Source organism: Nipponia nippon, unplaced genomic scaffold (genome assembly GCF_047370975.1).
Source record: "Nipponia nippon isolate SJK-2023a ecotype South Korea unplaced genomic scaffold, ASM4737097v1 scaffold_13, whole genome shotgun sequence".
NCBI lineage: Eukaryota > Metazoa > Chordata > Aves > Pelecaniformes > Threskiornithidae > Nipponia > Nipponia nippon.
In genome coordinates, this window is record NW_028262324.1 from 10,789,436 (window position 1) to 10,861,524 (window position 72,089).

The window sequence follows — 72,089 nt, forward strand, 5'->3', positions numbered from 1 at the left end:
TTGAGTTTGTGGAAACACCTTTTAGTCTTCCTGGATCCAAATACGTGATTTATTCCCCTTAAGTCCTAAATTTAGCACAAAATAAACCAGACCAGGCTTTCGTCACTCAGGTAAGGAATTTCAGTATGTTATGCTGCTGGACCTTGGTTTTGGGCTCTAGGAACACAAATTAGTTCGTTGATCAGCAAGACTGCTTCTTCATTGCCATACCTCTGCTTAATGCCAGGTACATCTACCCTCTTACATGCCTGATTTTTTTCACCCATTTGGGGCCATTAAGTTGATAATCTGTACAAATAATAAAACCGTGTCTGGGTTGCATGGAACGGGGTCTGCGATGGGTCTGGTACCTCCTGTTTAGGCACAGCTGGGATGCAGGGTAGGAGGCTGATGGAGCAAGAGGGCTTTGTAGAAGCACCTGTTATCCCTGATTGGGGTGAGCCCCTTCTGCCTTCAGCTGAGCAAAAACTGGTCCTGAGCCTCCCAAACCAAACCCCTGGAGACTTCACTACTGTTGGAGAGGTGATGGCTTGCACTTTCCCAAACAAAGCACAGCAATATTTCCTGTAATTTGAAACAAAGAGACAACTAGCTGCTTTGTAATCTGTGGGTGGGGGAGGCACTGTTGAGTCAGGAAGCCCCCAGAGGGTGCTGGCTTTACTGGTTTCAGCTGTGAAATCAAAACATATGCATGAGTCAGGCCAGTGGTTAAGTTCTGCTCACTTTGAGGCCCTGGCTTTGATTAAATTCATGTGTCATTTTCAAAGGTCCATGTTTAGCTTGGTTTTAGATCATGCTTGCATAATTAGTTTATTTAAACTATGTCTCATGTTAAATCAGATTTTGCCTGTGGACTTAAGTACAACTATGTAATAAGATATACCTATTAAACAGATGTTTAATCTTAATGACTATGTTCTTGACAATCAATTGAAATTGAACATCTAATAACTACACTGCAACTAGACATATCTCTTTGCATTTAATAAGATACTATAGTAATATAATTATAGTAATATAGGATATTATAAATAACATATTCATGGCAATATACCAATGTTTCTATAATACACATAATATATATAAAATCACATGAGAAATGAGGAGGATTTAGCTCAGCTCATCATTTCCCTGATGGGAGAGAACAAAACAAAACAAAAAAACAAACCCAAATGTTATTCTCTTACAGAGGAAACAATTTGTATTGGCACTCTGCAGTGTGTGTCCTGTAATAGCACTGTGTCCGCAGGTCATCACCCCAAGTAGTTACTCACCCCCCCAAAAAAAAGACAGGTTTGTGTTCATGTGTATAGTGACTGTTGGGATATTTTTGTCAGACTCGATAGAAAAGAAGTGAACTAAGAAAATTAAAGGAGGAACAAATGGAGCAAATATAGGTGAGGTAGTATTTGTTGGGGAGGGGAAAAAAAAAAGAAGCCAGGCAACTCTGTGTCAATCCTTATTGCATTTGGGCTTCTAGTTGCATGTAAATACGATACTTCTGCAGTTTGATACCCGAGTCTCTGATTTGCAATTGTACCCATACCAGTAACTGAGCTATTTTATTAACATACCCTACAGAATATCTGATTGTTCCACCAATTTGATCTGGTATTCCTGACTCCAGAGCTTTATATTCTGTTGTTAAGACATGTACAAATGATTTTGTTTATATCCCTTTGTTATGCTTCTGTACCATAAGTGTATACTGATGGACATTTAAATATAAAACCAAATAACAGATGCATAATGTTCTGTTCAGAATTAGCAAGGATGTGTCAAATAGCCTACTGAAACAATTGAATATTTTCGTAGATGTACTGTGTTTTAGGATTTTTTTTTTCAATTTTTCTTTGCTTTTTGCCTCTTTTTTTTTTTTTTTAGGCCCTAGCTCAAGGAGGCATTTAAGCCCATGTTTAAGTCTATCTTTTTGGCAAATCTGTTGCACATGTGTTCAGTATTAAGTGCATGCTAACTAGAAATAAGCTGATTAACTTTTGTCTTATGGTTGGACCTAGTATTCATTGGACTCAATAGAAAATTTTCCATTGAATCCAATAAGCCCTGAGCTAAACAGTTTAAAAATGTGGTGGAAAGGCAGGGAGAGAGGGTGGGAAACAGGTGGGTTAAAATTAGACTTTGGATTATTTGGTATCTTTTGGCCTATTAAATATGTATAGAATGGAGCTCTTGTTAATGCAAATTACAAACATGTTTCAGAATCTGTTTTATAGCACACGTACAGTACAATGATGGACTAGTAACATATGAAAGACATATTGATGATAGTAAACATTAGCTCAGCATTCTGGTCTCCAGCATTGCTCAAAATTGGGGAGGGGGGGAAGTCTTCAAACTTTTCATGTTCCATAAAAATAGTTATCAAGGTCTCTTTTTGTTCAGCCTCCCAGATTTCTCTTTAAAAGCTAGCTTGGTTTCCCTGAGCATCTCTTTGCCAGTGCATTATATTTTCCCCACACTTTGCTGTGTTAATTTTTGTTAATATTGTTGTTGCCATCTTTACACTAAAAAATGCATGAAGGAGGGAGAAGTGTGTGTGTGTGTTTTGTATTTTCCCTTCCCCCTTTCCTCATCTAACTCGGAGACCAGTGGGGGAGGAAGACATTTAAAATTTTTTCTCTCTTCTTATATGCCAGGTTTACAGTGTAAAATCAGTGAATTCTCCAGCGTGAAGGCCTATTTTGGTGGCCGTCTTGTAGCTATTACTGGAGGGCACCTCTAGCTAACACTGCACTGGGGTAAATTAGGCCTAGAACTTGTCAAGAGATTATTTTTACTGCTGACTTTATTTAGTCCACTTTGCCTCCTATTTAGGCTGGGAGAGGATGATACTCTGTGTTTTGTTTTGGGTCTTTTTTTTTTTTTTTTTAAATTGTTTGGTAATTTTTCCACACACTTTTATTGAAGACAGTGATTGCAAACATATTTGACTTGATATTCAACTCACACTTTGACTTAACAAGTAGTTCAAAGATTAATTACCGTGTACCTTGCAGTTCATAGATTCTATTACGATACGGCTCAAGCAAAGAGAACGGGAAAAATCCAGCTGATTAGCCTGTGATTATGTGTTAGCCTGTCCTTACGGTCTTCAGATGGTTGTCACTGCATGATGCGAGAACTGCTATATGGTTATGGTTTGCCATCTATATTAATTTTAAGGTAGTTGATAAGTTTCTAGGACTTAAAAAAATATTAGTGGCAATATTTGTCAGGTTAGTACAGTTAAAATTGTTAATGCTTAAATAGGTGAAATTAATCTTCTCGGCAGTGGAGCAAGGGAAGTTGTTATTCACGTTTCACACATGGCTGTTTGGACTGTGGCTCAGCTATTGCTAACAGTGGACTTGTGCACTAGCCCATCAGCTGGGGTACAAATCTGAGCTGGATCTGCTGTGGGCATGCTTGTGCTTCTGGCAAGCTAACCAGAGCGCAGTGTGGAAGCTACACGGGTGCTGTTTTCCTGCCAGCTTGCTGGCTCCGGGAGGGACCATAAGACTTTGAAGCTGCACGGTGAGACTGTAGTGCTGTGGCTGGTGTGGTTTGGTGGCAAAGGCAAGTTTAAAAGGGTTTTGCTTTACCCTAGTTCACAAATGGATAGTTCTTGGTAATTTGAATGAGTTTACTGGTGTAGCTCACAGTGGCCCTGCAAACGGTTGGTTTGGAGCAGAGTGGAAAGTAGGTTGCTGTAGTGCAAGAAGTGCAGGTAAGAACTGGCAGGACATGCTCTAAGCTGGCACTGCAGCCAGCGTAGTTAGTATTGTGTCTGTGGCACTTCGGATTTGGTACTACCACACCTAAAACTAGATTTAGCACCTTATCGGACTGTAGCGTCTGGTAAGAGAGGAGCTTAGCAATATGCAGAAAGCCCCAGATGAAGAGTTCGCTCTGTTGTCCCTCTGTTAATAGCCAGAGTTCTGCATTTTAAGATTTGCAGAGTGAGACCTGTCAGAGATGTGATTAGAATTTGCTTCTCACTCCGTTCTCACTGCGAGCAGCTCACTGTTCCCCTTATTCTAGAGTAAATCGATTAGGACTCAATAAAAAGCATGGGGAGAAACCCACTTGTCACTTCTTAAACGTCTCAGCCTGTTTGAGACTTTGCCTGAATCTCTGAGCAAGTGGGAGCTCTTTCTAGTGTGAATTCCCCGCATCTATAGTTTCGCTGGCTAACAAGGGAAGGCAATATACATAGGACAGAACAGGTTTCTATTCAGCCGTGGAGAAAGCACTTGTGAATGTTGCAGGAAATGAGATCTTAAGTCAGTGCATAAAACAATCTAATCCATCACAGCCCCTAGAATGGCCCCTCATAACTCAGGGGCTGTCATACCCCTTTGTGTGCATGAAGGCAGTTGTGGAAGAAGTGACGAACTGCGCACATATTCTGCTAAATCCGTTCTGGCAGCTGAGGTAATATATTTTCAATGCCAAGTCACATAATTTTACTTTAGCTCATTTGACTCCAGGCTACAAAGCTATTCCAGAAAACAAAGGGATGGTGTTTGAATAATGAATAATAATGAATTTAATTCTGTGGGCTTGTGCTGGGCTGAAGCCTCTAGGAGGTTAAATGCAGATAAAGTAATGGAAAGCAAAAGTTTTACCTTACAAAATAGTATTATTTTACCTTAGTTGTCTTGACTTTTTTTAGGCATTGGTACCTTTGGACAGATGCAACTGGCATCTGAATTTATAACTGATACATCATTAAGTATGATTTACAGATTTACACCAACAAAATAGCATAGAATTACTCTCAGCATCTCCTTTTTGCCTTCTAGTTTTGTGCTTTTTTTTTTTTTTTCTTGTCCTGTTATTTTTCGGTTGTTTTTGATAGCTGTAGACCTTCACAGTAGTTGCAAGGAAACCTGAGCATATCCTTGCAACAGGATAGATAATACATGCACTCTTTTTCTGGTGTAACCTGACATCCTCAGCTGATAATTCAATGCTTTTCAAGAAAGAAGTAAGGCACTATTCCCATAGTTCTGGGCAAAGAGATGATGCCTGCCTCTGCCTGTACAACACCTGACATAGAGTAGTCCTGATGCTGCTTGACACTTTTGATATTAGTTTAATATTAATGACAGGTGGGCAGGCAAGGAGAGGGATTCCCCTGTAGAGAGATCCTGGAAGGCAGCTTCAAGGAAGACTTTGGTATTTGTTCATTTGCCACAGACAGGAAATTAAACACCATGGTGGCTTTAAAGTCTCTTGAGCTCTGGGTGCTTAATTCTTCTTTATCCCTTTGAAAATCCCCCTTTCCTTTAGCATTTTAAGGGAGCATGAATTTGTTTACAAACTGTTTAGGTTGTTCATGGAATTGCTTAAGACTCTCAAAGATTCATGTAGGCAGATCCAGGCAAGCAGGAATGCAGAGAAGTGCTACAGATGGTTGTCTGGGAGGTCTCGCCCCATCTGGAGAGGAAGCTGGTGAACGCATGCGCAAGGCTGCGTTAACCTTTGTGTTTCTTATATGGCAAACGTACATAGTTGTGCTCGATCAGAGATGCTATTCCAGCTCAACTGCTTCTTCTGTGGGTGGGTGTTTTCCTGCAGATGGTGAACTCGGAGCCCTAGCGAGGGCATGCACAAAGAAGTACATGCCCTGATCCTGCTCTGAGAGGAGAAGGACGAGGTGAAAGAGGGAAGGCAGGAACAGAGCAACAGTAGCAAACTGAGGCAGTAGCTCTATGCAGCTTCCCTGAGAGCTGCGGGGAACGCCCTGGGGAGGTCATCCCTGGAGAAGGTGGCAAAGGCCTGTGGGCAGGGGAAGGGGAAGAAGGGGACTTGCTGCTCACCTCTGCTGGGGGTGTGCTAAATGGGCAGCTGGCAATCATGGGGAATGTGCGGCTCTGGTCTTTCCTGTGTTTGTAAGTTTTCAGTGTGGTGCTATGGAAATTGGTGTGATGCCAAAGATTCAACATCATCTATTAATTCATAGCAGAAGAAGATCAGATGAACCAGGAAGGGGAAGTCACCTTTAGAAACAATTTGATAAGTAGTAAACATTAAAAAGGAAAAAATCATGAGTCTTGATAGGCAAAGTGGGTTTATGGAGAGCCATTTTTGGGAACAGGTAGACAATGTTTTCTGGTGCTATTTAAGAAGAAAACCGGTTTATAGAACAGCTATTTGTGGGATGTAGGTTCTTTGTCTACAGCCTGAATGTGGTAATACTTTGTTAATTTGAGAGAATGAGAAAGTGAAGCTGATTATAAACAGAAATGAAACAGTCATTCAGGCACCATGTGCATGGGACTTCTAGTGAGCTCCACCGGAGGTCCAGGCACTGAATATTTGCAGGATTATGTGTCATCTTGTGGATCTGTTTTCATGTTCCAAGCCATCTGGCATACAGGAGTAAACAAACAGCAGAAAAGATAATAAGTAAACTGGTTTTTAACTATTTTTTTCCCAGTCTTAATACTATAAGAACAAAGGACTTTTAATTCCTAAACCAGATTAATCTTAGATTACATCTAATATTAAGTGAAATGGTAAATGTAACGTTGCCACCTTTCAGGAAGGCAATCTCCTATTTCCTTTGTTCACAAGGCTCTGCACATGTTTTTTCCCGGCTCTAGCTGTGGTGAGAAAAGGGATGAGCATGCCCCTGCCCAAGGCTACTGTCAAGTCTCTTAACTTATGCTGATGCAACTGGATAGCGGTACCTACCCAGCACAAGTGCAGGCAGCTCTGAACATGACTCTTGGTGTCACCGGGAGAAGCTATGATGGCTTTACTGGAGAATACCCATTGGTTAACACTGCCTCATCTGACAGCAGCAATTCACAGGTGTTCCGTCATAACACTGAGCACAGAATTTCACTACAGTGAGGGAAATAACATTGACCCAAAATTCTTTCTTTCCTGGTTTCACTGAGGAGAGTCTGGTAGAAGGGTTACAGCATCCACTTGCTTGAATTCACTATGTTGGTTCAGAGAAATAGTATCTCAGACTAGCTAGGTTCTGAATTTCAGGAAAAAGTCTTTGAAAAATTTCTATTATGGTTGATTAACCGTACAGTAGATTTAAAACCAGAGCTCTATTAAAGTAATCCAAATGTGTGTAGTCAAGGCCCACTGATACCAATTTATACTGTTTAAATGCGTATTGCATTATTTAATGATTTTCCTTTTGGTGTAATCTCATTTTGCAAGAAATCTCACTCAAAAAAGAAAGGGAGTTTCTAGTTGTCCTGCCTATAGAGGAAACCCAGAGCATGTCAGCATATAGGCTTCCCAAAAAGGAAATGAACTTAAGTTCTCATATTTTGCGGTGGAGAAAGGAACTCCATCACGTGCATGATATTATATCAGACAACTATTACTCCTCGCTGTAGCACCTTTGGAAAACTGTAGTCTACAAATGGCTGCACTGGGGTTATCCCTTCAGAACTACTTCAAAATCAGCTGGCTAGTCTGGGCTGTAAGAGAACCAGGTAGGTTAGCTCAGGGTGCCACTTATGAGTGTGATGCTCTAACCCCCAGCTCCCATCAAATGAGTCAGTCCTACCATCCTTCTTACATCCAGCTGCATATTCCTGCCCCATTTTTTGGTGTTCATTGGCATTTATAAGAAAAGCTGGGCCAAGGAGTTAAACCGGCTGAGGAAGACCACTGCAAAAAGACTAATTGTCTACCAGTTCAGCCCCTTGGATCCAAAAGAGAAAACTTATCTACCTTAAAGTATACAAAACTAATTAAGATGGGAATTCTTTCTGTTTGAAGATGGAAGACTTGTGGGTAAGGTACAGTGAGAAAAACTGACATCTCTTTCTGTCTGGTCGGTAAGATTTCCAGCAACCTGTCTCATTTTTTCAGACGTTACGTGAAGTACCTTCTCATCCTAGGCCACTGCCAGAGTTTAAACCTCCTCCAGAAAAGGAATGAAGGCAAAGCCTTTTGAAGCTGCTTGGTGTTAACATTCTCATTTCTGAAAGGTGTATAATACCTTTTAACATCTTGAATGGAATCAGAAATATTGAAGAGAAGGAATAGGCTCAGGGGGCAAGAATTGTCTTGACACTCTTGGGTGCTCAGTAGCCTTGTTTGTTCCTTGCATGTGTGTAAGTCGGTGTTTGTTTATGCCTGTTTGATCTCATTTCCCAAAAGTGTTTCCCAAGCTGTGCTCAGACAGAGGCTATGGGAAGGAACCTTCTGACTGAAATGGAATCCCTCATTCAAGATGAAATAGGATTTTTTTTTTTTTTTTCTTTCGGTAAGCTGTTTCCTGGCAAGGTTTTCCTGTGACATTTGCTGGGAGGGTAACCCATTAATTTGAATCCAAGCACCAGCGGGAGCTAATCTGGATGACACTAGATCATGCTTGGCATTTGTTTCCACACTGGTTAGGTGCCATGTGAAATATTTCCAGTGTTGACCCATGTTTCCAGCTTTGGAAGCTGTGCTGGAAATAGCAGTTATGCTAGAAGAATTGTCTGATGATTTTTTTTTTTTATATGAATAGTCCAATGGAAATGTTAACTAGTTCACAGAAAATTCAGGTGCAAGCACAATTTCACACCTGTGTCAGTACCAAAATGAGGAGTTGGCACACAATTGTCACTGTTTATTGTGGAAATGCCTAACTCCTCAACAGAAGGTGAGGATTTCACTCTGCTATGTTTACATGCACAGCTTAACCAGTTCTTGAACCTCACAGAACACCTCACTGCAGCCTATCTCCACAGGTAAAGGACTCCTAGAATGAGCGGTTTGAGTTGTAACCCTTGGGGAATACTGCAGAGCTATGCCTGGAAATAGTGGGTTCCAGCTCAGAGCTGGCACTCCACATAGCATTGTGTAGACTTAAGAAGTAGTCAAGTTTTAAATACTGAGCAGGAAAATATTTTGATCATTCTGTGTTCATGTCAGCAAGTAGCTGCTGGTCTGCTTACCATGGGGATTGATTGAGTTTAAGTGATCTTCCCAGTATGGAGTCAGGGTATGTGATGAGCGAAAGCTTTCAAATTACATGGTTATGTACCAGTTTCATACTTATTCTGGTACAGTGCAGACTGGTCTGTTTCTAAGGACTGGATGTTAAGTATTTTTATGTATTTTAATTTCTATTCGAATAAATAATTATCTGAAATTTACTGGGGTGATAAAGGAGGGATGGAGGAGTAAATGGCTAAAGTAAAAAACAAAAATCCTGTCTGGACAGTTTAACGTGTGTTTTGATGCAAAGATGGACTATGAAGGTGTGATCTCTTTGGGAAGCAGGTTTTCTGTTCTCTCCATTTTGCAGTACCTAGCACATGGGGCTTCTACATGCTACTGCATTACAAGTAATGAATGACCATGAGATGGAAAACCAGAGCAAGGATGACAAGGAGGTCAAGGCAGTTACCTGAGAGGGCTGAGTTATTCTGGTAGTTGAGCAACGCCAAAAGGGAGCTTTCTTGCTGTGTTGGAGTTGCATCAGGTTATGGACGGGACTGATGAATACAGCATCTAGAACAAAGAAATGGATGGGACCCATCACGAGGGACAGGGGCAGAGAAGAGAGGCAGGAGGGATGCTTCCCCATGTTGGTGGCTGATATTTGTGTCTGGTGAGTAATACTGGCTCATATACTTGTGGAACTGATTTATCTGGGCTCATAGAAGCAGAAACAGAGTTTTCTGAGATGCAACCCTTTCACTGCGTCCTCTATTAAAACAAACAAACAAGAAAACCCGCTCTCCAGCCCCCTGCCCTTTAAAAGCAAGGAGAAGCTTCTTCACCCTGACTTTGGGCTGATGAGAGGAAGGACAAGACTGAGGAAAATTTCCTTGGAGGAGTCAGACCAGAACAGACCCAGGCCCACTGTAGGAGTTCCTAAGTGGATTTTTGGGCTGCAGTTTTCAGCCCCTGAATTTTTGTCTGTGTAATTATCAAACCTAGAGTGAAGAGTATTATTCTGTTTCTTGAAGTGCTATAATGGAGAAGTGTTGGGATCCCAAGCTGTTCTTGCATCCCAGGATAATTTCCAGGGCAGAGTCTTAGAATTGCCCTACTGCCACTTCTGGGATCTGGAAGTTCAATCCCCTTGGCTCTAGATGATTAGCCCAAAGTATGGTCAAGATTTTTGAGTGACAAGGTGAACTTTAAAACATGCTAATTAGTTTTGAAAATCCCTGGATATATATCTTTGGATATAAGGGAACCTGCTTTTGCTTAAATAAAGGGAAACATGCAAACTGGTTTCCCTCAGAAATGCTCCAGTTCCAAATTCATCCTCAGTTACAATCACTTGACTCTTAACACCAGCAATAATTGTAAATCCAAACCTCCTTTTTACCAGATTTGGTTATCTCAGGCCTGATCTAATGCCTTTTGAGATTAGTGGGACTCTTTCAGTTTACTTGAGTAGAACCTGGGTCAGACCCATATTAGATGCCTGTCACATTGGTACCTAAGCAATTTGTAATTCTGGTGAGATCTTAGGTTTGATTAAGAAATCTTTAATAAGATTGCTTTTGTGTTTAAACAGCCCATTTGCAAAGGCTTCTTTCCCCACAACAGTAGTAATTGGATATCCCCAGTATCCAGTCATTTCACTGCAAGATGTTTCACTCAAAAAAAAAAAAAAAAAAAAAAAAAAAAAAAAAAAGATTTCCAACCCATGTTTCTTTTCTTCTTTTAACTTAAAAGAGCCTCTTGTCGTCTTTGTGGTCAGTGCAGTCCATTTGTAACTGCCTGGTATGAACTGAAATCTGTACAGTCTTATCTCCCTTGCTTTGTTTTTCTGTACCAAACTGTAAGCAAGCCCTGAAGTTTGTTCAGATTAGGGATCAAACACTGAATTTCTGTTTCTTTTCTTGCAAATTCCTAGGGGAAAAAAAAAATCAATATGCTAACGCTGTTGCATCAAGCTTTCAAATCCATGCAGACATCAATAGGCTGTTGTTTCGTGCTTTTTAGCATTTTGGGCCAAGTTCCTGATTTCAAACAGATTGATGTAAAACCAGAGGAACTTCATAGGAACTTCTCTGGATTTACACCGCTTGCTCAGACTAGGTCAAGCTGTTAAATCAATACAGGATCAGATTTTGATTTTTATTGACTGTTAATATAACAATTAGAATTTGATCAGGAATGGGGTATCTGCACCTTCATAGCTACACCCTAGGGAAATTAAAACGTAATTTTGTGACATTGCCCGCTGCCCAATATATATAGCTATTCTTATTTGGTAAATGTATATGAAATAGTATTTGCTACTTCACCAATTTAATACAAAATAAAATCCTTTCAAGTCAGAGTAATGTCCTCTGCTTTATATTTGAAAAAACAAATGAATCCCATGACACACTGTGATTTGCAATAAAGTTGATCAATGTGATCTGCCTCCACAAATTGCAGAACGTACCATTCACATTCTTTTGAGTAATACTGTTGTTTTACCTTGAAGTACATTGCTGTTGTTCCTGGTATTAAGTATAGCATCTTAAGGCTTTTTAATCGAAAGAAACTAAATGAAAATTGATTGATAAAAGCTCCATCAAGGTGTTTACTGTTTTTGCCCAGGGGTAAAGCAGAAACTTTGAAAGCAGTGCCATTTGTATTAGATACTGTTTTCCAAAGTGCATGGGCAATGGCGATGTGAACATAAAGGTAAGATATTGCTTTTAATCATTAATAACTTGCACAGGGAGCTTGTAGTACAAGGTAGAGTGTCCACCTTCATGCTGGATAATGATGATTTGTTGCAAAAATTGGTTTATGGCGGTGTAGTGGAAGATCGCGTATGCAGTCATAGTACTGAAGCTGGCATCCACAGCAGCTTGAAGCATATGCAAATGAAAGACAAAATACCTGATTAACAAGGGAAACTATGTTACACTCCAGCTATGTTAAACAGAAGTGCAGTAGTAGACACAGGATGTGGTTTAGCAGCAGTTGCCTGCAGGGCTTCTAAAGTTCTTAACCCTTTGGAGCAGGGCCTGAAACAACTCATTTCTCCCTAGTTCTTGGAGTATTCTGGTTTGATCAGGGCAGAAACAAATCTGTTATTGTCAGTAAGAGAATTTTAGTGAGGGCAAGAACTGTAAATTGTCCTTTTATATAGGGAAATAACATCCAATCTGAGAGCCCAGAGTAAGTAACAGGAAAGATGGTGTTAGTGGAAGGATTCTTAAGAGAATTGTGGGAGGACATTTGTTCTTGGCTGTTGTGAAGGGACACCGGCTTGAAAACGCCTACTCCAGATAGTAGTTTGCTGCATGACTGCCTTTTAACCCCAGCTGCCAAGGCAAACTTGAGTAACCAGCTCAGCTGTGTATGAGTGAGCAGGCTTGAGCTAAACATATTCTTTTTGGGGTTAATTTTATGCTGTACGGAGGTTATTTTTCCCCAAAGTATCCCAAACTGATACGTCTCTAGTTCTGAAGAAGCATGAATGTGTATGGTGAGAAACTTACTTCCTGCTCCCCATCACCCATGGAGGCAGGGAAGCCCAGTGACTTGTCTCTTTAGCTACTCAAGATCCGTTTGCACTGTCATGTCTCCATGGGCCTTTTAGCTCTTCAGGATTGTTAAGTGATTTGGGCTGTGCCCACTCATTATATGTTAAAGGTAATTACTTGAAAAGATGAAGGGTAGAAGAGGGCCTGGCCTCTCTGTAATCAGATACATGGACAATAGCCATGTGGGCTGCTCACGTTGTCTTACCCTGACCATCATCCCAAGTACTGGGGCCATAGTGAAGAGCTGAGCCTTGTTAGTGGTAAGCTCTGGGCACGCAAGTTGTGGCATCCAATTCCTGACTTGAAAAGCCTCCAATCTAAATGGAAAATCAAACCCCAAATTGGAAAAGGTTTGGGCAAATGGCAGGTGATGTGACTTGCCCAAGGCCATGAAGTATTGGTGGCAGAACCAGAACTGAATTCTGGAGTCTGGTACAACAGAGATTGCAATGGAATAACCAGCCGTATTCCTTACTGACAAGACTGTAATTGAATTTCTCTACTAGTTCTGCTCTGTTCTCACAGACTGAGGGTGAAGAATTTTGTGCACAGGTTTCTGATGGTTTGAGGGCTTTTTTGGTTTGTTTTGCTTGTGCAATATAGACACCTTAGAAATGGCATACATGCCGAGACTGCTTCTTATGGCCTATTGGGAAGGTAACTATTAAAACTGGCTGGAACATGTTCCATCTTTCCCCTCTACCTAAGATGAATTTCACTTTTTGGTTGAAGAAAGTAAAAGCATTTTGTTGAATTTTTCTAGGGAAAATGAAAAAAATGTTTATTGAACAGCATGCCGCTTCTTGTTCGAATATGCCGTTATTCATTAGTTAAATGATTTAGGCAAAAAAAACCCCAAACTTTAGTTCTAGAAAGGATACTTGTGGTCAGAACACAGTTTAACAAAACTCGGTAATCTAAAAGTGGAAACATGAATTCTTTCTTTCCGTACACTATATAAATTCGTGTAAAATATAGATTTATTTCTCTTATACTCATGGAAGGAAGGAAGGAAGGAACGGTTTAATTGGAGAAAGTTCAAACTGTAGTGATAAAATCCACGTTACTCTGTGTGCAAGTAGTGTGCGTATTTGTAAAATTATTGTATTAGCTTTACCATTTTTTAGTTTTGGCCTTTCTTGCTTGTAGATAGTTTCTGTAGCCCTTACTTGGTGTGCATATGTGCTTGTTTAAAATAGAATAAAAAGGGTTTAACAAAACTTTGTAGCTATGTTGTAAAATGTACCTTTTATGATGGGCTATCAGGTAAATATTTGAGAAATAGAAGTTTTCAGGCATAATTGCTCAGTGTGTACAAACAGTTGCAGTGGCCATGCACAAATTAAATAGGCAGAAATGCACAGCTGAGATTAAACTCTTCCAAAGTCAGGCCCTAGGAATACACTGCATATCAGCTGTGCTAGGAGTTGGCAATGGGACTTGAACTAAACATATGACAAACATATGGAAAATATATTCCTTTGCTTTGTACATTTAAAAAATGGATCATACTCAACGTGCTACTGCCTTTGAGGGCTGTAAGATAAAACGTTGCAAGGTTCAATGACTTTGAGATGGGAATCCTGGGTACAGCCCAGATGGAGGCCTGATACCAAAAGCTGCTCTTGTCTTTGAACGTTATTGGCCCCAAAGAATTGAAATTCCTTTTAGGTTTCCCCCCACCCCCTTTAAAACAATATGAGTGCAAACAATTTCCACTTGTTTTTGTCCCTGCGCCAACCTGCAGTTTAAGCACTGAGGAAATTGTGTTTTAGGAGAGGACTGGCTTACAAGTCCTTTTGAAGTCAGTGGCATGGGCTCTGAAGTTTTTTGGGAAGTGTAAAAAGCCCATCTTAAACTGCTGCAAGGTTGCTCCAGTGTAGCTATTCTGGTGCCTGCAGAAAAGGTGATTTAAGAGGGTTGTGGGCCCCCAGGCCTCATTCTCAGTGCCATGCTGATGTTTCTCCTTCCTCACCCTGATTGGGCTGACATAGTCATTTGTGGATCTGATCCTTGAGTTAGATCTTTGAGGTGATCAGGACTAGTATGTGCCCTTCACTTTCCTCTTTTTGTTTTATGAAGTTTATTTATACGTAGCACCGTTTCATACTGGTGCCTTAGAAATTCGTGCGTTAGCAGCCGTGGGTGAAAGGGCAGGTGGTGCTGGTGTCAGAATCAACCCTCAAATGATACCTCCAGTATTTTGTGACATTTCTGCTCTTTACACTGTTTTGGAGACACAAATCAGCTGTTAACCTTGTTAACTAGGCTGGTGTTTGAACACAGTATGTGTGTTCCTGTATGATGATGAATGTCCCCAGGGATAAGGTGTGAGAGAGGAAGGGTATGGGAGGAATACACTGACCTCTGACATCCATAGGAAGCGTCATCATCGCAGAGAATAGGGTACCGTTGACATTGCAGCCCAGGTGACCTAGTGGTTTGTTGGCACCAAAAGGAACAGCCCTCCTCCGCCCCTTCTTCTGGCCCTCCTTTGTGCATTCCCACTTCCTCCATTGTAATCCTGAGCTGAGCTAATTCAGGCAGGAAAATACTTTTTTAAGGCTTATTTTCATATTGTTTTTGCTCCCTAGACTGATCATTGAAGGGGTTCTGCAGTTTACTACAGGGTACCACGCAACTTACGGGGAAGAGGAACCTCCCTTTTCAGTGTCAAGGTTAAGACGCACTCTTGTAGAGGTGGCTCAAGCCTCTGTTCTGGTCCCAGCTAATCTGGTGGTTAGAGCACAGAAGGTGAAAAGATGCCTTAAACTCAGCTTTTCTTTTCTTTTTTGCAGTCTTGCGCCAATTAGGGAATGGATAAATTGGCTCAAAAGCCTTTATTTTTTCCTGCTCATTTTCTGTTATTTGTTGTTTTTCTTTTAATGTAGACTTCCAGGCCAAATGTAATTTTCTTGTGGGAGTAGATGCTGAGTTCTGCCTGCGTTTTTATCCCTGTAGTTGACAATAATAAAAACTCCAGCTTCCCCCGCATTCCTTGCGTTGCTGTTGTCATGTTTTCTGCTGGTTGACAAAGTCACCTCTGTGGCCTTAATATTTGGGTACATTTATTTTGCAAAGTGCTGGGAGCTGCACGGCTTGTTGATGTTTTCAAAAGCTTTCACAAAAGCTGTTGAAACACCACATGTTGCACAGTTAAGAATTTAGGAATTTTCCACTCCCACTCCCCAACTGTTTTTTAGATTAGTGTTTGTGTTTCTCTAAAGCACCCTGCAAACACCTCCTGTCAACAGGGAATGGGAGAGAGCCTGAGGAAATCAGTCATGCAGTCTTTCTTTCCGTGACATCTTTCTTGTCCACTGGGATTCTGTAAGAAAGTCCTGGGAAGATTAGGTACATCTTCTCTCCTTCGTGTGCACAACCCTTTCAATGGAAGTGAAATCACAGAGCGCTTAGAATGGTTTCTTTTATAGAGGGTTCCTGTGAATTCTTCTTTTCCAATTCCTCTTTTGCCCATTTCCTCCTTCCACCCCCAGATATTCCAAAGTATCACTTGCCTAATTAGTAACTTTGTTTTACTTATTTGAAGATGGAAAAAAATACCGAATAACAAAAAAAGAGTAGCTTGAGAGATACTGGTTTTGGGAACAACTGAGACAACAGGATTAGGCTTAACTTTAGCCTGAAGTTGATGTGTGGCCAGAAGAGGAGCGAAGTCTCTTCTGGCCAGAGGAAGAAAGGAACAAGAGATGGTTCTTGTGCTCTTTTATAGAGGCATTGCTGTTGCTATTGAATCTGTGGCTTAGGGTCTAAGTGAATGTTAAACAGTTTATTGAAAGACAAGGACTTTTTAGGGCGTGACCATCTCTGACAAATGTTGCGGTCTTCCTCTTCTAAAATGTCTTTCCACTGCTAAATGATACAGCAATGTTATGGCATCCTTTCTATTCAGTTTTCAGCTGACAAATCAACAATTTCAAATCTTATTAAGAAGATAATGCAACTTATTGCTTGAAAACAAGTCAAATAACAACATAAAGCTGAACTCTAGAATTAAATCTAGGTCAGACAGCGCTTTTATTCCTCTTCCAGTTCCCTTTCCCAGGCAAAGGGAGACATCACAAACTCCACTCATGATTTTGCTGTGACTATTCAAAGTGATATTGCTTGGGCACTACGGTAGCAAGTAGCCTCTGAATAAGAAGGAAGATGAAGGTAATCACTTTTTACAGTAGAACACCATCATATTTTTAATGGCTTTGTTTATTTGACTGTACATGTTAGCTTTTTCATGGATAATGGTCTCCTTACGCCATAGTGTTACATGTAAGCTATTCATCTTGGTCATCTGTTCTTACAACATGGTGTAAGATGGTTCTAATGCTGGAAGAGGGAAGAGAAGCCACTCTTTGCATCTTGAGGAATCCCCAGGATCCAAATAACATAGCTCCCTCCAAGCATTAACATCTTCTGTGCTCCAGAGTCTTGATTTTAAAAGATTGCATCTTGCAGAACTGCCAGACCATGAACCTTGGCAGGCCTGAGCTTCTACATGGTTCCAAAATGACATGAAAAATAAAATTGACTGACTACTGAACCCGCTTCCCTTTTCCTATGTCTTCAGCAATAGCAGTAAACATCATTAAGACCATTCACTTTTCAGTCAAATATTAAGTGTGACTAAAAGATACTTTGCACCGAAAAAAAATTCTGATAAATGAAATTCCAGGCTGGATGCATATAATGTAGTAGTTCAGAAATTTACTGCCCTTCATTTCAACAGTGTTGTACAAATCAAATTGCAAATGAAGCCTGCTTCTGTTGGATGGTGCCAACCATCTGATAGGGAGATCTTGGCTGGCTGCTTCTCATGTGTCTTAGGGGGATTAAGAAATGAATATTTGCAATTTTTATTACTTTTTGAAAATACCATTTTTTTATGCCTTACAAAAAGTACTTGATCAATTTTCATCTTAAATCAATTATCACAGGGCCTTTTCTCTTTCTGCAGACTGTTCAGCCTTTGTCTCTCTGGGTTTATTGTAATAAACACAGAAACAAAAAGCCAATGACCCATAACAGGATTAACTTGTTCCTTTTTATGTTTTACTCTGTGTACAATTTGGAAATGTCTGATTCTGAATGGAGCTGTGATTGAGAGTCTTTTAGGATGGTCAGGGGCATGCAGAATATGAGCAGAAAGCCAGTGGTACCTCTTAATTTCCAATGAGGTGTCAGCACTTTCCTTGCATCCGGACCCTAGGCTGCAGTTTCATTTTAAGTTTCCTTTGACAGCTTGGACTTTTGTTGTAAAAGCAAATAAATAAGAAGAAATAAAATTGTTATTTTAAACTTGGACTGGGCCCTTATCTGGTTGATAGTGCACCGCTGCAGGCTGTTACTGCTGGGGAGAGAGCGGTGATGGGTGGCGGTGGGCAGGGGAAGTTGGGTGCTGCGCACACCGGCTGTGCCCCTGAGGAATGGAGTGTGAAACTGGGCCTTTCGTGCCTCCAAAGAGTCTTGCTCTTTGCACTTTTATGCTCAAAAAAAATTGTCTGATTTGGAAGTCAACGCCATTCATTCCACATTAATTTCTGTGCAGTTAATGAATGTGAATTAGCACAATGATGAAACATATGTAGTTTTTATCATATATTTGTTAAATTTTTATTCAGCCTTTATCAGGAAGAGAGGTTTTTTGGTAAAACTCCCTTAATTTTTTAAATTTTATCATTTTAGAACCAAATATATCATTTCCATAAATGGATAGTTACACTAATTACTAAATGTTTGCTTAGTGTTAAAAGTTTTCTCAAAGTGTATGCCTGCCATATGCTAATGGCAAGCTGGTTAATATTATTTATTCCAGCCTACATGTTTTCTAGCAATAGGAATTTGTAGAAAGAATTTTGGGTGCATGAATAGCAATGTGTATTCATAGCAAGTAATTTTTCAGTTTCCCATCATCTGTTGGAACCTGGTTTGAAAAGCTGTGTTTGCTTATTGTGCCTGTTAATCCCTGTTTACTGAGTTTATTATCCTAACTCCAGAAGCCTGGGTTACGTACAGGTTTATGGATGAAACCTTCAGTCAAGCAGAGCTTGGTCCTTTAGGTGTTTTACACCACGCTTTCTAGCGCAAGCAATCAAGTGAGAAAGGTATGTAGCAAGCAAGAGTACTGAACAGCAGAACTACAGGACAGGATGTCTCCACAGTAGTTATTGTTGTTATCAAAGTGTAATTTATCCAATTAGCTGATTCCATTAAAAAGGTTCAATTGACTCTTTTCTCCTGCCACATTTTAATGTGTTTATTTCTTGAACGAATGAAGGATGTATTGTTTGACATGAGAGCTTTCTTTGTGTTTAGCTACCTCTTTATTTCAACCTAATGACTGACAAAAGATAGGAGTGGGTCTTTTTGATGTAGCATAGGGAATTGTTTCCTGATTTGACATCCTAATTGATTGGGGATTTCTTATTATGTTAAGGAATTTTCATCCTGAGTTGCTCAGCAAAGCAGCATTTGGTGCCTTGCAACAGGAGGATAAAAATGAAGATGTCGGGATGAATGAAAAAAGGAGAACTATTAAGCATACTTTTCTGTGCTGAGATTATTACACATGGTTAATAATCTTTTTCCCTCTCCTCTTATTACGTTCAACCCTATGCTTCTGTTCTCTGAAGTGACTTCAGAGCTTCTTTTTAAAGATAGTGGCTTCTTTTTAAAGAATTTTCAAATAGTGCTGGTTGAAAAATATGAATCGTGTTCATGTAAAAAGTTGACAACCTGTGTATTTTCTCTACAAAACTAAAAACATGTTTTGAATTTTGGATTTTCCCCTCTCTTTTCAATGGCAAAAGGAAAAGAGATAAGGTGGTAAATGATAGGGGACAGAAGGAAGAGAGGGGAAGGACACTGGAGAAGGTCTTTCATAGCGAAGGAAACATATCGTGCAAAGAAAACTTCACCCTGCTCGGCTGAGCAAAATCTGGCATTACTGTAGGTCTAAGCTCTCTCCTACATGATCTGGGCAATCCTGAATGTCAGCTTTTCCTAAAAACTGTGGGAAGTCCTGGTAGCCTTCAATCAGACCAGAAAGCACTTAGTTAATAGGATGTGATGTGCTGCTATGGTGGGCTTTCACATGCCTGTTTCCGGCATCGGTGCCCACCCTGGTGCCACCTCTTCCGCTGTGCCAGGCTCACTGCTGAGACTGACTGGGTGAGAACTAGCTTAGCTACAGCAATTAGCTATTTGTATCAGTGCTCCCTTCTTGCCTGGCCACTCAGACTTTGGTGGTGTTTGAGCTAGTATTGCCATCAGAAGAAATATTTGGGAAATTATGTCCTTAACCTTGAAGTGAAGATGAAGCTAATGTATTTTACTGTTGGGCAGAAATAGTAATATCAATGAGTGCTAGGGCTGGTGAGATGCAGGCAGAGGGGAAGCACAGGCTCAGCACAATGACATCTTAAAAAATTTGAAGAAATGAAGTGAATTGGTTCTTTTTACAGAGATTTTTCTTTAGGGAGAAAGTTGCTGTGACTTCTGGAAGGAGCTGGATATTCCATCACATTCTTGCGTTTTGAGAAATGTAAAATACAGTGATGATGACACTGTTTTTAAAATGAAATTGTCTGTAGTTATCTCTAGAGATAATAATCCCCCGCTAGTTTAGTGCTTCCTTCATTTCGTTTGTATAAATCTGGAGAATGAGGCATTGCAAGGCTGCGTCAGCTCCCCCACGCCACCTCCAAGTAACAGTGTCTCATCTCAACCACGTTTCAAAATGTATTTTCTAAATCGATTCTATAAGGTTTTGCTGGGATGCTTTTGCTCTCTTGTTTTTTAATACTAGACTGAAAGCTTGAATATAACAATTTTTTCCCCCACTGATTTTACCTTTTTATTGGAAGCTAATTAACTTTGACCCTCTGATTCGCATTGCGTGTGAGACCCCATGGCATGCCTGTATGTTAGGGTGTTTTAGCACCTCAGAGGACAGAACAGATGCTGCCTGGCACACAGGTATTCAATTACCACTGTGCAAAGTGGGTGTGAGTGGATGGATGGAGCTGATTTCATAGCGCTTTTTCATTTACCTGAGTGCATATGCTGCACGCAAAGGATAAGATTCACGATTTGTAGGCTTATGTTGTTTTTGCATATAGGAACCTGGGTAAAGCAGCTTTTGATGACTGATTTGACAATCACCCCTTCTTAGGGGTAGTTTGGTCTTGTATCTACCTTCTTAATTTTTTTTTTTATCCAAAGATCTGAAAGTACTTTTCAATTGTTTGGATTCATCATTTACATTTTAACAATATAGAAAACAGAAAAGCAAGTGGAGAGAGGCTAAACATGCAAGTCTGTTGCTTATAATGACACCAGGTTCTTAACCCAAGTTTGCCTAGTTCCCACTCTTGCATAGTTACATTGAGACAATTGTTTTACGTGAGATTTTTGTGTATTTATTTCAGGCATGCCTCATGGTTACCCCAGTTTATGGTTTTTTGAAATCAGTATCAGCTGAATGTGCTGTTGAAAAATAATGTATAGAGCTAATTTTCAGAAGAAAGATTTTGCTTTGATTCCTACAATTTCATGTTAAAAAAAAGAAAAATCCCTCTGTGTTTGTTCACAGATTGGACATACATTTTGAATATTGGCAGTAGGAGACATAACGTAGTGTGAGAGGCATTACATTAGCAAAACGTGTATTGTTATGCCTGTCAGGAGCTGGGCCACCAGAGGATAAGAATTTGCTGCTGCCACCAGCTGATGGACTTGGTCCTTCAGCTGAAGTGGTGGATGTCAGCAAAGCTGTGCTCAAACTCCGTGCATTCACAGATTTCTACTGAGGCAATATGAAATGTGAAAATGAAAATTATGTGTAAAAGTGCAGCCATGTATAGGATGGGTTAGATATGCTCTGGAATTGTATTTGTAGACTTCAGTAGGCTTCTTTTCTCTGAATTATGTCAGTATAACACAGCTGATTTCGGAGCCTTAATATGCCAGTGCTTCATTGGTAGAAGCGTTTTCTCCAAATATCAAGTTAAAAAGAGTTTGAAGTGTAATAGGGGGGACAGTCATGAGTAGGAAACCCCCAGGGAAGCTGATGTGTGATCTTCCCAGGGTATGAAAAGCCACCAAGGGGTTAATCATCCCCCACTGCATATGAAATGACAACAAGCTCTTGGCAGCTTTCCCCATTCTTTATATAACACTTCCAAGCGCTGAAGCTTGTATCCTCCTAGTAATGCTTTTAATTTGTGCTCTGTTGGGGAGAGGCCAAGATTTAATCGAAATCATTAGAATGTCTTTGCTTGAAGTAGCTGAGGGCTTGTAGTGAGCTGGAGGAGGTTACTTCAGAATAATTAAAAGAAATACATAAGGTCGTCATTGGTGTCTAAGCTACTCCAGACACCAGGTTCAAGGGGGAAAGGTTGAGTTTAATGACAACTCCTCTTAACTTAAGTAGGATGCTTGCACGGTTGCATAGTTTTAATAATTAAACTTTGCCTTTTTCTCTTCCCACACACCTACCCAAGTGGACTTTGTTTCTAGCTTTATCTCAGTACAGTAAAGATGGGCTTGAACCAAAGCCCAACAGCCAGATTTCTCGGGGCTTTGGGGGCTCTACTGCCTAGATCCAAATCTAAATTTTGTGGTTTATCTTTTATCTCTAAGATGGGATGAATTTCAGTGTGCCTATAAGCATGCACGTGTGTGTGTGAGAATGTGGTTATGTGTGTGCGAACAAGAGTGCGTATTTGTTTACAGTCTCAGCTGAGGTCTGGTCTTGAATTTTGACTCTATTTAAATGGGGTGTCAGAATGCTGGTGCTGTTGCTTTCAGTGTGATATCGATGTCTGTGTATGGATTTTAGTCCTATATGTGACTGAAAGGCAATGCTATGCTCCGGGTATGTGTATAGGAAAAGAAACTGCTGAGGTAATTTTGAGGCATGATACATACATTAATTGCTTAGTGTAAATTAGAACATGCATTTTCTTTCTTTGTTGGTTGTATATTTAAACAAAAAGGTACTCAAAGGAAAGTTTAAAAAAAAATTAATTTCATCTCTTCTGCACTGTACAGTCCCAACGTTGTATTAGGCAGTGATGGAGAAGACTGGCGCCATGAATTTGTGTGAGAAACTGTCTGTCTTCAATGACTTTTTATGCCTACATTTGAATACAGTCTCTTACAGCAGAGTAGGTTCAAATAATGAACTAATAGTGAATGTTAAAGATTTAGGGAATTGGCTGTGAACTTTTGACCCTGGGAATATAAGGAGGCTTGCTTTTCAGGAGAATTAGTCTAGCTGGGCTAATGGGTGCCAATAAGGGCTGTAAGCAGTGTGTCAGGGACCAAATCTTTTAATTAACCGCTGAGTGAAAAGTAGTTTGGGAAATGCAATAAGTCAGATTCAGGTCAGATCAAGCAGAATAATATGTGGGCAACGATGAAATTAACATACTAGGAAATGCAAGCTGAAAATCTCCAAACTTGCCTTATTAGACTGATAGAAAATGGGATTTACTTTGATTGCTTCAAGAAAACATTGCACCTACTTCTACTGACTCATTCTAGCAAGGTTTATACTGTCCTGGCCAATATCATCTGCAGATGAAAAAGATTAAACTGGAGACATACCATGGTCTGGCTTGAAAAATCCCTGTGACCTGTAGTATGGGCTGGCTCAGAAGCATTGGTTGTGCTCCAGTGGTTTTGTTCAAGGCTATGATGCCCACAAAGCTACATCAAGGATTAAACTGGTGGTATGCTAGTATCTCTTGTCTTCCTTGACAAATAATATTGTCTCTGAGTTTCTTAGCACTCTGAATTTTTCTGAGTCTACTTTTGTCTGTTGCTCTGACAGTGGTATTGTAACTTTTCAGGGAACAGAGTTTGTCTTTTTTTCCTGTGCTTGTATTGTACCTGTCATAGTTGTGTCCTGGTCTGAGAGGCGAATACCGCTAAACATTAACACAACACGGATGATTAAATTAACTATTGTCCTTGTAGATGTAAGGATCTCAATTTTAATTATACCTTATTAACAAAATGAGTAGGATCAGAACTACATCTAGAGTTTAGAAGGTACACCAGTGCCTGTCAATGTATCATTATAGAGTAAGGTTTAAATAATTAGTTTAGTTCATATCTAATAGGATTTTAATCCTATTCTGATTGTTCTCTCTGCACATCAAAAAGTATGATTTTAAAGAAGGCCTATGCCTTAAAGTTTGGTCTAGAGGGCTTTGAAATTAATGGAAAAACTCCAGCTGAGCTTAGTGGGCTTTGAATCAATCAGTTTTGAGTCTTTTCCATCAACACTAAAATTTAAATATGCTTTGAAAACTTTGATTATGGGTTTCTAATTTCCTAAGAATTATTATCAACAATGACATTGTGGTATCTGGTCTGCCAAGTAACTTATTCAAACCTCTACTAACGTCTCAGCAGTGACTAACTACTCAAGTTATGCACTTAATTGCAAAATACACTAACTTCAGTGTTACATAAAATGCAGAGTAGTGAGGGACTCCATAAGATCAGAAACAACTTCCCAATGCCCCTATCCATTTTCTCCTTGCTTTCTGACTGGCTTAATAGTTGCAATGTTTAGCTAGAATAATATTTTCTTCCTTCATAATTGTTGCAAGATGCACTTCTTGCAAAAAATCAAAGGGCTAAATTGCATTCACTGACTTAAAATCAGTCCTGCTGTCAACTACGATGCATGTTTAATTGTTCTGCCTGTACGTTGTTGGGCTGGAACAGTTTCAAACAATCTACCAACCATGAGCAGAAAAAAAAAAAATCATTAGAAAATCAATTTTTGCTTAATTGAAGATCCTTCTTCCAAATGGGAATGAAGCAAGATTTATAACCTCAGATTCACTGACTGTATAATGATGGCGCTTGAGCTTGTCAAGGTTTTCATTTGGTAGCTGTGCCATGGACAGCATTTACTTTTTCTACCTGCTGTGGGTCAACACAACGTGGGACGTGGGGAGCAAAGGGCTACAATACGTACTAGGTGGAGCACAAGAGGCCATATTTACAAATCAAGGGTGGAAAAAAAGGCATTACATAGGAGGGAGCAAAATAGTAGAAGGGAATTTCAAATGCATTGTTTATTTATAGATCTGTTCTGAATGCCATGAGTGGAAATTCTAGTGACTGACTCATGGAGACATCCCTCTGGCATCTGACTATTATGCTGACATTGATAAAATCCTGTATCCCAGAGCCCCTTGGGTAGTTTGCTCTCTGCTTCCAGAACAAGGGTTCCTGAAGGTAAGATCCTGTCTCTAGTCAAGACAATGAGAGCATTGCCACTGATTTCAATAGGGTTACAATTCCATTTCAGGTCTTTTAAGAACTTGTAGCCTAATTTTCTCCTATTGAAAACTGAGCAAATCTACTGAATCAGGATGTGGTTAAATGGTAGCAGGCAAGGAAAGCACAGGAAAATGGAAAACTGATAGGAAAATCAGACTTGTTATGATTATAGTCCCTCCCCCCTTCCTGGTTTCTCCTGCTGTGCTGGGAAAATGCAGCACCATTCTCCTTTAAGTTCAAAATGAGTAGAAGAGGGAGTCATGGTGTAAATATCAAGCGATAGCTAAAAGTGAATTTACCAAAGTTCAATAAACATAAAAATGATGAATTTAGATGTCATGTAATTAACTCAGAATTACACGAGCAATAACCAAGTAATTATACCTTTAATAATGCATTAAACTTGTCAGGAATACTTAGTCATTCAACTAGAATTTAACAAGATAGCCTATAGCAAGTTACAGTAATTAGATATCACTACTGAAAACATTGACAGTTCCTAATTGATACCTTTTATTATAAAATTAAATGCCAAACATTTCTTTTGAGTGGATTAAGGAATAATATTAGCTGTGTTTAAGACCATACTGCCTACTCTTATAAATTGCATGCAGGTAAAAAAAGGCAGCAACAACAAAACCCTAAGAAAAAAAAAATGTATACCAGCTAAACCCATCAATCACTTACACAAATTTGGTTCAAGTTCTCACTCCTGTGATTTAAATTACAACCTAAGAGTCTGCTCTCCGGCTGGTCTGTCAGCAGCAAAGGAGAAAGGGAAGTGGAAGAGAAAACTTTGTGAAACAGGTAAAGATATTAACAATTGCATCATCTGGAGGATGCAGGTCTTCAGTGTGAATAAGGTACATTGTGGTCTTTGCAAGAGTACAGCAGGAAAAATAAACAAGCTCAGGAGTTTGTAAATTAGATACTAAGGCAGGACTTGGGCTTGCTAACAACTAAATCAGATTGTTTAGACTACAGGAGAAAGTTTTTTGGTTTTGTTTTTTTTTTTTTGAGAAAGAGATGGAATGGAATTGAAACTATGTGTTTACTTGCTGTTTCTAAATGTGGGAGATATTTCTGCTGGTTTTATGTTGTTCAGTCTATGCACTCGGAAAAGAATTATTTTTCTTTTTTTTTTCTTGTAACCAAACCAAAAAGTAAAGTTTATTCCAGGGGAAACGGAAAGAATAATGTAAAAAGAAAACAAACAAACAAAAAACCAAAAAAACCACCCCCCAACTTTTTTGTCGACTCAAAATGTAGCTTTTCCATCATATAAAAATATTTTGTTTAATTCTATTTTTTAAAAAACTTTTGAACCATTTTCTTATTTACAACAATAATTCCTATATTTGGCCTGAATTCATAATTTTTTTCTTAAAGTTCATCTTTCTAGCAAATTTCTTGGTGGAGAAAGTATGCAATCCTATTCTGGATATGTACTGGAATCTCTGATGCTTAGTGGAACCATCTGTACTCTAAACCAAACTAAACACAGATTAATGCTGTCTGTGTGAAACAGTAGAGATCAGCTGGAATGATCACATACATCTTTTGTCTTTTTTTTTTTTTTTTCTTCATCTGTATAATTACAAGTCTTATCAGGCTGCATGCTGAGCTATGTCTGATTGTCAATAAGATCTCTCTTGATTGCATCTTATATAAGTATTCCATGTCAATTTGCAGGATGCAATTCCAGGGTCCAAACAACTATTCCTTAGTACACAGATACAAGGTCCTGGCCTTTTTTGCTACACTGATAACTAAATTAATTCCTAAAATGTAGGCTCCCAGCTACCAACTGGTTAATTTCCCTGTACCTTTAATGGTACCCCTCTGCTCTGATGTATGGTGGCTCTGCTGAGCCCTTTTCTCCAGATACATAAGATTATTCATGAAAATGAAACTACTGCATTTATGTTTACATGATTCTCAGCCAGTTGCGTGGCAACTGGAATTGTCTTACTTTTATGCATATTAAAACACTCAGTAGATACCCTTTCAATAATTAATTGGTAATGAATGTAGAGGCTGTAGAATGCTTTATCTGATGTCTTTAGGGTTTATCCAGTGGTTAAACTGGCTAAAAAAGCCTTGTTTTTCTGTATTAGGACTTCTTTAACAGGAGATGCCATGTACCGTTCTCAAAAATAACAGGCAGTAAGCAAAACCCTAGAGGAGCTAACTGACCTGAGCAGCATCAAGGCCAGCTAAGTGTGTGTGTTTGCAATGCACAGGACAGAAACCGTGTATGTTGCGGAGCAGACTGCAAAATCTGTGCTGTGAGGTAGACAGCAGTAATTTTCAATCCATTTTCAACACCTCTGATGTTCTTGACGCTCACCCAGCACACTGCCTCTCTCTTTGGAGTCCCCCGGTTGGCTCCTCCAGTGTGCAACTTTCTCCTCAAAATGGTCAACATCAGAACAGCAATGCTGTGGCTTGAAATAGTCCTGCAGGACTTACTCCTCTCCTAGTTGACTATGAAATAAAGGGTTTCAATTTCATATAGAAAGTGAGCTTTTGTAGACTCAATAAATATTTCTTTTGTTCCTTCTTGCTTTTTTCCTGGCCTGTTCCAGAAAAAAAAAAGAAAAGGTCATCTTAGCTGTGGCTAGACTTCCCCATTTAACTGCATCACTTTGGCAATTTCACCTCCCCATTGTACTTTTGGGCTTCTCTTGTTAGAGAATTGGGATTCCAAAAACTGCACTAGCTGGGACTGGCCACCCTTTCTTCCTCATTGGAAATGTGAACAGGACTTTTTCTAAAGAAAAGACAATGAGGCAAATCTCTGTTTTCTGCATGGTTTTTATAGTTGTTTTAACACAAGATGGAGTAAGAGGTTTCTTCATTCTTCAGGTCTCCTTCTGACTCATTTAATTAGACCTGAGTGGTAATGGGTTCTCATGCTTTGTGGAAAAGTTGTATACAAGCTTGTTTGGCCTTGCTCTTGTTAGCACTAGCTCCGCATGGATGTTCGTGCAACTGAGTTCATCAGTGAAGTCATGCACTGCATTGCTTCTCCCCTTGCCTGTAGCATATCTGGAGTTTAAGTGTCACCACTTTGTCCCAGTGCGTATCTGCTTGTACATATGTATGTGATGAATGGAGTGGCCTCACTGACCCTGTATGCAGTAGCAGCATGTTCAAGGTATTTTCTTGATGCTTCTTCCTTATTGTTACCACTAATGTAATAGATTGTCATGTTGTTTTGTTTACCTGTGAATACCTGTGTGTGTATATTTATACATAGGTAACGTACTCAAACCAGTTTGCTGCTATGAAGGCTATTCTGTAGAACGTGACTTTGTCATTCGGAGTTAGTTGAAACAAGGTATTCTCAGCAGCTGGCATGGGAACTCACCCAGCAGATACATATCTGCATATCTGCTCATGCGGTTCCTCAGGTGGGTGCACAGTTACCATGGCTGCAAGATGCAATCATGGTAAGTCATATAAATGAAAGATACTATTGATTATTCGTTTTTGCACACACCATTACATGCAGTCACTTTTGAAAACAAGGCTCGGGGCATAATTGGTTGCCAATGGAGCTTCACCAAGTTGGCTGCATACATTTGGTTTCCCTTATTTTTACATTTTAGAGAGGTATTCATGCTGATTCTTGGAACCTTTCTTATGACTTTGAATTTCCTCCTAGATGTGTCTCTCTCTGCATTGCTCTTGTGTTATGCACCTAAAATAGATGATGTGTTTAACCTTTCAGATATGCTGGTTGTGGTGTTCTTTATCTCTACAAAACAAGGAATTAAGCATTACCCAAAAGGCTTCCCAGGTTTATTCCCAGAAGCAAAAGTATAGGAGTTTGTTGAAAGCCTGAGACAAGAAATGTGTGGAGGCAGATTTGACAAAGTAATTGACGGGGTACTACTGAACAAGTTGCTGGGGAAAATCAGACAAATTCCCTCTTGAGATTCAAAGATTACAAAGTATATTGTGGGCTCTCAGTATTGATCCTGAGGATGGGAAGCTGCTGGTGGGTGGGTGCTTTTCTGGGTTCTGCACCAGCGTGAGCAACCTTACGCCATTGAGCACAGAGGAGGTACCTGTGTTCTCCTAGGCTGCCAACTAATGAAGTGACAATCGGGTGTGATAACTCACCAGCCAGTGCTGGATTATATAGAGTCACTGCAGCCTATTAACGCTTTGTGAAAATCCTGTATGGCTTAGCTTCCCTGAACCTGAAAGGCATTAGAATAAGGACTGAAAACCTGAAGCCCATATGAATCATAGGATCGTTAAGGTTGGAAAAGACCCTTAAGATCATCGAGTCCAACTGTTAACCTATCGCTACCCAGTCCACCACTAAACCATGTCCTCAAGCACCATGTCTACCCGTCTTTTAAGTATCTCCAGGGTGGAGACTCAACCACTTCCCTGGGCAGCATGTTCCAATGCCTGACTACCCTTTTGGTGAAGAAGTTTTTCCTAATATCTGACCTAAACTTCCCCTGGCACAGCTTGAAGTCATGAGTGTTCCTGGGACAGCAAAACTAGAGGCTTTCAGATGATTTTTTGAGCCAGTTTGAGATGGGGGACATATGTCTAAACAATTTTCTGTATGAATGCCCAACGTGTTGATTATGGGGCTTTACATGAGGGCAGATCCTCTGGACTGCTACACATCATCTCCCTTGATGTAGACAGGAGAAAGGGTACAGTAAATTATCACCTAAGTATTTTTGTAGTAACTTTCAGCTTTCCTGGAGAAAGTGGAGTCCAGCCTGTCCTTGTAGGTCCTGATCCTGTAATGTGTTCGAACCTGATTTGCCTTCCACTGAATTTCCTTTAGACTCCACTTCAGGGTCATGGACTTCAGGTACAGTTACTAAAGAAAAGCTGATCTGATCTGTTTGCTGTTGCTGAAAGGAGGCATAGAATCTCCAGAAGAGGTTGTTCTGGGCTAGTTCGCTGCTAGCTCCTGAGTTAGTGAGCTCAAATAGCTCAGAGAAAGGTCCCATAGCAGTAGAGCTAGTGCAAGGTAAGGGTTGGAGTTGTGCAGCTGGGAGCGGGGAAAATGGGAAGACACTAAAATTCCTGCCCTTTTAGTGACAGTGATGATGTGGGCTGAGCAAGGTCATGCACAGACCTCTCTCCCAATCCAGTAGGCAGTCTTTGTTCTAGGTGCTGTAAGCTCTCAGGTCCGTTCTTTTCTTGTAGTAATAATTCTGTTAAAAAGTCATAGTTTAATGATACTTTCTTAAATATATTTTTTAAACTAATGCGCTGTTCACTCGGAAATAATCACAAGCAACATGTCTCCTGATTCCTACATGCAGGTCTGCTCACAGCTTTACAGTGGGGGCTGTGGTGCCACAAGAGGAAGGCTTTGGTGGTTACACTGGGAAATGCGGTGTTCCCCCAGCCTGCTGTTTGTTTCCAGGCATTCGCTGCGGTGTGCTGACCCTTTGAGTTTTGGTGCTACATTTGTCTGACTCTGCTGTGGATGAGGTGAGTAAACATATTTGAGTTGAAAATAACCTTGCAAAAAGGGTTTGGATTTAGTCTATGCTAATTACTTGCAGGCAATTAAAGGGTCAACACGAAGAAGGGAATGAGCCAAAGGAAATAAGAGATAAGTGGGGAAAGGATGTCTTAATTAAGACATTCATGATTGCAATGATAGAACTGGTAGAAAATGGCGTATAGAAGAGTTTCTCTAGAGCTACAAAAGTTAGTCCATAATTTTTGTCATATATTAACTGTATTCTAGCTGCTGCATAAATTTTCCTTCAGTGATGTGCACCATGTAATAACCTAGATAGATAGATACACCTTAACTATTATCTTTCCCAAATGGTGTCGGAGCACTGGACCAGTGCATTACACCACAACTGCAAGCAATCACACCATAGGTGTTCAATCTGGAAAGGTCCACAGAATATATTTCTCATACCGCCTACTTGTCACAAAACATTTTCCAATGACTTATTTAAGGCCTAATGAAAAACACCAAAAGGCTATAATACACTAGAGGAAGAGAGCAGGAGAAATCAAAGTCATGAGCAGTGTCCTAAGGTCTGGAAACTGCAGGTAACTTCCTGAAATTCCCAGGTAATCCTAGGATGCTGGTGGTGCAGGCAAAAAATCTTCAGTGATCGGTATCCATATGGCTTGGAGGAAAGCTCACTCCTTCTTAATGCAACATCTTGTGATGGTTGAATTCTGTGTGCACAAGTAAGATATACCAAAAAATAACCAATGGTTCTAATGTTGCTATAGGCCCTGATGTGCCCTTCTTGGTGTCCTGTTTCTAGTTATGGCTGTCTTCAGTGAACCAGGGGAAAGCAGTAAAAATCCTCAGAGTCAATTTTTTTCCCCCTTTTGATATATGCAGCTTGTGTGATAACAGCCAACGAGACCTGCGTGGGGCTAGGAGCAACGGTGGGAGATTTAAATGTGGTGTAACCAAAAGTAGCCCTCAGTCACCGAGGTGAGCAGGTCTGGCGCTGGCAGGATCCAGAGCGGAGCACTCCAGCGTGGTGCACGGGGGGGGGGGGGGTTCCCAAATGGGGGAACCTCAGGGGGAGCAGAGAGACCTGCCAGGAGCCCACAGCTAGTGCGACAGTGGTGGAGGAGACCTGGGTAGGGCCAGGAGCAATGGCAGCTAAGCCCCCTGCATATATAAAAGAAGCCTTAGGGAGCACTAGTGACCAGAAGTGCCACCAACAGGGCAGGCAAACAGGGTGTGGCACAGCAGTTTGGGCAGAAGGGCATGCAGGAAGGGCAGTGAAACTCTACCATTTCAACCAGGGAGCAATGGTACCCACCCGGCAGAAAGCTATGGCTTCTCTAAGCTCTGCGCCCACCACGACTGATGCAGCTTCCCAGACAGAGCTCCGGTGGGAACATGCTGCCACCCAGGTGTCAGGCTGCAGGGTGTGCCCTGCTCTTAAACCAGTACTGGATGGCAGCAGCAAGCACACCTGTGGGAGGTGCGCCCAGGTAGAGGAGCTCCTTCGCTTAGTGATAGAGCTCTGGGAGGAGGTGAATAGGTTGAAGAGTATCAGGGAAAGCAAGAGAGAGAGAGAGAGTACTGGAATCGCACCCTACCTTCCCCTGGGACAGTCCCGACAGGCAGACAGGACACGTGATATGGAGGATTCCCTACCTTCTCCCTGCCTGGCTGAACACAGTGACTTGAGGGATAGGGGGCAATGGCGACAAGTTCCTGCCTGGCGCAGCAGGCACGTCTCCTCTGTGACTGCCCCACCTTCCCAGGTGCCCATGCATAGTAGGTATGAGGCTGTTCACATCAAACTGAATAATAACGAGGATGACGGTTCATTTAGCTTGGAGGTGTCGTCAAGGTTAAGTCAGTGTATGCCCTGCATCAAAACTGCTTCCATAAAGAAAAAAAGATGGTTCACTGTCATGGGAGGCTCCCTTCTGAAGGGAACAGAAGGCCTGATAATGCAGACCAGACCCATATTTTAGGGAAGTCTGCTGCCTCCCTGGGGCCTGGGTAAAAGGTGTGAAGAGAAAACTTCCTACCCTGGTATGGCCCTCAGATTACTATCCATTATTGATTTTTCAGGTAGGCAGTGATGAAGTTGCAACTAGAAGTCTGAGGGCAATCAAGTGAGACTTCAGGGCCTTGGCACGACTGGTTAAGGGATCACGAGCCCAAGTAGTGTTCTCCTCTATCCTTCCAGTTGCAGGGAATGATAAGGGAAGACACAGGAAGAGCCAGCAGATCAGTACCTGTTTCTGAGCCTGGTGTCACCAGCAGAATTTTGGGATTTTTGATCATGGGCCGATGTGCACAACTCCAGGCCTGCTGGTGACAGATGGGGTACACCTGTCTCAAAGGGGGGAGAGAATGTTTGCACAGGAGTTAGCAGGGCTCATTGAAAGACCTTTAAACTAGATTTGAAGGGGGAAAGGGATAAAACCAGGCTTGATAGAGATAAGCCTGAGGGTGGCATGCCAATGTTTGAGGGACGACGTGCTAGCAAGGTCCTTTGGTCTGCTGTCCCAGTGGAGGTAGGGAATGGAGAGCCATCCGGCAGCAAAGACACAAGGATTATGAATGTGTTAGAAACCACAAAAGTGCCTGAGAGTGGCCGTGTAGGAACTGGGGCTTCTGCCCCCAGAAAGGTGGCAGGATTAATAGCCCAACTGAAGTGCATCTACACCAATGCAGGCACCATAGGCAACAAACAGGAGGAGCTGGAAGCCATTGTGCAGCAGGAAAACTATGACATAGTTGCCATCACTGAAACACAGTGGGATGACTTGCATAACTGGAGTGCTGCAATGGATGGCTATAAACTCTTCAGAAGGGATAGGCAAGGAAGGAGAGGTGATGGGGTAGCCCTGTATGTTAGGGAATGTTTTGATTGTCTGGAGCTTAATGATGATGACGGTAGGGTTGAGTGTTTATGGGTAAGAAACAGGGGGAAGGCCAACAAGGCAGATATCATGGTGGGAGTCTGTTATAGACCACCCAACCAGGATGAAGAGGCAGATGAAATATTCTATAAGCAGCTGGGAGAAGTCTCATGATCGCTAGCCCTTGTTCTTGTGGGGGACTTCAGCTTACCAGGTGTCTGTTGGAAATACAATATAGCAGAGAAGGAACAGTCTAGGATGTTCCTGGAGTGTGTGGAAGATAACTTCCTGACACAGCTGGTGAGTGAGGCAGGTAGGGAAGGCGCCCCGCTGCACCTCTTGTTTGGGAACAGAGAAGGACTTGTGGGTGATGTGATGGTTGGAGGCTGTCTTGGGCACGGCGATCACAAAATGATAGTTTTTGATTCTTGGAGAAGCAAGGAGCGGGGTCAGCAAAACTGCTACCTTGGACTTCAGGAGAACAGACGTTGGCCTGTTTAGGAGACTGGTTGACAGAGTCCCTTGGGAGGCAGTCTTGAAGGGCAAAGGAGTCCAGGAAGGCTGGACATTCTTCAAGAATAAAATCTTAAAGGTGTAGGAGCAGGCTGACTCCATGTGCCAAAAGACGAGCTGGTGGGGGAGAAGACCGGCCTGGCTGAACAGAGAGCTTCGTCTGGAACTCGAGGGGAAAAAAAAGCGAGTTTATGTAGGTTATGTAGGAAGAAAATTAGAAGGGCCAAGGCCCAACTGGACCTTAATCTGGCTACTGCTGTAGAAGACAACAAAAAACGTTTCTATAAATATATTAGCAACTAAAAGGAGAGCTAAGGAGACTCTCCATCCTTTATTGGATGTAGGGGGAAACATAGTGATAAAGGATGAGGAAAAGGCTGAAGTACTTAATGCCTTCTTTGCCTCAGTCTTTAACAGTCAGACCAGTTGTTCTCGGGGTACTCAGCCCTCTGAGCTGGAAGACAAGGATGGGGAGCAGAATGAAGTCCCCATAATCCAAGTAGAAATGGTTAGCAACTTACTACACCACTTAGACACATACAAGTCGATGGGATGGGATTGTATCCACCCAAGGGTACTGAGAGAGTTGGCAGAAGTGCTCACCAAGCCACTTTCCGTCATTTATCAGCAGTACCGGTCAACCGGGGATGTCCCGGTTGACTGGAGGTTAGCAAATGTGATGCCTATCTACAAGAAGGGCTGGAAGGAGGATCCGGGGAACTACAGGCCTGTCAGCCTGACCTCGGTGCCAGGGAAGGTTATGGAGCAGATCATCCTGAGTGCCATCACGCGACACATACAGGACAACCAGGGGATCAGGCCCAGTCAGCATGGGTTTATGAAAGGCAGGTCCTGCTTGACTGACCTGATCTCCTTCTATGACAAGGTGATCTGCTTAGCAGGTGAGGGAAAGGCTGTGCATGTTGTATACCTGACTTTAGTAAAGCCTTTGACACTGTTTCCCACAGCATTCTTCCTGGAGAAACTGGCTGTTCATGGCTGGGACAGGCATACTCTTTGGTGGGTAAAAAACTGTCTGGATGGCCAGGCCCAAAGAGTTGTGGTGAATGGAGTTAAACCCAGTTGGTGGCTCATCACAGGTGGTGTTCCCCAGGGCTCAGTATTGGGGCCAGTCCTGTTTAATATCTTTATCGATGATCTGGATGAGGGGATTGAGCGCACCCTCAGTAAGTTTGCAGATGACACCAAGTCGGGTGGGAGTGTTGATCTGCTGGAGGGTAGGAAGGCTCTACAGAGGGATCTGGACAGGCTGGATCGATGGTCCAAGGCCAACTGTATGAGGTGCAACAAGGCTCAGTGCAGGGTTCTGCACTTGGGTCGCAACAATCCCATGCAATGCTACAGGCTGGGGGAAGAGTGGCTGGAGAGCTGCTTGGCTGAGAAGGACCTGGGGGTGTTGGTCGACAGCTGGCTGAATATGAGCCAGCAGTGTGCCCAGGTGGCCAAGAGGGCCAATAGCATCCTGGCTTGCATCAGGAATAGTGTGACCAGCAGGACCAGGGAAGCGATTGTCCCCCTGCACTGGTGAGGCCACACCTCCAATACTGTGTTCAGTTTTGGGCCCCTCACTTCAGGAAGGACATTGAGGTGCTGGAGCGTGTCTAAAGAAGGGCAATGAAGCTGGTGAAGGGTGTAGAGCACAAGTCTTATGAGGAGCGGCTGAGGGAGCTGGGGCTTAATCTGGAGAAGAGGAGGCTGAGGGGAGACCTTATCACTCTCTACAACTGCCTTGAAAGGAGATTGTAGCGAGGCGGGGGTCAGTCTCTTCTCCCAAGTAACAAGCAATAGGACAAGAGGAAATGGCCTCAAGTTGCGCCAGCGCAGGTTTAACTTGGCTATTAGGAAAAACTTCTTCACTGAAAGAGTAGTCGGGCACTGGCACAGGCTGCCCAGGGAAGTGGTGGAGTCCCCATCCCTGGAGGTGTTTAAAAGATGTGTAGATGTGGTCCTTAGGGACATGGTTTAGCGGTGGACTTGGCAGTGCTGGGTTAATGGTTGGACCTGATGATCTTAAAGGTCTTTTCCAACCTAAATGATTCTATGATTCTGTAAGGTATTTGTGATCCTTGCAGAAAGCTACTATAAGCGCTGAAATATGGGATTAACACAATATGAAGACGAGGTGGGCACACTATGAAAAGATTTGAAGTAACCTATTTATTATGTCCTTATTGAAAGTATTAACCTTTTGTGACAGGATAAGGAAAAATGAAGTTAAGACGACCTAGCTGTTTCATAACTATGTAAGTACAGATATCTCTGTTTCAGATAGCAATGGGAGTTTTCAGTGTCCACCAAAATCTAAATTTCAGTCTTTGTTTTATTAAAGCCCTGACTCGGCAGATCCTTTCAGCATCGTTTTGCTTTCAATTACATTATGCACAAACTGGCTTAAATGCTTTGGACTCCCCAGTTTGATTCCAAGTGAGATAGAAAATGGCAAAATTTAGAACATGGAACCAGTAGGTGCACTAATCCCCTGAGGTCCTTGGTGCCAAGATGTATTTCAAGTCTGGCCCATGTGCAAAAGATCCTCTTCGCTTTTTACAGTTCATTTAACCAGGGGTGCTTTTGACAGAAACCAGCAAAATATCCTGGAATTACCTAACACACTCCAAGTGATTGTCCAATGGTTTGTGTATCGTTCCCATGCAGAGGTTATATAAAAATGTTCTGTTGCTATGTGAACTGGAGGTTTGTTTTGGTGTAGCATCAATACCCAGGAGGGCAGAAAGGGGTAGGGGGAGGGAAGAGAAGACAAGACACTGGCATAGTGCCAACCTCTGGAGTTTTTTGCGATGATAAATGGTTCACAAGGAGTCAGCGTGACCTGCCAAGTAAACCCAAATGCTCTCAAGGAGCCGTGGGCTTCAGATACTGCTGACAGACAAGTACTCCTTATCAGCTTTTTTGTTTAAACATACATGCAGAGCGTGCACACATAGGATATCTGCTATAGCAAAAGAGAAGGCATGCCAGCAAAGTGGACTGCACTGGCAGATAATGTCCACTCAGATGTCCAGGTCTGATTTTACTTTTTCCCCCCTTTGACTTCTATAGAAACTGTACATTTCCTCTCAGCTAGAGGCATAGATCGCAGTAGATACCCTCTGCTTGTGATGGATGAGTTGCGGAGTACAGCGAAGGCCTCGTTGGTTTCTAAAGGGAGAAATTCACATTCAAAAATTTTGACTGAGCTAGAGGGGCCCATGTTTCTGTTGTAACTGTTTCAGAGGTAGAGCTTCTTTTCATTTGGTTTGATTTTTGTTTTGTCCTTCTTATTGGGTTTTGTTGTATTTGATTCAGGTGAAAGGTTTAGAAATTATACCTTTGAAAATGGATTTCATATTTATTTCCCATATTTTTTTTTCCTTATCCACTCTCTGCTAGAAAGTGTCAGTCTTGTTCTGATGGGCAGGTCAAGGCACGAGCTCAATGGTGGTTTGAGGAATGCTTGTGCACTACTTGGAAATCCTGGCTGATTTTATGGAAATCTATCTGTAACTCTAGCCCCCGTGGTGCATCAAGCAGCCGTTTGCTGACAGAGACTGTAATGCACGCAACTTACTCTTGCAGGAAACAACTACAGGACAATCAAAGATATAATTGATGTGAAATAAGTATTCCCTGGCAGAACAGACTTAAGGAATTGACCAAGCTGAAGAAAACTGTTTTTCTCCAGTTACTCTGAGGGCAATTTTGAAACAATGGAAAATCTTCAGGAGATTATTTGAATGTAAGAAAACATTAGAAAGGTTCTACCTTTAACAGAAGGGGAACCATTCAAGTCTTCTAAACCTAAAGAGAATGAAAAAAAAAAAAAAAAAGAAACAAGATAGATTGAGAAATTAAAGATGTAAACTAGAGAGAAAAGATAAAGGGATTGAATCATGAGTCTTCCACTGTTTGGGTTGAGTTGAATCATCTCTCTCTTATCCACTTTCCCTGTGTATACAAAGGGCAGGCGACAGGGGAAATAAGAAAGACATTATGAAGCATAAGTTACACAGGACATTTGAAAATACAAAGTGTTTTAATAGTAGTAACTGTGAGCTGAGTGGATTAAATAGGTGCTTTGGTGAATAGCTGAGTTAAACGATCTGTGAGTCAGGAGCCGTGAAGATAGAGCCTGGTGTTGGCGGCAGTAAGGCTGGTGGTGAGCCAGCAGGAGACATTTCTTAGGGGAGCGAAGGGAGCAGAAGAAACCCTTGGAACAAGCTGTGCCATGTATCCCTGAGACAGTTCTGCTTGAGCTGGAGAGTTTGCACTGTGCAATGAAGCGCTGGGAAGACTTCCCGGTGTGGGCTTCAGGAGTGGTGTAGCTACATTAGCTTTGTGCCTGACATTAATAGCTCAACAAGCTAGTGGAGCTGATTAGCACCGCTCTGGTGAGGCTCTTCTCTTTCTGCACTGGAATTAGCTTTGTCAGTGTTAGTGCAGGGTTTTCTGTGCTGCACTTTGCTGTAAGGTGTTGACGAGCCCTGAAAGCTTGACCATGAACTTATTTGATCAAGCTGAATCCTCTGTGGTTCCCATAAAGCACATGAAGTTAATGGAATAATATGTTTTAGTAAGCACAATGCAGACGCAAGAGTTAACGCTTGCAGTCCATACCTGGCTTTCAACTTGATTGACTTTGTCGTGACACTTTATTTATCACTTTGTGCATCTGTAAAATGAGGAGAGATGGCAATAGGTATCAACTTTCTGTTATGATTGGATAGAAATGGGCATCAGATTGAAAAGGAGAGTCTAGGAGATAGGTTGACACGAGTGGGTGAGACTTCCGGGGATAAGGAGGTGGATTATCTGATTGGGTAACGAATTGTTCCCTCTCTATTTTGTTACTGTTGCCATCAATGTGAAGGCCAAATATCTGCCATACATATTTGATTTTGTGAGTGGGACTTAAGTAGATGGAAAATCAAATCAGAGCCGAGAACTAGCCTGAAGGCAGGCACATCCTAATGCAAAATTTTTTAAAAAAGGGACTTGAGAATTCCCTGTGGCACAGCTTCCCTGTCCCGCTGATGCAGCATGGACTGGTTTCCCCCAATTTCCAGGAGACCGAAGAAATAAAATACTGTTCTGTCAAAACTGAAGTGCCTCTGCGCAGCAGATGAGGAGGGTTTTGGAGTTCTCCTCTATCTTTTATTGGTTTAATTTTTTTTTTCCTTTTCCATCCTGCGTTTGCACTTTAAGAAATTGTCATTGGGGCCGGGGGAAGAAGGCAAACAAAAGTTGACTTTTGTTAAGCGGCTGAGACTTGGCAGTTGTGTGGAGGTCACGGTGCTCCGTCAGTGTCAGCCTCCATTCCCCAGAGTTGTATCCTGTAATGTATTTATTTATCATTACAGACGGCCAAAATTTTTTTTCCCTTTCAGTTTGTTCTGTCCAAGGCCGCAGGGTTCCGACAGAGATCAACAGCATTCCTGCAGTGATGAAGCAGCTCGTCAAAAGCTGAATTAGATGTTAAATCTTTCTGAAGTGGGGAGGAGGTGGAAGGAGGGGAATCACATTGTGCTAAGAATTTATCATGTGTTGTTTCCTGTGAGATAATGTATAGGAGAAGATTTGTTATGGTGCAAGTTTCAAACTGCTGTTTCAGGGCTACAGTGTCTGCCAAGCTTATGATGTATTTGATCTTTTCTGAAAGTCCTTCTTTTCCTTTTCTACCTTTTGTTAAGTGGTCTGTCTAACAGGTAGGTAAATAATTAAAATACTCCACCTATTGAAATATGTACAGGTAAGCACCAAAATTTGCACGGATAAGAGGAATAAGCAGAAATCTGCTAGATTAGACTGTGAGATTCAGTGAGGCTTCAGCTCCTGGACAGAAGGTTAGACACTCAAATTGTCTCTTAGCTTTGCAATTGGATATGTTAGACAAGTTGTGTAGGCGTGCCTTTTTGTACAAACTGTTATGAATTTTGGTGCAGACCTCGAAGAAAATAAGGCCTTGCTTTTCAGAGGTGCTGCATATGCCCAGCATTACTTAAAGCCAAAAGGAGCAACAGCTTGACGTTTATTGAACCATTCTGCATCAGTGACCGTCTTTTACAGTGCAGGTCACTGTCTCAAGCTTGTGCACTTGTAACATGGTGGAAATACTCTTTGTGTTCTTCTTTTGCTCTTTCATCACACTCCTTTTTTTCCTCAGAAGGAAGTATAGATAAGTCTCATATTCATTTGTGCTTTCTGATATAATTGTGTTTGGTATCTGCAGTCATTGAAAGGGGCCCATAGGCAACTCATGTACCTTATTAATGGAGTATAAAGTGCACCCCTTTTCAATCTCAGTTGAGAGGGGGAAAGTGTCAGAAAGATTTTTTTTTTTTTTTTTTTTTTTCTTTCTTCTCTCTCATCCACTGAATAAATATGCTGGTGTAAGAACCTTTCGGGTAAAATAGTTTTGCTCCGATTCTTCAATAAAATGTCAAGTGCAATGATAGATGAACTGGCAGTCCTGAAGTTTGCTCAACGTTGTTTTATTCTCAGTATCTAGGTCAAGATATTTCTGGTTTGCTTGGATCAGACAAAATTTCCACAGATCTTAAATAACACTGTTTAATATTATAAGTGGTTTGGTTATCGGGCAGGAAGGAAGCTTATTGATCAGCAGGATAAGCACTGTGTGCATATGAGCCATCTTTTCCTGCCTGGCTGTAATGAATCTGAAGACCAAAAGCAGGCATGGCAATTGCTCTCTGCTGAGGGGTGTGGGAAGAAAGCTTGTAACGTACCTGTCTCCCTACCTTAGCTGCTTGCGTGGTGTTCTTTGCTAGAGGCACCTGAATAACCCTTAATATAACTTTTCCATAAAGCAATCCTGGAAGTAAGTGCTAGTGTGTACTTTGCAGAGGAGGGGGTGAGGTGTAGAGGGGAAGTCACAAATTCATCCAGTGTTGAGTGAATTTGGGCCTTGACTTTGGACTTGAACCTGCTCTACTTACTGTCTAAGTGTTGGTTTGGCCTCTGGACTGGGTCAACGTGCTTGTCAGATGCTGGTTCCCACCTGAGTGTCCTTATGGGGAAAACAAGACTGGTTCAAGCCACTAAGCTCAGAAAACTTGAGCAGATATCAAACATGTCATGGGTGAGCGATGACTTTGGCACTGCAACCCCTAACTTCATCCAGGCTTTGGGACCTCAATCAGCTACTCAAGTTGCCTGATTTGAGTACAAGGGACTTAGAGGTCAAATATTGATTCTTCCAGAAAAAAAAAAAAATGTTCTGACTTTTCTAGGTTGTCCTAAAAGGAGCTTTTGTCCATCCTTCTTCTTGGAGGTTTGAGATGTTGCTAAAGAAAACCAAGGTAACCTGCCTTTTCTCAAGCAGAAAGATACATAAGTTGTGACATCATCTTTCTTAAGAATGGCTCCCATCTTTCACATTATATTATTTACAGAAAACAGCTCATAGGGTAGTAGAAGAAATCCCTGAGTGAGCATCATGGTCATGAGATGAAATATAAAATCATGGTGTTTCCTCTGCCCATTCACTCAATAAAACTTGAACTCTTTCTGTGAAGTAGCTAGGCTTTGACAAGAGGAGTGGAGAGCACCACCAAGAGCAGGTAGCCAGGGAATTACAGCATCATTCTGGGACACAAGAGATGTTTATTTGAAGCCCTCTGGTTGAGAAGAGAAACTTCTGCAGGAATGCAGGAGCTGCTGAGTAATTCAGTAAAGAAGCAGTGGCATCTATGTGGTGTGGTTTGGCCTGAAAGGAGGCCCAGGCAACCTGCTTTGGGAGGAGCACACCCCACCTGCTTGGCACTCGCCTGCAGATTCTGCAAGGGATTTAGGTAGATGAAAGCCTGTTTTGTGAAATCCAAGCAGGGCTAGGTGCGAGCTTGGCGAGCAGCCCAGCTCAAGTGGTGACATGCGCAGATGCTGAGCTGTGTAGGGAGCGCTACTGCTGGAAACAAAGATGCATGAAGAGTTATGGATTAGGCACATCACCTCTTTCAATGAAGGCACCCAAAGGGCAAGTTGCGCAAGGTGGCCAAGCTGCTCTAACAGTTCACTCCTGCCAAAAGAGGGAAGTCTCTCTTTACCACCCAGTTCTTGTTAGATCTTTGCTGAACCAGTTCCCCACTCTGACTGCAGCAGTGGTGAGCTATCAGAGCAAGTATCTCATGGGACTTCATCCTGTCAGGTGTTTGCAGAAGTTCACAATGAAGCAGAAAAATGAATCCTTGCATCTGGGGTACTATGCTAGTGCCTTCTCTGCCAAGCAATTTTATTTACCATGCTTTCCTGTTTACCGTTTCTGAAGGATCTTGAAGAAATTACAAGAGTGACGGTTATGAGAGGGGACATACTCCAGGTTGGCAAGACTGGTTTGTGCTTTGTTACCACATTGCCTCTTTCTAGTAAAATGGACGTGCCGGTGGTATTCCCTGACTTTCTTGAGCTCTCGTGTTAACTCTGGTAAGTGTGTATAAATGGAAGAATGAACATCGTACAGCAAATAACATTTTAGTTTTCAGTTTTTTGTAGAAGGTCTGTGTTTCACGCTGGAAAATGCCTCTGCAGCCCACTTTAGATGGGAGTGTTGCTGAATTGCTTTTCCTGGTTCTTTATTTGCTCCGTATTCCTTCATGTTGTATCAAGCTGTCCAGCCTGTGTTTCGGGGAGGATCTGATCCTCATTCTGACACTGCAGGTCACCTAGCAAAGCCCCCTGGTAAAGCAGTGTATCTGTCACAATAATATGCTTCCAGTGCACAGAAAGGAAATCCAATAGAAAAGTGACATGATAAAAGATAAGCTGCGTTAAACAAAGACGTTTTCTGTGTATCACATCAAAACATGGTGTATTTCATAACGCAGCAGTGCACACTTCATCAGAATCCCAGGGAAGAAGCAGACCTGCTAAAAGAATAACATTTTGGTGCCAGGGAAGTTATGCATTTCATAGATCTCTGTTGTATTTTGCAGAGATATTTGCAGCTACATTCAGCCTTGGCTAAAATGTAATGGCAACATGTTGTAGGAGCCAGTTCTCCTTAGGGCTTCATATAGCAACAATGGAGCTATAAATGATGTTATTGAAGTGGTAAGTGTCAGAAGGCAAGCGGAATGTAATTTCAATTGGGAGGTGCTTTTGATTAATCAGCCTGTTTAAATGCTGAGCCGTCCAGGAGAAAATCCAGTCAGGTTGCTTTTTAGACACTTGAAGGGGAGGAAGTTTGACTCTGCTCTACATGCCTGGTTGCAATTGATCCTGCTCTTTATCCAGATCCACTCTGGCTAGAGCAGAAACTCAGGGAGAGAGTTCATTTTCCTGCATGCAACCTCCCCTAACCACTGGCAGCTGTTGATGTGATGCATACCTTGCTGAGAGGCAAGGCGGATGGATGGGACAGGGATTGTTGGTCTTTGCTCAACCTGTCTCCTGCAGGCACTTCTTGCCCAAGAGAAACCTCAGCTCAATGTTTTAAATGGAAACCTTTCCTAACATTGTCAGCCTCTAGTGAAAAAACAAACAAAACAAAAAAAAAGAACGTGGTGTTTCATGTTTGCATAGAGGTTTTGGAAAATATAACTTAGAGCGTGTCAGAGAATGACAATGTCTTGCAACCTTTTTCATGGGCACTTCATTTCTGCAGCATTCAAAAGAGCAAAGAGCTGATCCCCTGTTACTTTTGTGTTTACTTTGGAAGGGATCTTCTATAGCAGAGCCGGGATTGTCTCTAAGGGACCAAGCTGTAATTAAGAGTCTCGTGTATTCTGACTGTATGAGGAGAAAAGCCAATTTTATAAAGATATGTCTCCTTTCTCTGCCCTTGCCTCCCCACATCTACCTGTCCCCACTCCAAAAGGAGATTGAAAGGGAAGAGGATGGCTGAGTGGGACAGTGAATAGTGCTCTTGGCTGGCACCAGAAGGGACTGTGCCAGCAGCAGAAGGACAGAACTTGGTCTGCAGGGCCCTTCTACTTTACAGTAGAAAATCCTGATAGGGTTTTGTTTTGCTTTATACTTCAGAGTCAATAGGTTGGTTTTCTCTTCCCTCTCCTATTTTTGGAGTCATAAATTTACTATTTTCTGACCATGGAAGGAGGAACTGTTTGAATGCAATTACTCTGTAATGTACAAGAGTGGGACACCCCCCTGGGCCTGGGGGAATGGCCGGGGTGCATGTGCGGTGTGTGGAGGGGAACACTGGGCAGCAGTGGGACGTGGATCTGCAGAGTGCTGTCCGTGTCTGTGGAGTGATGAGTGGGGGGTTTCACCATCGGCACTTAATACTAGTGCTCCAGGACCTACGCTGTGTCTGCGGGCTTGCGGGGGAGGCTAAAATAGATTCTTGGCATAAGGTCTTGGATCTTGGATCCTCTTTGCTTAATAGATTGCTCTGTCTCCCTAGTGATACCACTGCAGCTGCAAGCCACAGAGGCATTTTGGCTGAAGTCCTCTTGGTTTAAAGGAGAGAATACTGGATAGATCTCCTCAGCAGGAGCATGACTGAATGCTCTCTTTCCACTCCAGCCTGGGAGAGTCCAATTCTGCTGACCTGAGGGACACATCTCCTCATGTCCCAGGCTCTGGAGAAGAGAGAAATAGTGTGTGCAAAAGTTTTCAGTTTATATAGAAAGATTTGAGGTCTCTGGCCAAGAGGCTTTTTTGTGCCTTCTTTGGCTTTTGGAAGTTGCTGAGTTTATTTTTGTCTGTATGAGTTGGCCTGTTTTTTTAATATATGGCAAAGGTGGCTAGAGTCCTGGATAGACACTTTTTTGTATTTCCTATAAAGCTAAACAAATACATTAAATAAAGGTCCTTTCACCTCCAGGTTGGTGGTTCAAATCCAGTCGTGCTTGGGAACAGAACTGTTCAAGCAGTAAAAATAAAACATCTCTTGATTTATGAATAGAAGTGTCAAGTTTTGACTTGTTCTGATTACTGGCATCACATTATTTGTGAACATTCAGACAACTGCCAGAAATTCATGAAACACGTTTGTGAATCCCAGAAGTTTCATAGACTTCAGCCCGAGTGATTATTTGCTTTCTGGTGAGTAAGTGGGCTGACTAAAGAGGTATAAAAAGAACAGCTAACTAATGCTCAGGTCCCATAGTAGTAATAATGAGATGCAAAGGCTTTTGTTTGCATTACACAGAAGAGCGTGGCAATTCTGCTCCAGTTTACACCAGGCAATTGCCATTTGCTCTGGGGAACTGTTGTTACCGGTTTGAGAAAGCCAAGGAAGAAGGGATCCAGCTTGACTTTCAAATCTTACATTATTTTCTGGGACAGCTGTTGGGGGGGGGGGGGAATCTATTTTTTGCTTGAAAGCTGAATTATTATATTGGAGAAACCATAGCAATAATAATGTTAGGTAGTGTTTGTAGAGTATGGGAGGTGGGGAAAAAGCAGGACTGTGGTTCAGAGCTCTGTGGAAGACAGGATGGAGAGCTGCTTCCTGACACACGAGCAGATCAGCAGCTCTTTGAATTTGTACTAGCATTAAAGTGCCTTAAAAAGCACGGGGATTTGGCAAATCCATGTGGATTTCACACCAGGAGTAGAGATGCTACAATTAGAGCCTAAATTCAAGGCATAGGTGTGCTAAGATGCCTCTCTCTGTAGCAGACCCTGCTGTACACCTATTTGTTGGGCCTTCAAAAGCTATTAGTGAATACCACGCTGTGGGAAACTTGGCTAAAAGCAATGGCAGTACATGGCCTACGGTATTTCAGAGCTACTCTGGGACTAACTGTAAATGACATTTTAAACAGTTTTTTTAATGTTCTTTTCCTTCCTCTATGTAAGGCTTTATATTCTCTCACTGCTTTCTCTCCATCTGCAGAAAGTAAAATTTAGAAAAGGTTATTATAGCTGCTTTGTCACAAGATGTAGTACTTGCATGGGGAAGTTGCAGGATAGGGATAACACGGCATGCTTCTGCTGCCACTTTGCATAAGTGTGACTTTAAGACATTACTTGTAATTTCTATTGGTATTATAAATAATAGATCAGGTCCACAATTTATTTGCTAAAGCTTCCAACAGATGCGGTGTAATTAACAGACTGTAATCATTAGGTTTTGGAGGGAGGGTAACATATCAATTTTTTAACTGCTTTTCCACTTAGAAATACATCCAAGCAGTGATGCCTCCAGAGGGATATGCACATGGATGAATGTGCTTTGTGCATGCCATTTTATATACATTCTCACTTTGCTTTCCAAGTATTAACATGTGTAAATCCCTTTGGCATGTGCAGATACGTGCAAGTGGGTTGTGGATCTCTAGCATTTATTTGCATATGGAAGAAAGCATATGTGGAATTGTGTGCACTGAGTTATGCTTGCACTGAAGTCCTTTGCACATTTGACCTTGCGTAGTATCTCTTCAAATATGCAACTCGGTGATTCAGTTCTTTTTGCCTTAAAAATAAAGGCAGGGTGACTTTGGTTGGAGTAATAACGATATTATTTTAGGAAATAAACCTTTGAGGCGTATTTCCCAGTTGCATGTCCTTTAATCTAGGAACAGGAAAACCACAGATATGGAGAAACCAGTTTTGGTGGACGAATACAGGTGTAGCTCAGTGGTACGGGTATCGAGCTGGTACCCAAGCCTCCAGTGAGCACAAGCCATTACTGCCAGGGAGGTTGTTCTTTTTACCCACAAAAAGCATAACCCTGTGGCTGCAGCATGACACCACGACCTCTTTATGGTTGTAGGTCCCGTCTGTTCAATGGACTTGTCCAGCAAGTTGTATTTAGCCCACAAGGTCTTGGAGCAGGAGGGAGACTGCAGTGCTGTGATGCCCGTTCCCCAGAAGAGTGCGAGACGTGGCCCAAAGGAGTGAGTCTCATACAAGTGATTCAGGATAGTAATTGTAATTAGCTGCTGGTAATGTTAATGCATGCATTTGAGTGTTGAGGGTGGTTGAAACACGGAAAAAAAAAAAAATCTAGGAAGAACTGCTTTTCTCTACATGTTGGGAGGGCTTCTAATATTTTTGTCCAGTAGCTCCTAATTTCTGCCAATTAATTTTATTCTTTGTGCATGGAACTAAAGATGATGGCAATATTTGAAAGCATTTCCTTGCAATGCCAGTTAAAACCTAAGAAATTTTACCAGGGAAGCAGGTGAGAGTCTTGTGGCAAACTGTCAAGTTGTGCACCTCTAAACAGCTACCCTTGATTATTTAATTTTTTTTTTTCTTTTAAACAATAAATAAATGAGAGTACTCATGATTTCCCCTATGCAGGCAATCATGCTTACATGGATTTTCTTTTCCTCTTTTGGAGAAACTGGAATTTTCATATTGTGTCTTTTAGCTGCTCTAATTCAGGTTTCCTACTGTTATGTCACTTTATTTAGGGACAGTGTGGGAGACAGGAATCTGAACTGACTGCCTGATGCTTAAGAAGGTGAATAATGACTTGGAGAAGACCTTGTGCGTATCTTTTGATCTTTGGGCTTCAGACACCCCTTCACCCATAATTAACTTGTGTGTTGACTGATCACCTGAGTGATCAAGGGAGACTCAGTATGTCAGTGGAAACCAGGAAACTATTACTCTATGGCAAAACAGCAATCAAGGCAACTCGTCTATGATACAAATCAGAAACCTGCAAGAACAAGTCACATAATGGCAAGCTGTACTGGAGATGGATGATATCCTAAATCATTATCTTCAATAGCATCAATTATGTTTACAGGGTGAGTAAGACCATGGTATCTTTGTGGCAAGGGCTGCATCCAGATAGCAGCAGCAGCAACAACAAAAATTAAAATTACAGCATGAATTTCAGGAGGGGCAGTGCACTATACACGACTAGCCAATAAATCAAGACCATCAGTGGATTAGATGGAGTGGAATGGTAATGGTTATCATTCTGTTGTATAAAACGTGCAGCTTAGGGTACATAGATCATTTAATATATATACGAATTTGAAATCAGCCAAAATATATGTTAGGCATTTTTCTTCTGAGAATTATGTTATGTTTTTAAAGCGTAAGTGCTTTTCAGGACAAATTTTATCATGTTTTGCATTCAAATGAAACATCTACTCTATGTGTGAAGCCCTTGCGTACACTGCCTGTGAAAGTGGAGGGAGTCATTGGATTTATAGGTTCTTTTGCACATTCTGTCAAAGTCAGACATTCTGCCTAATGTAGCACACGGAATAGGAAAGGCTTTCATTGCACAACTTTCCATAAGAGAGATAGTGTTTACTGTCTGACACATCGCAACGTGTAAACAAAGACTCAGAATAAGTCTGTATTAAAAGAAGAAACTCCAACTAGGAAGGGATTAAGTTAATAACATTTTCTGTAATCTCTTTATCAGCATTTCTGTGGCCAGTTTATGATAATAAACAGGCAAAAAAAGATCATGTTGAGATGGAAGTAAATTTCAGTCTGATATGAGTGATGTACCTCATAACGAGTTATAATTAGAAGGGAGGCTTCTTACAGCACTGTTCCTCTATAAATCATAGCAGATATAACCCCAACTTGTACAACAGCTATGAAATATGCTGTGAAATGTGAAACTCATGAAATAGGTTCTTTTGTTGCAATTTCATTCTCAGAAAAGGTCTAATTTGACACAAGCTCGTGCCTTTTTTTTTTTTTGAGAGGTTACTTAAAAATAGAGTAAACAGCCTCAATTCCCTAGAAAACTGTATTAAAATCCCATTTAGTAATGACTGTTTTGTTTTTTATAATCACAATTTGTGCAAATCTGAAAGCATTGCATATTTTGGTATGCAGCATCCTTTCATGGAAGAGTCGATCAAAAAAAACCCAAACAAAACTTGTCTATGGCATGAGCTTCACGTTGAGCAAAATTTTACACTGAACAAGAAGTCAGAAATACAGGATGGTAACTAAATAAATGCATATTTTCCTTTCCTCTTCTGACAGAGTCAGCTTTGACCTGGCCTGGTGCCCACCCACTTTATTCCAGATGTGACCATGGAAAGTCCATAGGGGAGGCAACCATAGGGAAGAAGACCTCACTGGCTTAATGCCTAAAAACAAAACAAAAACCAAATAGTAAGATTCCTTGGGTCTTTTTCTTGTATTAAGGTCTAAGTCTTTTTCCTATGATATTTTATTATATTTTTTAATAGAAAACGGATGGGTTTATTTCAGAAGTGTGTTCCCTGAAAACCTATGGGCCTCTCAGGACTGTTGGTATGGTAGGGGGCTGTAGCTGCCTCTATTGATCCTAATTTAAAGTTGTAATTGCAAATAAAAACATCACTATATCCCCCAGGTACCTTAATTGAAAGCATTGATTGACAGGAGCAAAGCATGATAAGAACTTCTACATGGGCCAAGCGTTTATGGACATTTTAACACCTTCATTTCAGCATGGCCTCAGTTCATTCTTGTGTGGAAGAATGTCACAGGCATTGGGGAGAAACCTTCACTCTTCTAATACATGACCTCGTTTCTTGGGCTCCACTTAAAACAAAGCAGGGGACCTACCTAGGACTTTGTAGGCAGCAGGAGGATCACTGACTTGGTCTCCCAGATGGCACAATTGTCTAGAGAAGCCACATATACGTCAATGTGTCAAGGATATGTGCTCTAGTTGTGTCAAAAGTACTAACATAACAGGTTCCTATAAGCGTGGGACACATAATATTATGACTATGAATCAACTTCCTAGTCTGAAGTGGATTAATTATTTACATCTTCACAAACTTTTTCTTTCAATCATCTCCCCATAGACAGAATGAAAGAATTTGAGACTTTTTAACCTTACAGTATGGTTTTCTCTTGGTACAATGTGGAATAGGATAATGTCAGGTCACTTTCTTCACAGCATCAAACTGCTGTATTCCAGAATTACTCATTATATTCTATAATATTTCAGGTTCAGGCATGAAACCGACGTAGTCTGCAGAATCACTGTGTACACCTTTTAACCGTATGAGATGTTCCTGTTGGTCCGTATGTCAGCCTCTTAGCTCTAGCTTACCTGCTACGTTATGCCAAAACTTTTCTGGTCTTAACTGATATTGCAGTTCATTAAATAGATCCTTCAGTGCAATGCTACAGGCTGGGGGAAGAGTGGCTGGAGAGCTGCTTGGCTGAGAAGGACCTGGGGGTGTTGGTCGACAGCTGGCTGAATATGAGCCAGCAGTGTGCCCAGGTGGCCAAGAGGGCCAATAGCATCCTGGCTTGCATCAGGAATAGTGTGACCAGCAGGACCAGGGAAGCGATTGTCCCCCTGCACTGGTGAGGCCACACCTCCAATACTGTGTTCAGTTTTGGGCCCCTCACTTCAGGAAGGACATTGAGGTGCTGGAGCGTGTCTAAAGAAGGGCAATGAAGCTGGTGAAGGGTGTAGAGCACAAGTCTTATGAGGAGCGGCTGAGGGAGCTGGGGCTTAATCTGGAGAAGAGGAGGCTGAGGGGAGACCTTATCACTCTCTACAACTGCCTTGAAAGGAGATTGTAGCGAGGCGGGGGTCAGTCTCTTCTCCCAAGTAACAAGCAATAGGACAAGAGGAAATGGCCTCAAGTTGCGCCAGCGCAGGTTTAACTTGGCTATTAGGAGAAACTTCTTCACTGAAAGAGTAGTCGGGCACTGGCACAGGCTGCCCAGGGAAGTGGTGGAGTCCCCATCCCTGGAGGTGTTTAAAAGATGTGTAGATGTGGTCCTTAGGGACATGGTTTAGCGGTGGACTTGGCAGTGCTGGGTTAATGGTTGGACCTGATGATCTTAAAGGTCTTTTCCAACCTAAATGATTCTATGATTCTAATTATAAAATAGCATACACAGGTAGAGTATTTTGCAAAGTCCATGTCTGAACAAATATATAAGTGAATCTAGGCAAATCTCACTGAGGTGAATATAGCCTTGATATAAATGGATCAAGCCAGGGAAGTCATAGTGATGTAGTGAGACCTATGCAAGCTGGTGGTTGCAGCTACAGAGCTTAATCTCTCTGTCTGCTTTAAATCCCTTTCTAAATATCTATGTGATAGAGCAGCTGATGTGAGAGATTTGGGGAAGACGTAGAAGACGATGATGTTTCTCCTCCTCTCAGGGCAGTTTTTGTGAATGAATGTGTTAAGAGGATTTGAGGAGGAATAGAAGATTGTTCCACGATAGTTTCTCATTGCATCTGCCCACATTACAGGGTTAGGGCATGCAAAGCATATTAAGTATGCCAAGGTCTTTTATCGTGACTGGTCCTCAGAGAAGACGAAAAAACCCCTTTTCCTTAAAGGAAATGGTGGAGGCTTAAGATACTGTATGACTCTTTCAGAATAGGAACCTGAAATATAACAGAGGGCACTCCTTGCACTGGCATTCTCTCAACCTGCAAGAACATGACTATTTTGTAACTACTCAGGGAGGTGAACACCCAAGACCTTCAAGGTACCAAAATGCTTTCAGGGATCTCAGCCCAAGAGATCAGCTCTTCTTTAGCAACTCAGATTATTTTATCTTCAGAGCCAAATAACTCTACTTATGGTACAGTATAACAAGCCAGTCATGTCTGCTTAATGTACTCAACTTGGACAAGTAAATCTGTATGGCAAGAAATATTTTTATAAGTCTTAGATTAAGATCAATAGGGGGAGAAAAAAAAAAGGTTTACCACTATGATTGGCTGGAAACAAGAGTGAGATGTCATTACTCAGGGGAATGTATTCTGTCAGGCAGCGTTTAAATATGTGGGACAAACTTAACTCCTTTAAAAATAAATTAGTATTTTTAAAGAATTAAACAAAACTCTTGTTTATTGGATGAAATTATCATTTGTTTTGTCTTCCAGAGGTAAACAAAGAGCTGAGGGAGTCTCAGTCACTCACTCAGTCTTATGACCTTATGGTCACTGTCCAAAATACCAGCGGTAACGTTCCGTGCTGCAGAACTAAGAAGAAGAAAAGCAGATACTCAGCAGGGTTAGCCCAGTGTCTTTCCAAGTAATCCCTTATTTTTGCAAAACATTTCCATATGGGAAACTCGATCACTGAGCAGAAGCACTGAAAATATTGTGGCCAGTTCTTTGTGTAGATACTGATATTGGCTGTTGAATACCTAAAACAGTTGACAGGCTTTAGTAGTGCTGCTCTGCATGTCTAAATGTAAAACTGATGCCTGGGACTGAAAATTGATCTATAGCATTAAACTCTAATCACAAAATGGGTATGACCATTTGGAAGGGAAGCAGATAGCTGGTATTAGCTTGTCTGGTAACCAAGACGAGTAGCTAGAAAGGGTCTGAAGAACTGTTGCAGATATGAAATCCTTACCCTGAACTTTGTGAAAAATTTATTCAAAACACAAATTTGCAGCATATACTTATATATGTAATGGGCCTGAGATGTAACCCTGAATCTAAATCCTTTTCTGCTGGGTGAAGTTGGGATCTGGCTCTTCGCTGACCCTGCAGGCAGGCCTATCTACAGTTAGCTAATCCTAGAAAGCAAACACACTTACTCTTAAGAAAAAGTCTTTCTCTGTTTTCTTTTTCCTCTTTTCTTTTTTTTTTTGTTGAGGGAAAATGTGTTGCAATAATACAGAACCATCATGCTCTCTCTGGTTACAGCTGAGTGACGCTACATCAGCAGCCGAATATGTACAAATTAAACTGTAACAATGTACCAAGGAGAGACACAGCAATATCGTAAAAATTATCCACAGTACAATATGACTAATGTTGTGTGAAATGCATTCATTGGCGAAATGATGTCTAGGTGTATCTTAAGGAGTTATGCTGATGGAGATAATGGTTATAGAACAGAGATAAAGGAAGGAAAGGCGAGTGAAAGACAAAAGGTTGCAGCAAGGGCAGCATGGCTGGGGAGGATTCTCAAGTAGGCATGTTTGAACAGGGTGCGATAAGAACTCAGCTGCACCTTTCCTACTCGCATGCCTGGTGTGGAGGTGTGCTCGCTGTTTCAGGCATGCACATGCGTTTCTGTTCTTTCTCACCTCCTCTCACATGGACTTTTTGCTGTCAAACATTTATCTAGCAACACAAGCTGCATATGTGTTAAACATTCTCTAGCAGTGTTACTTATAGAAATGTCTTTTGTTTTCCCTTTCTAAGTACAAAAGCAAATGAAAGTCTCAAAGAGAAGGGACTGATATTTTATTAACATGTCTAAAACCAAGAAATCAGCTCAAACTTACTCAGAGAGGGGATGGCTAGAGCAAACACTTCATTGAGGTGCATTCAGAAGTCACCAGCTCCTTCTTTAGTCTGAGAGTCTTTTTGAAGTGAGTAAATGTTTTGCCTGAATAAGGAACTTGGGTATTGGTAAATTAATTTGATTTTCCTTGCTCTCTGTTTAACATAGATTTGGAAAAATTCTGTCCAGTGACCCATCATGCCATTGTGCTTATCCACAGATGTTTATCTAGTGCGTGAACATTTTGTTTTCAAAGGAACTTGGGGATTACCCAAGTAAGTCTTTTTTTATAGCTAAATTCCATTTTCCAAAACAGCTGAGGTGCTCGAGAGATCACAGCTCACTGAATGTCTCTTAAAAACCTCTCTAAGTACTTCTTAAAATCGGAGCACTGGACAGCAAAGTGGATCTGCCTGAAATAAGATCAGTCTTTGTGCAGTGTGCTGCTGGAGTGCAGGGTCTGGTCTCTGATGCAGTCAGAAACTCTCAAATTACTAGAAAAATGAAGCGTTTTTATGGTGTTCTTGATTAGTTTGCTACCTGGTTGGTTCCAAAGAGAAAGCTTAGATAAAAATCACTCAACGGTTCTTGTTTCTGATGTGCTGGAGCCATGTTAGCTAGTTTTTTTTCCTTATTTATTGATATGTACAAGAATGGGAGGTAGACCCATCCAAAAATGTTAGGATCCAACTATTTTCAAAGTCCTAAGATATCCAGAGGTGGGAGTTCATTTTGTCTCCTAGTGAAGAAAGGGTCCCCTAGGAACATTTCTATGGGAGGCAAAGCTTTCCATAGACATCGGGTGTGCTGGACTGAGCATTTCTGTTGTACTCCAAAGGCAAAGGAGGAGGGAGGGATGCGATAAAATCAATGTTTTCAGCCCTAAGTCTGACTTGGATCTGGGGGTTCTTTGTGAACCTTTTAAAGCTTTTTCTCCAACCAACCACCTCCACTCGCTGCTGAGCACGTGCCAGGAATTCCCTGTCAAAGGAAGCTGCCAAAACTCATGGAGCTGCGATAACCCTCTGCTACGGAATGGCATAAAGCTCCCCGTCAGTGCTGAGCTCTCCTCCGTGCAGGCAGGGGCATGGTGTGGCCAAACTGGAATATTCCAAGCTTGTAGCCTAGGCTCAGTGGTTTTGCTCCCTCTCTGCGTTGCAGTTTCCTGTTTTTACAGGTCCATGATGGCTCTGTGCAGAAGAATTTCTGCCTGCCCCTCTTCATTTGGGAAATAAACTTCAGCCGTTTACTCTCGGTATGGGAAAGCACACTTCTCCTTCTCTTTGACAGGAGTGTGTGCAGTAATTCAGCAAGCTCAACCTTGAGAAGGGGGAGAGGCACTCTGGGAGCTGGGCTGGTTTATACCTCAGCTGATTCTCTTCTTTCTCTCTTCCGTATCCCCTTAATAGCTTGACAGGAGAAATATAGGGAAGATACAGCCATCTGATTAACAGTGCCGGGGGCTGGGGGGGGCGGGGATGGATGACAGGGAAGGGAGCACAGTGTGGCTACCAGCCAAGTTCCAGCAAGAAACAGAATATCTGGCTTGCTCTAATCTCTAGAGGAAAATTAAGTTACAAAAACCTTTAGTGGAAACTTTGCATACATTCAGTACCATTGCTATGCCTGACAGAAAAAAAACCTGATATATTATTTAGTTTATAGTTATAGAATTAAAGGCATAAACTTTCCCACCAGGAATGAAGAGAAAAAATCCTCTCAAAAACCAAAGACAAAACCCCTTAAAACCCCCTGAATGTTTTGTGCTATCAGAGTTCTTGAGAAATTCTCCTCTTTATGTTGATGGATGGTCACGTGTAAATTGTGCATTTGAACATCTTCCCTGATGAGTAAGATGGATTTTTGCACTTGCCCAGAGAGCCCTTCTTGTTTTCTCAGCCATTTGCACCACCTTCTGCAGGAGCGGAGATGAGGGTGGAGGTGGGGAGGAGGCTCTGAATTGCCCCCAGCAGACACTGCTGGCCAAAGAAGGGGCTTGGGCTGCTCATCATGCTGCCATTGAGACAGAGAGCCAAGTCCATCGCCTCAGACAAGCGCTCCTCATCTTGGAGTTCATCAGAAACATGCGTGTTACACAGAGAGGAATTTCTTCCCCTCTTCCATGTCTGTCATCAATGTGTTGATGAAAAATAGGCGAGTTTTTTGAAAAAAATAGCATAGGTGTTAAGTGAGCAACAAGTTGGGACCTATGCATGTGAGATAAATCACTGATAAAAATTAAATAGCCTGCTTATTGAATGTTACATCTGAAGCAGTTTCAGTAACCATGATGAAAGTATTACATGTTACTCAGTTTTATGAGAGGAAGAAAAGAAGCTAGATTGGCTGGTTAGATCTTTCCTTCATTTAGTCTTATGTCAAGTTCATATGATATGTGCGAAGTGATATTTCTTTCATGCCTGAAACATCGACTAAGGGTCTGAAATGGTATCGTGTGGTTCGGCAGTGTGCGTTTCCCTGGCTGGCTGTGCTCTCCTCTTGCTGCTTGCTCAGGCTGGTAGGAAACTGGCTCTGTTTTCTGAGAGGAGAAAGCACAGATGCATTTTGCAATATTTCCCTCCACCTGGTTGCAAGTAAGCTTGCTCCGAACCTGTACACTAGCAGGCCCTTTCCCGTGCGATTCATTCACCAACCTCATCTGAAAGAAACATTTTCCATGCAAGCAAACATAAGAGCCATGTTTACATGCCATTTCCCCTCTGAGAGCTTTATTTCTTTTCAGCCTCAGGGACCTCAACACCAGCCAAAACTCAATATGGGGCTGAAATTGTACACTGTCCATCCCTGGCCCCAGCCGTCCCTGCAGCAGGAGAGAGGGTTGTGTTTGTGTAAATGTGCACGTGCGCGTGTGCTCACACAAAAACAGATGTGTGCTGTCCAGAATAAATGAGGCTATTCAGAATGTCACAAAATGGACAATTTATGGCCAGTTTTAGCAATTAGTCAGACCAAAGAAGTGAGGTGGGTCAGTATTTAAACCTCACTGTTTTGTTTACTTTAAAAAAGCAACAGGGAGTTCCAGCTGATGAGCAAAGATACCAAGAGAGGGTAATTAAAGAGAAACAATCTTTGATGTTTGTCATATTACAGTTTCTCCTCATTTTGTTGTGCTCCCCTTACCCGGTCTTGAGAAGCAGAGCTGCTGCTTTCTTTTTGGGAGGGCAGTGGGTGGGTGGCTGCATGGGCAGTTCTGTTGTGGGAATTCGTTACTCGCCTCCTGCTAGGCTTTTGCACCTTGCAGTGAATTAAGGTCCTTTGTACAGAAGTGCTGGCACCTAGCAGAGCTTCTAGGTATAAAGCTATAGGGCTGTCCACTTGCGTGACTATTTCTATTGTGCTAATGGGGGAAAAAAAAATTCCCTGAAAAGTATTGATAGCTTCTAAAATATGTCCCCAGCCCAAGAGTAACTTCAACTGTAGAAGTTAAACCTTGAGGGTGACCTATGCCCCATAGTTAACCACTTTATTTTAGTATAAATATTCTGTTCCATTTGGATTAACTATTTTGTCTACTCGGGTCCCAGTTCTTCTGCTTCCAACGCTTGATTTTGTGCCACAGTCGTAAGATTAGCGATTTCAAATATGTTCTTAAAAACTCCTGAGCAACCCAAAGCTTTGGGCTATATGGAAGCAGGCTCTAGCCCTTTAACTGCAGGCTGTATGCGTACAGTAAGAAAGTAAACTTCTTTGCATGACTTTCTATGTTTCCTGGTCCATGGGCAGCCTTGCCTGACTGGTGGGCTACACAGCATGGATCGGGAAACCCGCTTCTTGTTTGCTGCTTGCTAGTTCTTCATTTAGTATGTCTGGGACGTAGGAGGGGGTACAGTCTTTTCTTTGTGGGTTACCATGATGGGTGGACCCTCTGAAACAATACAAAAAGCAGGGAGGCCTTTTCTGACTTGTGCGTCGTGGGTGTGCTTGGTGAAGCTGGCTTTTGCTCACGGATGCTCTCTCGTGTGAAGGTGCAAGATGGAAGGTGGAATGGAATGGTTGCGAGTTATTTAATGAAAATGTTTTAATGAAACAAAAGGTGTTTAAATATGTGGTTTGTTTCACTGCAAATTTTTGGCAGTAGATGGGGCCCTTACTGTAATAAAATCCCATCAAGTTGGGAAGCCTTTTGGAGATGATGCCCAGATGCAGTATATTGGCGCTGACTCCTGGAAGATCAGCTCTGACTTGACTCAGGCACTTTGTTGTTTCCACATAACTGCCCAGCATGGAAAAAAAAAAAGGGGGGGGGGGGGAGGGGGGGAACCAACGTGCATACACCTCTGCGCCTCCATCTTTTCACTTCTATTGTCTGTCTTTCCAAAAAGCTCCAAACCCCCATCTTTAGCTTCCCTAGGCTCCCTGACTCTGGTCCTGCTGACTACCGTCAGGACACTGGGTGCGATCAAGGATGAGGAGGAAGGGCAACGCACCCCTGAAACAGGATGGGGACAGAACCAGAATCTCACCTTCTGCGACGATGCTGTGTATCTAATGTTTCATTCATGCAAATGCACATTTCCTGGCAGTGCCGGGGCTGGCCTGGAATCTGGACCTGGTCTGCTCGAGGTAGAGCCATTATCCTAAAGTGCTTTTATTGATCTGTTGACTTTCTGTCTCCCTCCTTCTCTTCCTCTATTCACCCTGCCAGCCTCCTAAAGACATATCTTGTCTCATACAACCAAGGTATTTTACGGGGTGAACAATGATTTCAAAGTCAGATTAGACAAACTGTACTTGACCAGTGAAACCAGATATCCCCTGAATGACGTACGAAGAAAGATCTGTCTACATTTACAAACAGTCCGTCTTTCTCTTCCCCTCTTATTTTTTTTTCTCTTTGTGTCCTGGTGATCTCGAAAAAATTGGAAAATATCAACAATTAATTTCAAGGCCAAGTACATCTTCTTTGTAGCAACCTATTTCCCAGAGTGGCAATGCTGTATTGTCATGCTTTATTTTTGGTTGGTTAAAGAGAGCTATAGTAGTAAATCTATATATGTGCTGTGATACCTAGCAGTATTAAAGGCTGAGATTTAAAGAGAGACCTGAAAGACTTAGTAGTTGATGCCTGTAGAAAGCCAAAAAGAACTGCGCGCCTTACTGGAAATTTCAGGCGAAACGTGTTAGAGTGCAGTATATTACAGTCACCTCAGCTACAAATCCATTTGAGCTGAAGAGAAAGGGAGAAAGAATAATACTGGAGAAAATGTTTACAATCTTGTGTATTAACAAATACTAAGAGAGTGGTTTGAAGTTGGTTGATTTATTTTGATTTGTTGTGTCAGTGTTCACAGTTTCTTGGGTTTCTGGAAAATTGCATTTCCTTCCTAATAACATTGCCCATTAACTAATTGGTTAATGCATGGGCATTTAGTTAATGGTCTGAAAAATATACAGGTAAATATAGAACAGTTAAAAAAGGCTAAATTTGTTTATGAGAGTGCATTTAACTTCTAAAAATCTAAACTCCAAGCTCTTTTGTATAGCTGAATACATCACTATTCATGAATACAGTATTTGACAGATGAAGAAGTTATCAATAGTTTACAGTCAGGTAAACATAAATATGCATAAATGCTTTATCAGGGAATGCCTCTCATTTTTAATTGTGGAAACAATATAAATAAATAAATTTTTGAGTAAAAAACAGAAATTCACATTAAGTTCTCTTTCATTAGACTGGATAGGACTTTACCTTTGAGGAATGTTAGCAAAAATACTGTGAGTGTTTTCATTGGAAAATATTAATGAGATTAAGGACAAAAACTTCCATCATCACATTTATTCCTTATCCAGTTTATTCATGTCACTGTTAGTTTTCTTTTTATGGAAATTCATGGAAAAGAAGATAAATTAATCAGCAATACTAATGAAAAGGGTTGCCTGTGCACTACTGAAACCCTCCTTTCAAGCGTATGCTATCACTCTTTCAAGCCAGGAAAAGAAACAGCTCTGCGTGACTTACGTGAGCAGTCGTGCAGCACAGGTCATGGATCATGACTGGCACTTCGGTCAATAATCAATGTGAAGAGTTTGCAAGCAATCTGCTGGTTGAAATATGTTCACGTAAAGCATTTATCTAAAAAATTTGAATACAGTCAAATGCGGGCAAAAAAATCAAAACCTGTTTCCATGTTACTGGGGAAATGAAAAAAAAATGTTGGTGATCAGTTTCTCGGACCATGGGATGCCCTGTTATGCACTGAAGACAATGGACCTTGATTGATCTGGGGTTTCATGTAATGAAAAGCAGTTAACAGTTCACTGCATTGCAGATGATTTAGCTAATTCTAATACTGTGTCAGTAACAGTAAACTTTCTTTTTGAAATTACAGACAGAGAGAAGGGAATGGGAGTCCTGGGGAAAGAGAATTTTGAAAGATTGAGGCTTGGCAAACATCCCTTAGTCGTTTACTTTCTTGGAGAAACTACAGCAGGACCACAGCTACAGCTTGATGCGTGCTGAACTGCATTGCTTGGGAGTCAGCCCCATAAGCTTCGTGTCATGTAATGAGCTAGTAGATAAGAGCCAGAGTTTTCTTTCCTTCCAGACAATAGTTCACATTGATGCTGCTGATGAAGAAAACATAACTCGGTGTGTTCCAAGTTAGACTCAAATTTGTATTTCTTTGTCGAAACCCACGCTTACAGATTTTGAAGGCAATATGTTTGGCTAGTTCTACAGAAATCTTGATCAAAGCACCGGCTCAATCTATGAGATGCTCCTAACTTCTGCTATAAGTAGACCAAGAAGTTTGTTTCTGTGTTTCAAAACCTAATTGCGAAGTGAAACTACCTGAGTAAACAGGTTTCAGGGCCAGAAAAGGTTCATAATCATGTTTGTCTGGTAAAACATCTTACAAAGATAATGCTGATGTTAATTCTGACAAGTAAATATGTCTTTATACAGAACAAGGTGAATTTGTGGACTGCCCTCCTGTAAGATGCTATCAGAACAAGCCATGAAGTTGGATGTCTGAAACAGATCAAGATGATTTTCTGAACATCAGTACACAAGTAAGCGCTGTAAGTGATTTGTAAGCTAGGGAAAGCAAGCAAAAAATCACATTTCAAGACATAAATGCTGCCTGAGCAGAATTATGTAAAACTCTGTCTCCTCAGACAGCAGCGCTGAGTATTGACAAGTGCATTTCGTGATGTTGCACTGCTGAGCGTGAGCCAGTGCGGAGGCAGGAGCTTGGGCAGGTGAGCTGATCCGCTGTGGGAAATCCTGTATTGACAGCAGTACTCTCGTTGTAGTCTCTAGGGCTTTACATAAAAGAGGTTTCCTACACATTAGAATGCAGTGTTTGGTATTTTCAATTACACAGGATTAAAGGCAGTCCCAGTGAAAAGGATTATGAGCTGGGAACCGCCTGGCTGTTTTCAGTGAGTATCTGCTAGCCAGGTGAGCCAGGCAGCTATATGCCTGGTCTTTGGGACGTAAGATAAAGTAAGAGGAAGAAGAAAGGGAAATATTCTCCGGTAATTTGTGTGGGGGAGAGAGGTGGAAGAAACCCCACGCACCTTCCAGCTTGCACTGAATCTAATTGCCAACAGAGCAGTTGTGAGCTGCTAGGTGTGAATCCCACAAGAGCCTGCTGTAATTAAGCATCCTGTAAGGTAAGGAGGGGTGTGAGCGCTGTGATAAGCTCATCAGCAGCATCTGCATCAACTCCCCGCCCCCCTTGGATACCCTTTGGAAGTCTTCAGCGTGTTTTGTGTTTGTTTCAGAGCCAGGAACCAATGCTGGCAAATGCAAAGGTGTTAAGTGTTGGCCAACCTATCCCAACATGCCCTACAAGGCACTGAGGGGAATATTACTCTAAGTGGATGATGAGCTCAGTTTAGAGGCTGTTAAGTTAAAGCTTATTACCCTCATTAAGAGGTGCGTGTAATGTGGTTTCGGGCTTCTGATATGGGAAAAACAACATTTTCCAAGTGTTTTGTTGTCCTGTCTGTTATGCTTGGAGGGGAATTCAGTTTCTGTTTTGCACTGGGTCAAATTCAGCCTGGACATAAGATTTCTTCACAAAGTTTAGAGTTTGGGATTGCCTCTGTGAAGGCAGAGGCTGAATCTGGGGCAATGTCCTTTGTCAAAACCAGGAGGGGCTTGCCTGCGAACAGAGGGAAAACAAGGAACAGGCTACAGAGATGTTCATGTGCCTCTGCGGGAACCAGTTCTGTGCCGAGAGCACTGGGGCTAAAATGCAGAGCCACACAGGCATCCTTGCCCCATGCTCCCCGGAGCTCTGCATGCCAGGAGGTCAGGTTGTATTGTTCCTGGCGGGGTGTAAATGCAGAAAGCAGGCTCAGGTTTAGCTTTCCATGCAATTTAATAAGCCCCGCAGAACCAGGAGTGCCCGGGCGGGTGGTGCAGGATCAGGAAACAGTTTAGATTCACCAGATATTATTAGCTCAAGCTCAGGACTGGCCCTGCAGGACTGGGCTAGTTTGCACAAGAAGACCTGAGTGTCTTTGCCATGTGCTCTTCATCATCTCCATTATCTGTGTTTTTCCTTTATCTGGGGTACCACAGCTCCTCCCAATGATGGAGCATTGGCTCTCTAGTCAGCTTTAATCTCTAGCTGTCTTTGGAGGGTTAGGTCAGGAGAGGTTTGAGGTCCTCAGCCCTGAAGTGAAGCCCTCCCTGCTTCAGACAGGGCTGCAATTGAAACCAGCTGATCCCAAGTCCCTTGCAAACATTTCCATTTCAAACCACTGAAGTTTTATGTCTTCCTAGTAAATTTTTTTCTTAAGCCTCATAAATCTCATAAAGATCTGGAACAGCTAGTAAATTTGGCCATTCAGATATACGTTTTCCAGTAAAGAGGATAATGATTGCTGTTTCTGATGCCACCTCCCCTACCCACCCCCTCAGCTGTAGGCGTTCACCTCTTGCTGGCTGACTGCTGCTTGCACGCAAATCAGGCCATGCCAAGAAAGGCAGGCAACACATACAGGTCCCCTTTGCATGAAGGATCGAGGAGTTGCTGGACCTCTGCTAGCTTTGCCACTGCCCCTACATGTGACCTGAGCAAAATAATTTGTCCTCTTCACATCTCAGATTAGAAGAAATAGGTTGATACTCGCCTGCTCAGGGGATTGGGAATCTTGATCAGTCCAGGCTGGTCAGCATGCGTTTGCAATGGGAAGCTTGCAAACCTGCAGGCTAGGGATCCTCCTCCCAAAGTCCCCACTGAACACAGAACATGAGAGGTCTGCACTGTCAGCAGGGCCACAGCCTCAGTGCCTCCTGCTCCCTGTCCTCCACACAAGTTTGCTTGTGGCAGTGCCCAGGAGGACTGCAGAGCTGTGGTTGTCTCCAGTCCCTGGGATAATCCAGAGAGGAAGCTTTCTGCATCCTCCCTGAAGCACCAATGCCAAGTCCAGCCAAGTCTCTTAGGCTTGGATTTCCAGCTAGGTTGAAAGAACATGAACCCAAGGACAATATAAACCCAAGATTTCTCAGACTTCTATTGGAAATATCAGGCAAAAGTGCTGAAGATATTTAGAAAAACATACTATAGAAATAGAAAATTGCAAACATATTTTTCCCCTTTACTTGTTGTCTCCCAAATCCAAACAAGCTTATTTCCTTTCCTGCAATGCTGCTTTTGATAATCTTGTGTCAAAGACTCTGAATCTGTACTTATTGCTGTCAATAGCAAGATGCCTGTTGCTTTTAATGGTTCAGCTATTAAAACACCGCATCCCAGTTGTCTGGCTGTGAGCAATCCCAAGCTATTGCAGTGACAATATGGAACCTTTTTCCTCTCTGAATGTTTCTCTGCAAAGTTTGACCATTTTGGCTGGGGTAAAACATGTGTCTATCTGGGATTCTTTCCAAGGATGAGATTTTGACAGCTGTGCTCATGTTGGCAAAAATCCTGACATCTTGTGCTTCGTTGAAAGAGCAGATTCTTAGTGGAGAGGGGTGGGAATTCGATTTCATAGATGAACACTTATGAATTGAAGACTGTGAGCCTGGCTGAGCTCTTTTCACTTGGGGGAAGAGGTTGAACCCATCCTCTGGGAACAGGGTGGAGCCTTTCTTTCTTCCCATCTCCACCTGTGGGCACAGATGGCTGATGGGCAGTGGGGCTGATGGGAGCCCTCTGTGCCTCTGCCAACTTCGTGCAGCAGTTTGGGACATGCCTTGGACTGCACCCATGAAAGTGGGTGTCAGCCTGTTTGGAGTACATGCCTAATGATTTTCATTTACATATTAGCTGTTTGGGCATGAATGGTGGGTGGTGTTAGCGCACTTTCAATAAAAATCCACCTTTGCGGCCATGATCAAAGCTTCGCCTGTTATTTATGCTAGATAGCCTGTGAAAAACAAAGCCTTGGTGTAGTTTGAAATAGCCTGTTTTGGGGTTTATGTTATTACTGTTATGATTACGATGATTGAGTGGTTTTTTGTTTGTTTTTCACTGGAATCTCCATCTTGAACTGGAGAAATGTTTCCCACAAAAGCTGTAATTATTCAAAGCTGATATATTTCTGCAGTAACCTTCAATCTGATGAACTGTCATTTTTCTGATGAAAAATCACTTATTTGGAGACTAGAATTCCTATTATCTCGACAAATAGGGAATGGTGGCACAGAAAATTGTGTCACAAGGTCACCCAGGAGCTCCATGTCAGAACCAAGGATTAACTGGAACAGATCTGGTAGAAGGTCATCAAAAAGTTTTTGGAAGGTGTTTTGCAAATATTATATTTATTTCAAACTTTCCAGTGGCCAGATAGTTCCTTTATATTTTACCAAGAAAAATAAAAAAATCACAAGGTTTTAAAACCATGTCAACAATAATTTTCCATTTCTGGTATTTCACTGAAAAATGAGGAAAAATATTTTTTAAAACGCAAACAAGATAGTAGTCAAACAAGAAAACCCCAAACAAAACATACCTCCTGATGAAAACAATTCAAACAATTTTGCTCAGGAAAGACTGTAGCTTAGGGTTAGACACACAAAATCAGACATTAACGGCTTGCGTCCATGGCAAATGTGAGGTCTTTTATGTTACTTTAACTTTCGAGTAAAAACAGCTAAACTGGCTCAAAGTCATACTTGCTGTGCATTAAGTGATGTATACAGACAGTTACCGCGCATCAGTTAGCACTTGGGTAGCCTTTCATGTGCTTAAGCCCTCAAGCTTATTTTAAGGATTTGGGGGGCTGTAGGTCCCTGTTATATGATAGACGAGTCAGATTATAAATGGTTAAATTTGGGACAGTCCCAGAACAAGAAATCATGTGTGCACGGGGTGACCGCACACTATGCTGTGATTGCAGTCAGGCACACAGGTGAGCTAGAGGTGAGCTCTGAGCATGTATTATATATCTGCGAGTAGCTTAGCCATGTCAGCTGAGTGGCCAGGAAAGTGACCAGTAACTACAAAATTATATGGGAAAAACTGTACCCCATATGCTTTGCTTATGGGAGATGGGCTTGAAGAGTACAATAAGGGACACTGTATTATATGGGACATTTGCTGAGCGTGGCACAGACAGATGGCCTTAGAGGCCCTTTCAAAGTCATGCCTTAATGACAAGCTCTCCCTTCCTCTCTCACTCATTTATTGAAAACTAGGAAAAATATTAGCACATCTGTGAGTGTTGGGCTGCTGTGTTTAGAGTGCTTCTAGCACCCGTGTTAGCTTGATTAAGACTAACATGACCATTTCTACACTGAGAAATGCCAGTGGCATGTCTACCATAAATTAAACTGAAATTCCAGTTTTAAGTTGTCTTATAGTTCTGCAGCAGATCTGTTTACTCTGGGATAGCATAAGGCAGATGTCTTCATCTTTGGTGATTCTTAACAGGTCACAGGCATTGACTTTAAATAACTAAAAGCCTTTAAAATAATTTTAAAACATGCTTTCCTCTCCTCTACAGACCTTAACCTTTATTTGGCCTTAACCAGAAACACCCAGGATAATGTGATTCTAAAACAGACGATCATAAACTAAGCAGCAGCTTTAAATATATAGCGTGATCATTACCTGAAACCAGTGAAGAGCGTGGAATAATTATTGCTCATGTTTACACTCCTGTATCTCAGTGGGTTGTGTTCAGTCACTTAATGATGATGATTAAAAACATACTGGAAACACATAGTAATTAGAGAGAGCACTTACTGTGATTCTGAAAGCACAGAGGTAGCTTTGAAGTGGAACTGGACACAGTGACTGCTGCCAAAACATTGCGAGAGTTAGGAGCGCTATGCTGCAGGTCGTTAGTAATTGTACATACGATAACGTGTTATTTTGGCACATGCAATACCTGCCTTCAGGACCAACCTTATAATTGCTTCTTGCATGCTGGTGAGACTTCTGCAACTTGCAAAAGGAGCAGGTTGATGGCAGGTGAAGGATCATATAAATGCTCTGCTTTTTAATATGCGTACAGCCAAAGTTGAGCTTTGGTTTGCTTCTCCATGGGGGACTTTTTGGAGAGTGAGGTAGTATTATAGGAAGAGGAAAGGAGGGGAAAGTTTGGGGTGGCAGCAGAGAGTGGGCACTGGTTCAGGTGCTTTGCCTTGCCAAGGTTTCAATGTGGGTACTGACGTGAAAGGGGGTTCTCAAGCAGCGAGTTGTAAACCTCATGTTTTAGGAGTGTTTCTGTGGGTGAGGGATAGGGGCATGTATTGCAGAATGTATTCCTTTGTTTGTTTTTCCCATTTAAACAAGCAAAAATACTCTTATTATAATAAAAGAAGAAGGGAGGAGTGATGAGGCTTGTGCTGTAAAATCATGTTTGTTGGAAAAGTTGTCCTGTTTTCCATTGCTTAATGTCAGCTGAAAAGGGAGGGCATGAAGGTTGGAGAGAACACAGCTACTTTCTTGGGAGTATTTTTATGAGCACTAGAGATGAGCCCTCTCAGGAAGGAGCAATTTAACTGTATGTAAAGAAAGCAGAGGTAGGAAGAGGCACTCCTCAGCCTTCCCTAGCATTCCTTTGAGGTTCAAAGGGACTCACTTTTGGTTATTGTCCTTTCATTTTCTACACCATATCTGTTGGTAATTTTGTCTGCAAACCCAAATTCAGCTTCTGCCCCTGTGCTGATGCCAAGGAGACCTACCTGCTTACACCACATGTGTCTCCCATTTCAGTGGTATTCCTGTCCCCTTGTAGATGACCAGCTGGCAGCTAATACTCAATATACCTAAAACAAGGTTCTTCACCATAGATCTGCTCTTTAGTAAGCTCCGTGTCACTTGGACCCATGGATGTTATCTTTGACTCAGATGTCTCTCTTGGTTCATGCCTCCAGGCAATGTCAAACTCTTGCCACTTGTTTCTGAATAGCAACTCTAAAATACTGCCACTTTTGTCCCCTCTTGTGGCTCACACCATTGCTCAGGCTGTCATTATCATGCTCCTCAATCACTATTACAGCATTGCTAATTCTGGCCTTGGCAAATCTGATCTCACACTGTTCACACATGTTCTTGATGCTGCAAAAAAAGATTGTTTGCCTTACCTGCCTCACCCCTCTTGCTGCATCTCTCTTGCAAGTCTTTGCTCTTGATCATATCAAGTATAACTTGCTTGTCTTTGCTCCCAAGGTCTTTCATGGCCTTTCTCTACCCAGTATATTTCTTTTGTGGTTAAGATGTCAGTTTTGGTTTCTCAGTGGCCCGCTGTGCCACTCTCTATTGCCCAGTTTTTAAAACTTGAAAGCACCTTCACACGTTTTCCTGTTAAGGCAGCTTTATTATTTTCTTCCCAGTTTCTCTTTAAAACTTGTTTTCTGAGATGGCTATAAAACCTTCACAGCAGTGAAGTTGTTGGTGTGCTGAGCTCTGTGATGACTATGCAAACTTTGGTGGTTTCCATGGACTCCGCTTGTTTGTAACATGATCTGTCGGCTTTTGGCTTGGAGTGAAGACTCCTTGGTTCAAGAACCATCTGTTTGTGCTGGCTTTGCAGGGTGTCTGCCACTGTGGGTACTGTCCCACAAAGGGAATCCACAGGTGCTATGGCAATACAAAATAATAACAATAATTTAAAAAGCAAGCATCAATAGCACCATGTGTCTCTTGTCACTGGTCTGTTTTTACCTGTATGACAGTGAACAAGCACTGATCCTGGAGAAAATTGACAGGTTTTACTTGCTTCTGGAAAAAGTGGAGGAGTGCATTCCCCTCCCTACTCTGTGCGTCTTGCACAGGGCCCTTTCACTGCTCCATTGTCCCTTAAAATGAAGGTAAAAGGCTTAAAAAGCAGGATGGCAAGTCATGGAACTAGCATTATGCAATTCCACTTTTGGGTCTTCTGTCCACTCTGTTCAGACATCATTGCCAGTTGGTCGATAGTTCGGGGAACTTGCAGAAAATGAGCTGGAGTTTGTTTATGAGAAGAAAACAGAGCAATGTCATGAGTCCACATCTTATCCACTCTTTATTCTTATTGGGGTGTTCATTGGAGAAGCCTGTCATTGTACATGGAGTCCACAGTGCTCTCTGGTCCTGGACTGTGCAGGATAGGATAAAATACATACTTGATGGGGCTTTGCAGCATGCTCTGCAGCTATATTTCAGCCCACATCTCCTGAAGCTGCCAGCTGGGTGAAACCAGTATGAGCAATGGGTTTAAATCGATTTTCTAAATAGTTTTGCCTGTGAAAAAAAATCAGATGCCAAAATGTCAAGCTGCGAACCCTAACCGCCTAGCAGTTCTTTTTCCTGTGAGAAGGAAGAACTCTGGCAAAAACCAAAAAAAAATAATAATCCAGCTCTGTGTGAGGGACAAAGGTCGCTGCCTTTGCAGCAGCCAACTGCGTAGCCCAAGGCCAGTCAACATCTTGAGCTTTCTACCGTGGCTTTGGGACCTTTTACAAAAGCTGGGCACGTTTCCAGCACTGAGCTGTAAGAAGGACAGTTGACCCATGTTGCACCTGGGGCATCTCAACCTTATTTCAGTTTCACATAAGGCTTTGTCTAGGTTTATTTTATTTAATGGGCTTTTTTTTTTTTTTTCCTGGTTATACTGTCACAGGAAATTCTCACTGTTCTATTACTTTTTTCCTGTTGGAACTAGCCTTAAAATAAAATGAATAAATAAATATATATACATGCATATAAAAATATGCAGACAGGAAAGCTATTCAGATCTGGAGAGGCCTTGATAACACTGCTGATGAGGTTGCCAGCTTTCCCTGAGTCTGAGCTGAACAATTCCCCACCACCTCCCCAACCCCTGGGAACTTAAGCGGTGGTAGTTGTGAAGCTTCTAATTCTGACTACAGGTGTTTGGTTTGAAAGACACCGCATGCCATGTTGTAATCTCATTTAGGAAAAAGGTAATTAAATAAAAATACAGATGTATTACAGTCACAGTTCCTGAACATCTGAAATGTCTGTTTAAAAAATATAAAGAATAAAACTCTCTAAAGGAGCGCTATCCTCTTGTCTTTTGTAATATTATCCAGTATTAGTATTTTAAATAAAAAGTTTTGAATGTCAACATCTGCTCTTAACCATCTCTTTACAGCAGGAACATTGTGTTTAAAAACAAACAAGATAGCAATGACTTGAACTCCCCTCATTCTGCTGCTCTGCATATCCAAATATTCCTGCTACTGTTTACTTGTTGCATATTCTGCTCCATCATTTAGTGTTTAGCACCATTTTCTTTAGATTATCAAAACTTTCCTGGGGTGCAAAGTAGTAGCTAGACCGGCTCAGCTTTGTCCTAACACACTGGATAGTCACTGATCTTGCTCTTTTGAATCATTAACTTGAAAAATGTAAATGCTAGTATTTTCTGGATAAATTGCATGAAAACACTATTTTGAAAAACGTTAGCCAGCTTCAACATGGACTGTTCTCTGTTCAGTAGTAATGATGATAGCAGTAATGATCATAATAAACTAACTACAGAATTCATCTGGTCTCAATCCAGCAAAATATTTAATCCCATGCTTAACTTCTTAAGCACATGTGTGTTCCTGTTCATCAGAGTTAAGTATATGCTTTAGCTCTTTGCTCTACTGCTGCTTGATTCCAGCATGCGCCTCTCCTGTTGTTTGTTTGAGATGTGCTATTTCTGGTTTTGACTGGCCAGAATAAACCTTTGGAATTAGCAAATGCTGAAGAATGGATACTATATTAATTATTCAGTATAATTTTGGGGGCTTGCAACAACAGCTGAGTGGTGTTAGCCTGCTTGTTTGCTTCATATTTTACAAGCTTGTTGGTCTCTCCTTGTCACTGGTTAACCCTTTTTCTATAGTGCTACCTGAGGGAGGGAGATGCTCAGATGTGAGTGGAGACTATTGGCCTTGGAGGAAGAGTACGAAGGTGCCAAGCCTGGTAACGTTACTGTGAATCTTTCCAGTAATGCTTGGGGCTTCTCTTAAAGCATGAGCTCTTGTAATCTTGCTAGTTCTTTGAACTCTCACTTTTAACGTATAAAAATTAAACCCGAGCACATTTATTCTTTATAGAGGTGCAAATCCACACATTTCTAGTCTTCATGGTGTGGTGGAAGAGAGCTTGAAACATGATGTGGTTATTATGTTCTAGGCTCCAAAATCAAAAACCAAATAAAAAGTCCTCTACATTTCTTATTATTTTTTCATGATTTTCAAGCCACTTTCAAACGTTTCTGAGACCTGACAGGTTTTGAACACTTAGTGCTGGCAGCTCCTTCAGCCCCTGAAGCCTAGCTTATGGGAAATCAGATATTTTTTTTGAACTTTTTAGAAAATTAATCCTTCCTTGTTGTGCCAAGCATTATAGATACATCACATGAGAGAAGGTTGGGGCTTTAAAGTCTGTACCATCTAAAATGGTTGCTGCAGAGAAGGAACTACAACTGCGACAAGTTTTGTCATCTGAGACCCCATTTTGCAGTATTCATGTAGAAGCAGAGCCCTAACGCAGCACCCAGCTCCTTGTGTGCATGGCTAAGTAAGGCTGTGGGTCTAAGCTTCAGGCTGCCAGGGGATTTCTCACCCAACGGTGCCAGCACATGCAGGGATGTCACACGTCTGTGCATGCAGCCATGTGAAAGCACCAGCGAGCAGGGGGAGCACAGATTCCCAGCAGGCCCCTGAGAGTACTGACTTTCCAATTGGGCTTATTGGGTTATTATTAAATGCCTGCTAAATACATGAGAATCCTGCCATTGTCTCAACTGGTCTTTGAATCAGGGGCTCTTAAACAGAGGATATGCTATTCTTCTTTTGTTCCGTGTTCCCATAATGCTTTTAAAAGAAAAGAAAGAAAAAAAAAAAAACAAAAAAACAAACCTGAAGTGTGATGTCAGTTTTACCCTGAAAGCCAGAGGTGGAAGGGATGGTTAGCCAAGATTAAAGTCCTAGGCTTTGCAATTTCTTTATGTGAGTTATGGCTGTATGTCAGTAGCAGTAAGCAAAGCAAAACTCAGTAGCTAGAACGGTGTTCTGTTCAATTGCCTGGGGCCCCAACTGAAATTTAATAAGCAAACGTAAGATTTTAGTGCTTTGGAATGGAAACTTTATGGTAACTTCTTTTTGCAGCCCTTTTTTAAGTGATGTATCACATGTATGGTTTGTGCAGTGCACCTTGGATGCTGAATCCAGTTCTGCCATTGTGCTGCCAGTCCTACCCTTTCTCTCTGGGTAGGACAGCGTTAGCATGGTACTGTGCCTGATTGTTGCAGTGAGGTGGCAGACCAGACTGTATAAGGCCGTGGCCTTCCTCTCACAGGTTGGAGGCAGGTATATCTTCATATCATAGAGCAAGCTGGTGTTGAATACAATTATGACTGGGGATATCTTCCCTGCAGCTCCCATTCAAATGGCTTCCAATGCTAATGGCTAAGGTAGGTAGGGGAATCTCTACTGGTGATTTTTTGTTAAGTCAGGGGTTACCAAATCATGTTCAGAGATGGCCTATGAAGAGCGGATCCTGACTTGAGGGATGGGAGAAAAGGGGCATGACTTCTTCCAGTGTTGTTTGTTCTTATTCTTTGGGTCGTTCTTCAGCTTTCAAAACACAGAGGTCTTCTATGGGATTCTCTGATTTTTTTTTTTTCAAGACACAAATTCATTTATTGCTCAAGGAGTTACCTGTCAGAGCATGTTTTACTCACTAGTGAGGATGCAGAACCCTCTCATGGGAAATGAGAAAAAAAGCTCCTAATTTTACATATCCAGTGCTTCTGTTCCCTGCACAACAGCAGGTGAGGAAGGCATGCTCTCCTCTGTTGCCAGCTTGTGTTTTGCTGTATCTGATGTTTACAGTTTCTTCATTATGATGGTTCATGAAGACTTGTTGTAAGCTGTTCCTCATCTCCCTCCAAGCATGAAAATCTAGTCTTGAGGGTTGTGTTTAGAATCAGATCATATCAGTAGCTGTTGGCAGGAATGTACTGAGATGGCAAAGGGAACTTTACTCTTTCCCCAGCTCCCTGCCACTCTTTCCCATTAGTACCAGCTGTTACAGCCCATTTGTCTGGGATTTTCTGCATGTTACTCAATACCTCCAACATCCATTGCTGTCTTTAGGAGATGAGGAGGCTGAACAACTCTCAAGAAGGTGCTTAGCATCTTGAATTCAGTCTAACCAGGAAAAAAAAAAGATCCTCTTTACCTTGCACAAGTGACTATTCCAACTTTATGTCTTAATAGCACGTGCAGGTGGTGTGCAAATGGCTGGCCAAATGTGCAGACCCCTCTCTAGGGAAACACATAGAAAGGCAGCCGTGACTCTTATGCTCCTTGGGTACCTCTTGTATGCTTTTCCTGGGTTAGGACCCAAGACGAGGCTGTCGCACTGTGCATATTCAGCCACGGTTACTGAGGGCAGAAATTACGTGTGCTCTGTTTCAAAAACCATGTCTCTGTATCGGTAAGTCTTTAGAGTTCAGCCAGTGAAAAGTCCCCCATGATAAACCACTGTTCATTCCTCTTGCCTTCTCACGCGTGTGTTTATTTCTGTTTGCTCCTTTCTTTTTTGCAGATGGCAAATAAATCTTGTCAGTGCTTTTTTGGCTTTGCAGCCTTTTCTCAATCATCTTTCCTTTTGTATCTCCGGCAATGTGCAAATCTGATGGTTTGCTATTTCTGCTAAGCATATTTCTTTTCCATGCTGTCTCATTGTGTAAATCTTGTGCTTTTTTTGCTGGGTGAAAGAAGAGACAGATTTCCAGTAGGCAAAAAATAAACCATCCCCAGCTCATGAAAGAAATGAACCCTTTTTAATCACTGCTATAAAATGTAATAGTTTTATGCAAC

At 41.8% G+C, this 72,089-nt stretch overlaps 1 long non-coding RNA gene across 1 annotated transcript; it reads left to right on the forward strand.

Moving 5' to 3' along the window:
* Positions 1–30,194: 30,194 nt before the first annotated feature.
* On the forward strand, positions 30,195–48,832 carry LOC148056543 (uncharacterized). Its single transcript, XR_015703115.1, has 4 exons — positions 30,195–30,284; positions 46,396–46,519; positions 47,042–47,383; positions 48,594–48,832. It is a non-coding gene; the product is annotated as an uncharacterized LOC148056543 (long non-coding RNA).
* The last annotated feature ends 23,257 nt before the right edge of the window (positions 48,833–72,089 follow it).